Here is a 72089-nt window from a genome sequence, read left to right on the forward strand (position 1 = left end):
TTAATATGCAATTCATACATGTTTTTTTTTTGGTGACAGAAACAATTTTTTTCCAGTTTTACCAAACAACATTTGTTGATATAGAATTACTCCAAATCATAGAAACATAGAAATTGTTTCTAACTCAAAAACAGTATTTTAGAACAAAAATGCTGCCGTACAAGCCCTTTATCCCTAATTGATTTTCAAAAACTTTTTTTTTTCAACCCATGGGTCCGCTAGAGTAGATTTGACTATTGAAAAAGGCCGACCAAAACCGGTTCCAGAATCCAGAATGGCTGGAGCTGGAAAGGTAAGACCGCCAATGCCCAAATGATAAGTTTGGCTAGTAGAAATCTTGATAGTTTTTTTTTTCTACCCCATGATAAGTCTTGCTAGTACTCTCTCTCTCTCTCAACAAGAACTCAACCTTATCCCAACTAAATGGGGTGGGCTACATGGATCCTTACCATCCAATCAGTTCCATTCAAAGGCATACTTGATACAAGGCTTAAGCTGCGCATGCCTTTCATCACCCCTTCTCCTATAATCATTTTAGGTCTGTGTAGACGTGGAATTTTGTTACCCCCCAGTAATGACAACAACAGGACGTGGATTGACATAGTACCTCTCTTAAGGACTCACCCCTACAACCACCTAGCCTATCCCACTGTGACCCCAATAAGGTTCGGATAAACAAATTTAAGTGCAGAATACTTCACGTTAGCCAGTGGTGCAGAAACAGCTTTAAAAAGATTGTCGGAAATCCCCCCAACACTAAAATAGTATTGACACTTGTTCTGAATTTCAAAATATTTTTGGACCAAAACATGGACCAACACTTGCACCATTGGATAGTGCTCGGAACAACGAATCCAATGGTATATCTCACGAAACAATTCGATGTCTGGGCGTGAAGCATCGCTCAAAACTGCACAAAAAAACAAAGACATTTTTCGGGACTAAAACGTGGACCCAAAAGTGGAGCTGTTTAGCTAAAAAATATCCCAAAATATCTAATTTTGGTTCTCTATAAACAGCCCCTCTCATATTGAATTGTAATATGAATTTCTCTGTCCTAGCCATTTTTTGAGAGTTTTTCACTTGTTTTAGTGTTATCTCGTTGCCCTGATGTCACTTTCCCTTACGGATAGTCCCTCGATAAGCCCCTCGATGTCCTGATTCTGCAAGAATGGGAACCTACCCGATTTGGCCTAAAAGTGCATGCATGATCCATTTCTAAGACCAACCTTTTTAGGAGGTATAGTCTTTTAAGAGAGAGAGAGAGAGAGAGAGAGAGAGAGAGAGAGAGAGAGAGAGATTGTCAATCCCCCTCGACCTGACCTGAGGTGGGGTTCTACCTGAATTTCGTCAACAAGTGCACCCGATAAGTTGAAGTTCTATCGGTCGTCAATAAAGTTCACCCGATAAGTCAGGGTTCTGTCTGAATTTCGTCAACAAAAGTTTGTTTGATAAGTCGTGGTTTTGTCAAAACTCTGTCAATAAAGCTCATTCAATAGAGCCAAAGTTCCACCAAAATTTCTGTGTGAAAGTCCACCCAAGAAGCAAGGAATCTTCCCTTTCCGATCCTCGTTGTGGGTCGTTCCTAGGTATGTTCACCCCTCATTTTATTTCAAATTTGGCATACTGTAGGTCTTTAAAGTAATCTATTTTAGTGTAAATATTAGTGTATTTGCATCTAATTAATGTAGAATTTGTATCATGATCGGATGTATAAATATTAGCTTTGCATGTTGGTATAAGACACTTTACAGGAGAATATTTGAATCTTAGCATCTAGTAGAAAGATTGACACATCTGGGTGGAGTGGGGTGCGTAAAACCTTCCCATCTTCATAGCCTAACCTCTTACCCATACACTGACCAGACCATTGGAATCAATCGTATCCCTATCCTTAACCGGGATTTAGGATACCTATACAGGGTTCTAGACCCATAAAAACCAAGGTGGCGACTCCTTTTATTTTTAAATTGTGCATCTCGCACCCCCATCATGTTTCATTTGAGTCGCCAATAGGGACCAACCCAAGAAGGCGCTCCCGACACCCACAAAGTGTTTGCGCCTGTGTTGAACCTTATTGTCTGCCTCTGGCTCTTTAAGCTCCTTCAATCTGAATCAAATCACTCCTCCATATTTGGTCATCCAAAAGCCTCTGTTGAACATGACCATGCCACCTCTATTGACGCCAAGCCATTTCAGTCAAGTTTCTCCTCGTCTTGAGGCTATTGAGTAGGAAGGGGAAAAGCCAGGTAAGTCCGAGTTATTTACCCCTTAAACTGCCTTCTATTACATCCTTGAAAACTTGCCTTCGATGCAACAGTTCTACCAGAGACTCGAGGCACTGGTGTTGTGGTGCTTTCACATGGGCTTGGTGAGGTGCCTGCTGAAGTATCGATCAAATCCCTGTCACCAAAGACAGATGAAGACCCTATAACTCTCAGTGGAGATCCGTCGCCGAAGAGCTCATCCTCTAGTAATGATCTCTTCGATGATGAAGAAATCGAACAAACTCTGAGGGTACATCTTTTATCCCTATCTCTATTTTGATCATTATTAAGGTCCAATTCTCTTGAATAGTGCTGATAACTCACTTTATTCAGCCGGTTCCTACTCTAAACAAGATGATGGCCCTCTTGGATGACTTGACTATGAAGGTGCCTATCCCCAAATTCCCTCTCCCATTTATGAAATTAAGTTCTCCTCCTACAGAGAAAGCTTTCCCCAAATTCCCTCTCCCATTTATGAAATTAAGTTCTCCTCCTACAGAGAAAGCTTTGGAATTTCTGCATTTGATAGAGGGTATGTCAGCTCGAGAACTTGTAAAACAAGGGAAGGTGACCAATTTGTAGAAAACTCTTAGGATGATCAAAGAGTGTCCTGATGTTCCGTCAACCTTTAAAATTTATCTTCAGAAATTAAAAGATGTGATTCCACCAATAGCTGATTGACTTCCTTCCTGCCTCGAAATTGTAGACCAAGCCATAGAAGCCATCAACCGTGACAAACAACTTTCAGAGAAAGTATAAAGGTTCCGGTCGGTCATTGATGAACACCGTGAGACCAAGATTTCATATGATGCTCAACTGGCCACCTTGAATGAAGAGACAAATAGCTTGATGAAGAAGAAAAGAGCCATCAAAACGGTGAAAGCAGCCAACTATATTGTGATATCAAAGGCTTACAAAGAAGCTTATGAAAGTGAAGTCATTTTACGCGAGATGTTTCCTTCTTCTCCTGATTGGCCAAACAAAATTAGGAGGGCCAAAGTAGAGCTGGTCGAGATTGAGAGTGCCCTAGGAAGGGCATGGTTATCTCTTCATCCTGAGTGAATACCTAACAAAACTTCAAATTCTAACAATTTTTTTGTAACATTCATTGTTTCAATGGAAACCCTTCAAAGGTCGTTTGAATTTTATAATGATTTGATTTCATCATTCGGTCATAACAAGTACGTTTGAAAATACAAAACCCCCTATAATAATACTTGGAGATAATTCCTTCATAGACCAAAATGAAAAGAACATACAACTAAACCTTGGTCAACACAAACTTCCAACATTTTCGCCATATATTGGTGAATAGAATGAACATATGAATAAATGGATGAGGCTAACCAGGTGGCGAAGCAACGCCTGACCCTTCCAAGCATGCTGCTTCTTGATCGGATGGGCAATCTTTTACTTTCCCATTTGCGCTCTTTTCTCAATGCTCCTAACTCTGATGGAGACTCATCCTAAACCTCCCCCTTCGGTCTATCTTATGGTTCAGTTCCCTAGGAAAATTTGGCTGATGAATCCTTGATACATCTACCATAATTAAATTAACAGAAAAATTCTGCTCCTCGAAATCTTCTTTGTCATCATCGGGTAAGGGCAAATGGATGGTTGTTTCCAAAGTGACTGTAGTGGGATCATGCTCCTCGGCCAATACTTCAACCTTAGCATGATTCTCTCTATTATAGCTTTCTTTGATGAACGTTGTCTTAACTCGTCCATCATCGAGCATTACAAAGGTATCCTTTGGTTCCTCATCATCACTTATGAGAATTCCTTTCCCTTTGTTTTGGCTCTGGGATTGACTTCACCCCGTTTTTGAAACGGCCATCCTCACAACTCGCTCGCTGGCCATACAGTCTGCTGGCTGAGAAGGCCCCACATGTAAATTCTGAAGATTCATATACGGGGGCCTGATTTGGTGTGCCGAGTATGCTTTCTTTTCCTTTATCAACCACAGATTGGCTGGGACGGGGTGCAACACTTTAAGTATCTCATTACGAGGTTCAATCTGAAATGGAAGTAAACCAATCTTAGCTCGCACTAAAGCCACCATTTGCTCTAACTGGCAATTTCGAGCTTCGTTAGAGGCAGCTAATGCCGCCGTCAACTGGTACATACTATGCATCATGGGTTACATCAAATTATGCATCATAGTGGCCGCGTACTCGGAGCGTATATCCCCATATGCTCTAAGTTGGGCATCAAATTGTGATTCAACGTCCTGGTCGTGTACGATGTCCTGATCTTGCAAGGGAACTCGTCTTGCCCCTCACTTACCCGCTTGTTGATTAACCTTCTTCGCCATGTCGTCTCAATCAGAGTGTCTCACTAGGTGTGCCAAAAATTGTTTGGCTCTTTTTCCAGATTGCTCAAACAATCGGTTGATCGGGCCATATTTATGCGTAAAAGTATGATTTAATTTTTTATTTTAATTAAAAATTTATGATTAAATTGATTCCACTTTGCTATTTTCTTATGATCGCAAGATTCCAACAGTAATCGAGAATTTTGAGATAATTGATTGTAGTTGTGCGTACATGGAACTATTTATGAGATTCCAGCGATTTCGGTACCAATCTGATATAGAGGAGATGTGATTGAAAGATAGAACTGGATTTTCCAAGAAAAGAAGAAGGAAGTTAGTTTTGTTTTAGGAAAGAGAAGAGATGGCCGGTAGGAAGTATTCTCCACGATTTCTCTATCCCAAATCTTCTAAACCTCTCTTTCCTAAAATTCCTCCGTCTAAAACCCTCTCATTCTATCTTTCCTCATTCCCCTAAAATCTCTCTCTTTTATCTCCTAAGAATTCCTCCACGGTTTTGCTAAGCTCCCACCTTTTCTAAAATCCTATTCTCTTCTAAACTCCCTCCACATCATCTCTCTCGCATGTGCTGCCCACGGTTCTTCTATATCTCCTAAAACCTCTCCCTAAAGCCACTCTCCTATCTCTTCTACGATTCTCTCTCTCCCAACTGTTCCCAATTCCAATCCCTCCACGTTATCTCTCCCATCTCTTCTCTAAATTCTGATGTTTTCTTTCTCTCCAAAAAAGTCTATCTCTTCTCTCATATCTCTCTAATTTCTCTCCCTCTCTTAAAATCTCTCCCAAACAGCTTCGTCGTCATCATTGCAGCTCAGCAGCTGTTCCAGCTCTCCACCTGCGTTTCATCACCATGAAGAATAGTTGTTGTCCCCTATCAAGTAGCCCTATCAGTGGGGTGTAGATGAAGCAGTGAACTTTGTTAATTAAATTCCAATTTTTTAGTACACTTGATTGCTTGATGTGTAGACCATTCCATGTGAATGACTTTAATTTATTAATTTAGTTTAGAAGATTTGTTTTTGTGATTCATATTTTCTATTCAAACAATGATTTTTATTGTGATTGTGATTGTACCGATGATAGTCTATATCTGACTGAACTAAGTGTGCTAAGCGTATGCGAAAGACGATAGTGATTGACAAGATACGCTATAACTAGGATGAATGACAATTATCATTGTGTGATTTCATTAGGTTTGTAGCTGTAATGAATTGAAGTGTGCGCCGAAGATTAATTAATGGATCAATGTGGATTCGAAACCTGAAGACAGTCTTCTCTCATCGTTTTCTTCTTCTTCATTGATTTTTATTTGTTCATTACTTCTTAGTTTATTTTTAACTGTATTATGGATAATTGTTTTTGAAATCACTTTACACCATCTTAAGTAGCTTAGCCTTCCAGTGGATTCGATCCCTTCTTACCACTGTTCTTGTAGTAGCAATAGGATTAATTAATATCTAGTAGTAGCAATAGGATTAATTAATATTTATTTTTTATCTCATAACGACACGATCATCGATTAATCGTGACATTGGTCTACCGTAATCAAATAGTATTAATAGAGAGCACGGGCGTGCCAGAGTCTATAAGACTCAAAGTAGTAGAAGTTTGCACTTCTGACTTCTATCAGGCTATGTGGATCACCCTCTTGCCTCGATTGCTCAAAGGACTTTAGATTAAAGACCAAATTGCAATATATGGGTAAGGATAATCACAGAACAATTGATAGTGAAAATGGGAAATCAAGCACTTCTATTAATCTTGATGCGAGCATATACAGAGGACATACCACTGTTACAAGAAATCAGAGAAGAACTTGATAGGGGAGAGAAAGAGAGAATGATCACTAGGATTAGGAGAGAGAGAGAGAGAGAAGAGTTACACTAGGAAAAGTAAATTGCAGAATATAAAGATAATTGAAATTGCAAGTTTGTTATGTGATTGAGAGATCCATTCTTTCTTCTGTGATTTTGTCTTTTATACTTGAGAAGGCAAAACCTCTATTACGTGTCTCCCAACTACAATTTCTCTGACGGTAACAGAACCGTTTGGGGATCACGTCCTCCTGGTGTGGTTTCCACCTTGGGAAGTGGCGTAATGGATGCTTTACAGTTACAACTCTTTTTTGAAAAACCCACACTGTTGACCGATCCTAAAGGGTAATCAACTTGTCATTTATGGTTAATTGGTAATTTAGGGTGTAAACACCAATTGAATATATCATTATTATAAAGGTTGTCTTTTACATTGCAACATTAACATACATCAATTAATAAATAAAATCAAAACGAATTATTATTATCACAAAATTCTGTTCTTTTTTTTTCTTCAAAATATATTAAATCCATGTTACCACATAAAGAAGGTTTAGGTCACCTAGCCCTTCTTGGTGCTACTCGTGGATTCGATCCCTTCTTACCACTGTTCTAGTAGTAACAATAGAATTAATTAATATTTATTTTTGACCTCATAACGACATGATCATCGGTTAACCATGAGATCGATCTATCGTAATCAAATGGTATTGATAGAGAGCACGGGCGTGCCAGAGTCTATAAGACTCAAAGTAGTAGAAGTTTGCACTTCTGACTTCTATCAGTCTATGTGGATCATCCTCTTGCAAGGACTTTGGATTAAAGACCAAATTGCAATATATGGGTAAGGATAATCACAGAACAATTGCATGTCCTAGGGAAGAGAAGGAGCTCAATTAACTATATGGATATACTTAAGGACATGTATGAGGGCGTGGTGGCAAGTGTCAAAACTGCAGAGGGACAAAGTAGTGAATTCCCAATTACAATTGGGCTACACCAAGGATCAGCTCTAAGCCCTTATTTGTTTGCACTCATCATGGATGATTTAACTAGACATATTCAAGATGAAGTCCCTTGATGTATGCTATTCGCTGATGATATTGTTTTGATAGATGAGACAGTGAAATGGATTAATGCAAAGCTGGAACTATGGAGATCAAACTAGGAATCAAGAGGTTTTAAGTTAAGCAGAACAAAGACAGGATATATGATGTGTAACTTCAGGCAAACCAGGAGAGATGATGAAGTGGTGAAACTTGAGGAGAGAGAGCTACCACAAAGTGAATGCTTTAAATACCTAGGGTCAACCTTTAACAAAGAAGGTGATATAGAAGATGATGTTTCCCATAGAATTAAAGTAGGATGGTTGAAATGGAAAGGAGCATCAGGAGTTTTATGTGACAAACGTATGCCTATTAAGCTTAAGGGGAAATTCTACAGGACAGTAATAAGACCAGTGATGATTTATGGGACGGAATGTTGGGCAATTAAGAAGAGTCATATAGATAAGATGAGTGTAGTGGAGATGAGGATGCTGAGGAGGATGTGCGGCAAGACCAGGAGAGATAGAGTAAGGAATGTTTGTATTAAAACTGAATTGGGAGTTGCAACAATCCAGGACAAACTTCGGGAGAGCCGCTTGAGATGGTTTGGTCATGTACAAAGGAGACCCACGGATGCACCAGTAAGAAAGAGTGACCAGATTCAATTGGAATGAACTAAAAGAGGTAGGGGCAGACCTAAAATGACTATTAGAGAAGTGGTAAGAAAGGATATGCATATAGTAGGGCTAGATCCTAGTATGACCGCGGATAGAGTTGTTTGGAGGTCAAGGACCCATGTAGCCGATCCCGCGTAGGGGGATGTTCCTGGGATGCTGCTTTGACTAATGCTTAGACCCCTTTTTTTTTTTTTGTTTTTGTTTTAACCCTTTCGGATCCATGTAGCCGACCCCATTTAGTTGGGATAAGGTTATGGTTGTTGTTGTTGTTGTTGATAATCACAGAACAATTGATAGTGAAAATGGGAAATCAAGTATTTCTATTAATCTTGATGTGGGCATATATAGAAGACGTACCACTATAACAAGAAATCAGATAAGAACTTGATAGGGGAGAGAAAGAGAGAATGATCACTAGGATCAGGAGGGAGAAAAGAGTTACACTAGGAAAAATAAATTGTAGAATGTAAAGATAATTGAAATTGCAGATTTGTTATGTGATCGAGAGATCCCTTCTTTCTTCTGTGATTTTGTCTTTTATACTTGTGAAGGCAAAACCTCTATTACGTGCCTCCCAACTGCAATTTCTCTAATGGTTACAGAACCGTTTGGGGATCACGTCCTCCTGGTGTGGTTTCCATCTTGGGACGTGGTTTAATGGATGCTGTACGACTACAATCGTTCTAATTCGCATTCTCCTTTTTGGAAAACCCACACTGTTGACCGATCCTAAAGGGTAATCGGCATGTCATTTTTGGCTAATTGGTAATTTAGGGTGTAAACACCAATTGAATGTATCATTATTACAAAGACTGTCTTTTATATTTTTTTTTGGTAACACGAAGCTTTACTGATAAACATGCGAGGGCCCTTGAACTCCAGACAAATCTTGGAGCCAAGGAGTGGAAATGGGCCAATGTGTCATACACACGATAGAACCCTCCTGGCCAGGGTACCTGCAATAACATTCAAATCTCGTGGAATAAAAGAAAATGAAACAAAATTGAAAGGGTTACATAGACATTTAACATCATCCAAGACAACCATTGCTTCTAAGGGAACGTGCCTGAGAATTCCTTGGAGGTAATGTATTGCCTCGTTGCAATCAGACTCTACAATAAGAACAATAAGATTAGAGATTCCTAAGGTGTTTGCTTTAGAGATAGCCATTCTAATAGCAAGGGCTTCACCCTAGAGGGCAATAGTGAAATGAAAAGGAGCAGATAATGCATCTAAGGTTGTTCTCACAAAATGAATCAATTAATAAATGAAATCAAAACGAATTATTATTACCACAAAATTCTGTGCATTGTGTTTTGCAAATATATTAAATCCATGTTAACAGATAAAGAAGGTTTAGGTCACCTAGCCCTTCTTGGTGCTACTCGTGGGCTACCCTTGTTTTTATCAATGCACTACCTCTTATAATAATCCAACGGCCAAAATCCACTTATACTCGAAAGGTCGTCATCGCAGCCCTCCAAAGTCCAAACTCCTCGGGAATGTTTGCAATTGGAAGCTGATAGTTCGGGCGTGTAGGGATTCTCTGTTGGAGAAATTAATCTATCTAAACCCTAATAACTAAATAGGGATTTATGTGGAATTGGCGAATTACGTCGACAGTTAAAATTAACGAACTTTTTAACTACCAAACCGTAAGTAAAACGAAGAAGAAAGCCAACACTCCAGAGAAACAGGACCGGTGACAACAGCGATCGGGTGCGGCTGATTTTAGCTTAATCCGTTTCTTTTCGATTTGCTTGCCCTGCTTGTCGACCATCACGTCGGCGTGGACTCTCACCTTGTGTCGTTCCGTCGTCCACACAATGATCTTATACCTTACATTAGTCGCCAAATCCACCCTGAAACCCACTATCCCGTTCGAAGAAACCTTCTTCACCGCTTCTTCCCAATTAATCTCCACCGGCTGAACTGTTGCTTGCTTGAAGGCCTTCTTCTGATGGCCCTGACGGAAACCAGGCACCAAAGCGTTCCCAACGGAGAAGCTTAGGTTTGGGCGGTAATAAAGGGTGATGTTGAGGGCATCGTAGTAAATTCTCTTGTCCTTGTTGGTGTTCTCGATTTTGAAATTGATGGCTATGGTGGTGTTAATGGTGTTTGTGTCGGTGGCGGCGGCGGTGGCGGTGGCGGTGGTGGTGGTGTTTAGGGCAGGGGCATAGAAGTTCTGTATGTAGAAGGCGGGTGAGGAAGGACGGAGGCTGAGCCACAAGAAGAGAGAGGTGAGTCCCAGTGTGAAGATGAAGCTTGTGCAACAACGGCAGCAGCTCATCGACTCCGACATGTGTGTTTGTTTAATTTGGCTATTTCTTGCAAAAGATCTTCCTTCTTTCAGGAACCAATCGAAGAAGAAATTGAAGAAAAAATCGAAGAGGAAAGATTCCGGCAGACTTAGGGATGATTTTTGAAGTTTTTGAAGCTACTTTGAAGCTTGAGAGGAGGAGGAACGGGTGAAGAAGAATTTCAATTTCTGTTTCCGTAAATTCATTCTTCTTGTAAGTAATGGACAGTTCATTTTGACTTTTCATTTCTACTTTCTCTATAATGCCAAATATGTCCTGCCCCCTGCTCTGCATCCATCATTAATGCGGAAGTGGAACAGTGGAACTTATGTATGGTCCGAGCTGGTTCAAGTGTGGTGAGTCACTGACTCGGTTGTGGGATGAGAACATTTCTAATTTTCTATTAATGCTGGCGATATAAATGGATCGAATACACTCTAAATATCATTGGGTACTTATTTTTTTATTTATTATTAATTGATTTAGAATACGTCTTAATAGATATGGACTTGAATCGATTTCATATTTTCGGCCATTCATTTACATTTCTAATTAATGCTTGTCCCCTTCGGCATGGTGGGCTGTGGATCATTTTGTATGAGTAACCTAATCTATCTTAATTCTACCCAAAAAAAAAAAAACATAACTTATCTTAATCAAATAGTAATAATTGATTTATAATCGGTTTGATTTATGTCTATTGCATTCTTAATCAAACTAAAACCGAACCACTAAACCGAAATGAAATTGATAAACACCCCGCATAATATCATATGTCTCAAATCGGACGGTAAACAAATTGAAAAGATGCCCGGCTCTGGGTTGATTATCATATAGGTCCGGTTTAACAAAACTAACACAGACACAGGTGGAAGACCCGGTCTAAAGGACCAAGAAAGATTCTAAACTCAGTTTAAGGATGAATAATGCAATGTAGTAAAGTGGTCCCCACCTTCTGGTTGCGTCATTCCTAACTTCCTCGAAGCCGGAGGGGAAGATGGCGGGAAACAACGGAGGCCGCGTTATCGACATGGTTATAACCTTCCGCGGAAGACTGAAAGGTCGAAGCCATGAAGAAATTAACTTGAAAAAAAAACAAAAACCATGAATAATAATTTTTTATAATTTTATTTGACCATTTGACCATTTGACCCGTTAATAATACTCGTTTTAGATTGAAATTTGATTGATGGGACAGATTATGGAACTTGACCAACCAAATGTTTATCAATTGCTTACTAAGTAGGACTTCACCCAAATGTTTACCAATGTTTATCAATTGCTCACCAAGTGGAATTCCTGAGTTTTAAATTGAAGGGTAAATTACACTGTCACCCCCTGAGGTTTGTATTAAATTCAAAGTGAGCCCCTGTGTTTCTAAATTATACAATCATACCCCCTGAGTAGACGGTATTAAATAATACATTTTAAATACCAACTTTGCCCTCTTTTAAAATAGAAAAACCCTTTTTACTGTTGTCTTCTTCCTCAAATTTGAAGTTGCCTCCATGGTTGACCTATAACTCTACTGCATATGTCATCTCTCCCTCATCTCTTCTCCCTCTATTCTCTCTCGGATTTTTTTTTTCCGCTCTCATTCATTCGCTATTAGCCCTAAAAAATCTGCAAACCCAATCTGCTATTCCCTCTGCTTTCACCCGTCTAGATGCCCTGATCTTCAGGTCAAACTACGACCGTGAAATTCAATTACCTGAACCTAATTGAAATCCCAGCCAAATCTTCTTCCAATCTCACTTCTCCATCCATCCTTTGAAACTTAATCGGTCATTCACCATCTCCATTTCATAACTGAAATCATCCAATCCCATTCTCTATTTCACAGTCCAAACCGAAACCTCTTATTTTCCTTTTGCCTCTGGACCGACCCACTTCATCTCTTTCCTTCCACTAACAAGAACCTCACTCACCGTCTCTCTGATTTTGCTTTCCCACTTTAACTCCCAACAATCATCACCACCGAACCCTCTCCTTCTCTTTATCTATTTCTTCCATTTTCCTTCCACTACATGAGAACACCCCCACCAGACCTCACCTCTTCCCTTTTGCTAACCAAAATCTTAATATGAGAAACTCGTCTTATCATGATTCATGGGGTAAAGTTTTTTACGACAGGCAGGGTAAGGGAATAAAGTCGTAAGAGCAGTATCGATTGCTACAAATTACCGGAAGAGATTTAGTTCTTCTCCAACTCTATGACGCTTTCAACTTTCAGAGCATTTGATGAGTAAACAATCGCTTGTCTTCTGGCTAATTCCGGTTGAGATTTCCCATCTGAAAACCCCGATGACTTCGCCCAAGGATATCAGTCATTTGAAGGGTAAGGTTTTTGGTCAGATTCATTAAAGAGGAGAATGAATTTGAATAAAAAAATTGCAACGGACACTTTGCTTTTCTCCTAAGTCTCAACAACAGACACTATGCTTCTATAGCAAAGGGTGTGACCGAGAGAAAGAAACAGGGAATGGGTGAGAAACTGATGGAGGTGAAGAATCAAAACTACAGAATGTGAGCGACGGAGATGGAGTGATGAGAGGATGTGAAGGGGAGAGAAGTGGTGAGGGACTCCTCCGTTCTGCGAGGAGTTGCAGGTCAGCGATGGAGTTGCTGGTATTCATTTATACATCTCTGTTTTGCAGAATGTTGAATAAAAAAATTGCAAGAGACACTATGCTTCAATAGCAAAGGGTGTGAACGAGAGAAAGAAAGAGGGAATGGGCGAGAAACTAATGAAGATGGAGAATCAAAACTGCAGAATGTGAGCGACGGAGATGGAGTAATGAGAGGATAGGAAGGGGGTGATAAGCTCACACCCCTAATAGGGGTTTATTAGTCATTTTATGTCACGAATTATCAACACCTTATCACTTAACGGGAATGATATAACGGAGTGGGGCTGACTGTAACTACTAACCAAAACTCAGGGGGTGTGGCTGTATAATTTAGAAACATAGGGGGTTGCTCTGTATTTAATACAAACCTCAGGGGGTGGCAGTGTAATTTTCCCTAAATTGAAATTTGCTTTTTAATATTTTGGTAAATAAGTGTAGACGTAGTCAAAACTCTCTTAATGTCGTCATGAGCAAGGTTCTAAAACGTGGGTTTCGACTAGCTAGAAATCGAGTTCGTTTCGGTCGAAACCTGGAACTTTCTCCAGGCTAACTCAAATCTTGGTTTCGAGGCCCAGAAGTTGTTTTTTTGCCCTGATTCTTGTTGTACTGCCTATTTTTGACATTTTAAATCCAATCCATGCATTAGTTTTACATAGAGAACATTAAAAATTATACTTGTGGTTTTGATCCAAGTTTGATACTGTATATTGTTCTCGGACATGGTATCGGATAAGGTTTGATCGGAACATAACACCTTCAATATAAATCAGATTTAAGCAATCTTGGATTTGTTAGAAAGCGTTGTTTTGATAGCTTTCCAACAAGTCTAAGATTGCTTGAATCTGGTTTATATTGAAGGAGTTATGTACCGGTCAAACTTAATTTGGTGTACGCGAATGCTGTCAAAATCGCTCTGTAGAAATATTTTTTTGGACATCAAAACAAATGAATATTTTACCTCATTTTTGATTTTTAGCAATTTTTTACCATATTAAGATTTATGGAATTTATAGATTTGAGAAAAACTCCAACATTAGAAAGTTGAAAATTGCATCTACCATCGAAACTCCAGTTTTTGTTCTTGATGAACTGGGGGGTTGACTTTTTTTTCTTTTGGAATTTAATTTTTTAACTATTTTTATTGGATTCAAATAGGGGGTATTTGCTTATTTATGAATAATATCTTAAGTAAATGAAATACAAAGGATATTAGACATAAATAAGTGTTTGTCTTGGTTTCTGACCTGGTTATTGCCATACTTAAGTATCTGTATTGGTTTCGAGCTAGGTTTCGACGGGCATAAGTATCGAAACTTGTGAAATTACCAACATCTCGGTCGAAACCATCGAATTTCGATCGAAACCCTGGATTTTTTAAAATCACCCTTCAACTCATCTCGAAAACCTGCAAAACTGAGTTGACTCGGTGGTTTCGACAGGTTTCGATCGAGTTCTTCTTCCATGATCATGAGAACCATGGACTCAGATTTGGGGTGGGATCCGAAGGCATTGAATTCCATGCGGTTTAGCTCTCATGGTGATTGGTGTTGTCTAATGAGTCTCCACTTTGAGATTACAAAAGTTGTTGCTCCTCGCTGAAGATGTGATGAGGTGATATAGAGAAGGTTTTCGAAGAATTTCTGAATCGGTTGGACCGGTAGAAGTCCACTCGATCGGGTCGAATATATTAATCTTTTAGTACAATTTTCGAGGATCAAAACTTTTCGCTAAGGTAGAGTTATGGAAGCCAAACGGCAGCCAATGCTTTATAGGCTGTCTGATCAATTCATTCATTGGACTGAAGTTTCGGACCTAAATTCACACGTTTAAGGGGTGTACGCAACCTCTGCACTTTTGTGCGTGATTTAGGAATACTAGTTTTCTATTTTAATATTCTATACTGTTTTGTTTTATATTTTATTTATGTTTCTTTTTCTTTGTAATCAGACATTCTTATATAAGGGTCGTTCAGGACAAAATAAAATCATCTTGAAGTTTTGAATCAATCAGTTTGTTTGTTCTTCTTCTTCATTGGATTAGGGTTTTCGTTACCTTGAGGATTTGAGGGTCGTGAGCGCTAGAACGAGATTTAGGCTCTAATGATTATATACGTTACCGCTCCTTATGAGGTCAATGGGATTTTTATGCCTAGTCCCTCTCTTGGGAGAGAAGGACTATGATTTGTTTTTTTTTGGTAAATAGAAGTAATAAGATTGATATGATGATAGAGTCACAACACAAATTAGGATCTAGGACCTGTAAATTGACTTCAAATATAATTCTATAGAAACACAGGCCAAACCATAGAATGCTGACCAAGGAAGATAATATGCAAATCAGTCCACCTGGTCAAATTAGTCTTCTTAATTATTTGATATTTTATTAAATAATAAACGCTCCAAAAATAAAGGTGGCCCAATGACAATATGAAAATAAGAAAACCAAAAGAATACGAGAAGTAGGCTTATCTCAATACTTGGGCTATAAAAAACAAGTTAGTAGGCAAAACATGATGAACTTAAGCTATTGTTATGAACAAAGAATTGACAACCGTAAACAGTGAAATAACACTGTCTAAATGATGTCATCTCAATAGCCAACGAGTAATGCACAAGGAGAAAATAAACTACCTCAACTCTTACACGAATGCATGTAAATAAATAAGAAAAACTCATGAACGTGACATCTAATATGTTTTGACATCCTAAACATTTGAAACAGTAATGAACATCATGAGAAATAAAAATAAAACTAATGTGAGAATTAATACAACAGAAATAACTAAAGTTCTAAGATGCCAATTACACATGTGTAGGTGTGGTGACTTAAACACATGTGCACTCTCATCGCACGTGGTGGAGGTGTGGGTTCCAATTGACTGTTGGTTGCTTACTAGCTAATGATCAACACGTACAATTCTCCTTCCTATATTGAAGAAATTGAAAGGGGGAATCACCCCCTAGGATAAGGGCCTAGGACCCGTAAAAGAGAGCTATTTCCCTAAAATGGGAATAGCCAGTTGACTTTAAACTCAAGGGTCTGGTCAGAGATTCAGGTAAAGGTCATGTTATGGAGATGAAAAAATGTTAGGTACCCACTTCGTCTAGCAAATTCCCAATCTTTCTACTAGATGCTATAGCGTGAAGGTTCTCCACAAAGTATAAATCCTAAACCCACCTGTATGGCTATGTATTTTTTGGTAATCACTTGTATGGCTATTTTTGACTGACTAATATTACATAAAAAATATTTGCATGTTAACCCTACTCATGCTTGATTTAACTATAATTATTATAAATTATGCGTATCTAATTAATCACATGTTAATTAAGATGATACTTTAAGTAATCATAATCATAATTTCATTACATTCATTCTAAACATGCTTATTTAATACTAATTAACTAATATAAAACTATCTAATTAGGTCCAATCCTAATCATGATTTAATTACATTAATCCTAAACATGCTTAGTTCATACTAATTAACTAATATTACACTATCTAATTAGGTCTAACATAAAAAATATTTGCATGTTAACCCTACTCATGCTTGGTTTAACTATAATTATTATAAATTATGCGTATCTAATTAATCACATGTTAATTAAGATGATACTTTAAGTAATCATAATCATAATTTCATTACATTCAGTCTAAACATGCTTATTTAATACTAATTAACTAATATAAAACTATCTAATTAGGTCCAATCCTAATCATGATTTAATTACATTAATCCTAAACATGCTTAGTTCATACTAATTAACTAATATTACACTATCTAATTAGGTCTAAATATGCTTATCTAATCTTACCAAAAAAAATATGCTTATCTAACATTAATTATGCTATACTATGCTACGCTACACTATATTATACAACACTACACTATTCTACACTTCATTACTCTACACCACACTACACTACACTGCATTACTTTACATTACTCTACACTACACTACTCTGCTACATTACTCTACTCTACTTTTCATTATACTAAACTAATTAAGTAAAACTACTAACCGGGTTTCTTTGAGTGCTCACGGCATGGATGTGTTGGCGGCCGCCATTGAAGAGTAGGCTTCCGAAATCGCTTTTGTTAGAGAGTGATAAGCCAAAAATACACAGACCAGTCCCGAGATGCCACGTGTCCTGACCCAAAGGAGAGGTTGGCCCAAGCCAGACCACGATAGAACCCATTCGGCAAATCCAAGAGGAATAGACCCAAGAAGTCATCCAGAGACCAAGTCTTCCATGCAAGCCAACGAGGTCCGACCATGACGTCACCGCCAAGGTCTACGTCATCTTATCATTAGAAGCACGTTATCCCAAAGAGATGTGATCCTATCCGGACTCATACATCAAGGATCGTTATCCAACACGTGAAGAGTACAAGAGTACACATCTATCTGTTAGGGAACCTCTTCCCCACCAGGACTCTACGTCTCATAAAGAGACACCCTACTACGTGATAGACTCTTCCGCGAAGAATACTTATCATCAATAGGGACTCTCCACACCACCATACTCAACTATAAATACTTAGGTATTTTAACCCATTATTCATCTTGAGTTCCAGTAATTCATCTGTTGCTAAGAGAAATCTAAACTTAGGCATCGGAGACTCCTAGGCCGGAACCACACCGGTTCTCCCTTGTCCTTGACGTCCTTTTACAAGTTACGGCACCTGAAGGACCTACCAGAGATTTCTTGATGCAACAGAGTGGCAACCATGGTCACCGCGAAGAAGACTGTAATTTCCCTCTTTCTTTCTCTTATGAATCTGTCTTCGCGTTTCTATTATTGATTTGTATTCCTGTATTTATTGTCGGTTGTTCCATGCGATTGTATAAATTCTATCACTTTAGGGACAGAATTGACTTCGGTAAGCGCTTTATTTCTCTCCTTAGTCCTTTCATTCATTTGGGTTTTCAGTCTCTGTTAAATTGCTTACTTTACTATTCTTTTGGCTCGTAAACGATTCCATTACAATGTTTTCCGCCGTTGTGTGTCAGAGTTTTTTCATCTATTGTATAAATAATTAATTGAAGATTATTAGAATTTTTTCCACCATTGTGCATTAGGGTTTTTTCTGCCGCTGTGCGTGTTAGGTCTCTCCGCCGTTGGTGCGTGTAATCCAAACATCCTATCTCCTCCTTAGTTTCTTGGGAAAATTACATGATTACCTACTTTTGGGTTTTCATTTACAAAACTGTCCACCCTATGTTTGAGTTAACAAAAATAGACAAAAACAAGTTAAGGTTTACAAAACTGGACAAAATAGTGTCTCTCCCTTCTACACTTACTTTTTTAGACATTTTTACCCCTATCATTGCCTTCTCGCCCAGGCATCCTCCATTCCCTACAACTCTACCCTTGTCCTAGCCACCTCCATTCTCTGCTACCCCAAGTAATAGAGGAAAAAAAAAGAGATTTTTTCAGAGGGGAACTGCCGAGGAAGGAAGGAGAGTCACTATTTTGTCTAGTTTTGTAAAACTAAACTTGTTTTTGTCTATTTTTGTTAACTCAAACACAGGGTGGACAGTTTTGTAAATGAAAACCCAAAAGTAGCTAATCATGTAATTTTCCCTAGTTTCTTTCACCATGATCCTTGGAACCGCTACCGAAGACGATGCCGACGATGCCGACGATGATAACAACGATGACAAATCTGTTATAGCTTGGGTTTTTTGACCCAAACCCTAACCCGAATCCGATGGTAGGTCCAGAATCCGAAGTGGCAACCTTGTATACATTTTGGAGTATTGCTTTGATGTTCGAACGAGTGGAAGATGAAGAAGAAATCTTGATGGTAACCCATTGTCTACCGGCAAAATGATGCATACCTCCCCCATACAATTTCAAAATTTACAATCTAATGTATAAATCATGGAAAGCGACCCTGACCATATTTTTAGGTATTTAGGGCATGAAAACATTGTTAGAAATGTATTTGTATGCGAAACCACCAAACTTGGGGTGTTTCGACACTTGGACAGCACATAAAACACACTCTGATGGATCTTCTGATCAACCACATATATAAACTAGAGTATTGTTACTGCAGAATTCCTGTCTCGGGAGTGCGGGACCCGGTGCCTCGAGTCGGGGATTTTGCCGCCGCGTCCCATTTAGCTTGTTAAAATGTTTCTCCAACAATGTTGGTACGTGGGACTCATTTAATTAACCTTCGTACACAAATACGGCTAAATAATCATTTTTAATTAAATAGAGATAAGATTTAGAGACCGACTAATACACCTCATATAAAAATAAAACAACTTCCACTATTCACCTCTCTTCAAATCTAAACAAACAAAAGCTGGGTGAAGTAGAAAGAAGAAGAGAAGAAGGCGGCTGAGGACTGCTATCTGGTTTTGGTAAGAGGCTTACCCCCACATCTCATCTCCTTTCCATGAATTTTTCCCTTAATTTCTTTCCTTACCATGATTCCTATGCCAGATTCATCCCTAATTTGGGGAAACCTAAGCCCCAATTTCATGGGTGTGGGATACTTAGATGACTGCTTAATTCAGTCAAGTTATCTCCATTTATACTAGACTCTATTAGGAAGTTTTCATTTGGGTCATTGATTGTTGGTGCTACTATCAATTAGCACCCTGTTAAGTTTAATCTATGTTGTATAAGTTAATTTCCAATTGGTGTAGTTCATGTAAAAATAACTCTGATTATTTCTTGCAAATCTGAACCATGGTCATTACCCTAACCAAAATTCTCCAAATTACCCACCTCCCTAGTCTATTTTGAGTCATAGTAACTCAATCTTGTATGTAGGAATCATCCCTGATGTCAATTGGGGAAGACCAACCCAAAACCTCCATTAAAACTCTGATTTCCTTTTTATTTTTCGTTTCTGATTTTCTCTGGTGGAAGTTATTGGTCAACCAGAGACATAGACCAGAGTTACTAAAAGGTGTTTCTTAACTCCAAATCTATTCCGAATCGACCCTAACTTATCTTGGGATTTCAGTATCATTAGAATATCATCTAGCATGCATGTATAGTTGATAATTTTTAGAAACCTAACTCTTGAGTCAATTTTTTGTTTGCTGTTTGTCTCTGGTGGAAGTCACGGGTCAACCAAAGACACAGACCAGTGTTGTTGTCAGATGTTCTCTTAGCTCCAAACCTGTTTTAAAGTAACCTAACGTATATTGGAACTCCAGAAACATTAGGATACTGCCTAACATATATGTTTGGTTTATAAATATTAGGACCTAACTCTTGGATCATTGAACCTATCGACAAATGACTCGTGAACTAACCCGGCAGTGCAAAAATCAACTAAAGCAAGGTGAGTGGGGATAGGCCTTGATTTTATTTTGGAGTGTTTATCATTTTAGATTAATTATCAGGAAACGTGCATATGTGTGAAATTATTCTTGTTAGAACTTGTCTTATTAATTACTTCATTCATGTCTTGTGATTATGAAATTGTGGACTTATGATGAAATGTGGAATATGTTTGAAGGTGTGATTTGTATGCTAGAATAGATGCCGTAAATGGCTTGGAAATGAGAGGTATGGTGCACCGTAGTATGGGATGCAGGAGCACTGTACACCTCGTACTATGCCATTTAGTCTATATATGACTAGGGACGTCATTCCTTGGTACTACAACCCTTACCAGCAGGGGTTTAGGTTCTGGGTGATCATAGCTCCCTGTCGCTGAAGAGTGTGTGGAACACCGGGATGGGGTCCAGGCTATGATTATCAGAGTCTACCCACGGGAGGATCTGGAGGATTACTACTAGTGTGGGCTCCATGCAACAATTGAGGTTTTGGCTTGGGTTGAGATGACGGACCCAAGTCTGTTTTCCCGAGTTGTTGACATAGTACGACTTAGAGACTTAGGCATTGTTTGTTAGGTGGAAATTAGGTTTAAAATTGAATCCATGCATTTAGGATTTTTACTTTGTATGTGTGAATGCTTGTATGTGGTTTATCCTTTACTTGCTGGGCTCGGTGGAGCTCACCCCTGTGAAATATTTTCTTTTATATGGTCTTGCAGGTGGATCTGATAGTGGCAGAGGGGATTACTTGGAGAACAGTGATTGATGATGTAGTTTTTTCATTTGTTTTTCTTTTGTTAAAACTCTACTCTTTATGGAGGATGTATTTCCACTATAAATATTTTAGTATAGCTTGTTTCTGGCCCGATGGATGAAACCATGTAAATCCAGGCTGTTTGAGAAAAATGGGATCTGAATGTAAATAATATATATATAAACTTGTGAATTGTACTTTTCGCGTACTCTGACCAATGAAATACTTTTTATCTTAATTTGGTGCTGTGCTTGTGATGTGTATATACTGCATCGGGATCCTGGAGGTCTTCGAATACTTCGGGTATTCGGGTTACTAGCCGAATCCTCCCAGGGGGTGGTTTGCGGGTGTGACAAAATCTGCTTGGAAAACCATTCCCCCTTTCATGGATCATCACCGCCCCGCCTTCCACTCTTTTTCACCGCCCTCTGTGGCCGCCCCCTCTCCGCCCTACTCCACCGTTCTATGTACCCACCCCCACTCTGTCTTGCCCCAACTCCCTCTGCCCCTGCACCCCTTCTGCTCTGCTCCCACCATGGCCGTCACCGCAAATACTTTCCGCCATACCCCTTCCTCTCCCCCTCCCCCTCCCCATTCTATGGTTGATTAGTTTTTTTTTGCCATTGTTGGTAGACAATCATAGTTTTTGTGCTCCAAATTTATGTTTCAGTTTCTGGGTTGTATATGGACAACACCGAGGGGCTCTCAATCAAGGGAGGTTTTTTCTTTTTTCTTTGTTTGTGTGTTTGCAGGTGATGCCGACTCAGATGTTGGTGGCACTGAGGTTATCGTCGACTCCGAAGCTCCAGCCGCCGTTCAATCTTCAACAACCATTTACTGTCGTCGGACGAAGCTCCACTCACCGATCCAGCAGATCCTTGCAGATCTATTAGAAAGTAGATTGTGCCTACGATTCTAGTGGTCTTCTTGTTGTCAATCGAAACTCTACTCATCGATCCAGCAGACCTTTGTCGATCCGACAAGTCTGTTTGAAAAGTAGGCTGTGGCAGCGTGTCGACACGTATGGGCAGTGTGGCGTTGGACTGTTTGGCACGTATGGGCTCCCCTCTATTGGCACGTATGTGCATGCGCTTCAAATTTGATATGTCTATAGCCTGTTATTTAGGGAAGTGGTTGTGACCAACCCCTAGTCTGGATAACCCAGTCAATGATATGTGAGACTGGGTCAATCGGGTCAATTTCCACTCCTTGGTTTTGGATACAGTTTATCCATACCTTGCATTTATCATGTTCTCTATCTGTTTTATGTATTTTGTTTTCCTTTGCTTGGCATTGGACGTGCATGAATGAATAGCTCTCTTTCTACCAAAAAAAAAAACTAAAACTACTAACCACTAGGCTCATGGGAACCATAGGAGGATCAACTGTCACCCGGCTACACTCTGCGCCCAAGGACCACCTCCTAAGAAAGACACGGGGAGTTGGAGAAATGGGAGGCAAGCTCCAGGGCGCGTATTCTCCCCCCTCCCAAAACTTGAGCCATAGGTGACTCCCCAAGAAGACTAAGGGGGAAAACAAACCCGGCTGTATCAAAATCACGACCACCCCAAGCACCATCAGGGGATAAAGTCCAGGTTTGTAAGACCATTGAAAGATAAAATCTGAGAGAAAGGTCACGGGGATACGACCATCAGAAGAAAAACGACAGATATACACAGAGTTATAACACAATGTCAACCTCCACTGGAGAAGGAGTCTCAAACAATGCCACACCATAACAAGAAACTCCAAGTCAGAACAACGGGTACCACAACCCAGAACAAAGATAAGAAAAGCAGACCTCATAGTGTTTGCAAAAAGCAGGAAGGGGAAAGTAGAAGACACAAAGTTTAAAAGACACAGTATGACAAAGAAATCACCCTTATATAGGAAAAAGAGCAGTTAAGATGAGAAGAGCACGTGACGACCTAGCTTGAAGAATAGACTGGCATCTGAGAAGATCACAGAAGGAATAACTACACTATTGAACATGACGATTTTCCATTGGAGGACTGCGAGTACGATGCCTAGAAAACCACAAATGACAACACTTTCCAATAGAGGCATTGATGAAGACTCAATAAAGAAGACGGCTATTCCACATGAAGTGCCAGGTCCCCACAAGTTCAATGCATGGATACTCACGAAGGTAAAGATGGGGAATTAGAACCACCACTCCAGAAGAATCTCAGCGATGTGATAGTCACAACTCGCATTACGAAGTAATAACGACAGCACTACCCTAGTCAATCCCAAGATTGGGGATAACCGGAAACCAATAGGAAGCCGCGTTGCTCGAGCTAACACAACGAGTATGCAATCGAGTCTCAACCAACCTGGCAAAGGACATGGGGCTGTGGTGTTCTCCAAGAAAATGAACCACGGAGAGCAAGGAGCGTGTTGACGACTATCCTACTCCAACACACCCGAACGGAGTCCATTAGAGTTGGAGGCTTTATGTTATACCATATAATAGCCACCCAATAATGCCATGACACGTGGCATGGGCAAAGGTATTTGGTCAGGTCAACTGGATAAAACCATACCTGCATGAGACCCGTCAAGAAGGTCCACAAACCTACTCAAAGAAGCGAAAGGAGGCTGGCACACCTATTGGGTCAACTAGCTTACCTAGGACAAGTCTACACGCCTTGGCACATCATCTTCCACTATACATGATTACTCTATAACGGCCTTGGCACATCATCACCCGCTAAGTAAGGTTATCTTGCAAAGGAAACCATCTCCCATGCTGCAATGACAATAATGAGCATTTATTGATACTCACCAAACAAGGCTCCCAGGCATGTAGGAGAACCTGATAAACAGGAACACTCCACCTCCTGACAACAGGAGGGCTCCACCATTGGTAAAATCAGGACTTTTACATTACCACGTCAACCAAAGGGAATCAACCCTGTAAATTGAAAGGTAATACCCCACACAAGGGGATTGCATTCTTGAAATTCATACTGTTTCATCTATTTATTAAAGAGATCTAACTTAAGCATCAGATAGTGCCCCACCGGTACCCACTGACACTTATCTCCTTGTCTATTTACTATTCTATGTTGGTCCCATCCTTGGTATTAATATTTTTGATGCAACAGGACCCACCAGAGGTTTGTTGATGCAACATGTATTAATATTTTTGGTAGAGTTGGTTTTTTTTTTTTTTATGAAAAAGCTACGCCTTAGATTAAGATAAGAGAAATGTTTGTACATCATATAAAAAGGGGGAAGGGGGAGGGGGAGGGGGAGGGGGGGGGGGGGGGGGGAAGGAGTGTTGGTCCTAACAGAATTCAGTGTGTTGGATCTTAAGGCAGCTATCTATTGGTTGTGTTGAAAAGAGATGGGTACAACAGAAAAGTTAGAAGTGAGTTCAGGAAGTTCAAAAAAAGGTGAAACCAAAGTCCAAGGTATACACATCTTTCCTCCTGGCAGAGTTGTTGCTTGCCAGATAACTCTAGCATTAGATTTCTACTGTTTTTGATAATTTTTCGACTCACAATTTTCACCACGATGCATTCGTTGTGTAATATTCACTTTATTTTTGGTGATTTTTTGAATTCATCACATCATATCTAAGGGTGTCAACTCGATACCGAAACCATTTACCGAACTGGTATCGTACTAAATTACCCATATTGTACCGTATCGAATTGTAACGGTATGGGAAATTGGTACCATACTCTGCACGGTACGGTATCGGTATGGGGGTTGATAGCGTCGGTACATACTGATACCGTACCGAATTACCGAATACTGATATCATACCGTATTATCAGAATATATACTTATATATATACTAATTTATATAATAAATAATATATATAAGTATATATGTATTAAATATATATAATAGTTTATATATATAAGAATATAATATACTAAATATAATATATTTCATACTATATATATTAATTTATGTATATATAATATAAGAAACCACATAACAAATACCGAATACCATATCATATATATACTAAATAAAATCATATACCATATCAATACCGTATGATAATGTATCAATATGAGAAAATGGTACCATATATGGTATGGTATCGATATGAGGTGTTTGACTTCGATACCATACTGAATACTGGATACCGTATCGATTGACACCTTTGATTTCATAACTATAGCGTTCTCAATGATTTTTCGGTTCACCGCGCTCTCCCTTATTGCCAGCTCATTGTATTAGGGGTAAAAAGGTAACAAACTTTTGTTTCTTTGCCACAAACCCGGTAATCAAATACTTATATTCCTTTTCAGCACAAACACAAAAAAAAAACCACATCATCAGGAAAATATAAAACTCCACCTTACACTTTAAAACCCAACAAAAAAAATAAAATAAAAAAAATCCACGTCATCAGCTGAAATAAAGAGGGCACCTCTTATCTTTGGAGACGGTCAAGATCATTCCGTCATGGCCCACCGAAATTTGGCAGCTGGCATGCATCTTATGGTGCTTACTATCCCACGTGGCAAGTTTAAACCGGATCGTCGATGTCAGGTCCAACCGAAACACAACCGTGCCCGTCGCCCTACCCGCCATTAACGCCGTCCACTTGTCACCTGTTATCTCCAACGTGGTGGGCATACTCATCTGCCCATTTATCGATAACGTACTCTTCGGCTCCTGGTAATACGGGAACGCTGACGGTAACGGTAACGCCGCCCCTCCAATACGTTGGTCCTGATAATAAAGAACGCTACTCATGGAGTAGTAATAAAGGCCGATATTCTGGTTCGCGTTTCGGATCGTAATGTTGAACGATACCTGAGCGTTATCGTAACCGTTGTCTTGGGCCAGAGCCGGGAAGGAAAAGGTGCTGATCTGGAACCTGGGCCGGTGTGGGCGAAGACTTAGCCAAAGGATGAAGAAGATAACACCCAACACCAGAAGCAGAACCAAGAAGATTGAGCACACGAACTTGGAGACACGTGTCGTCAGGCTGTCACGCACCCGATGCGCATAATAGCGAGCCCGAGCCGAGTGGCGACGCTTTGTCGGCTGGTTTGTTGGAGCAGTGTGAATCGGTATCTCTCCGATTGTCGACATTTTTCAGACCAAAATCCTAGCCGGCGTTTGAGTGTCTGAGAGGCGAGAGGGTGTTTATGTAGGAAAGAAGGTGGCGGATGAGCGAAGTGATCTCTGTGGAACATTGGTTCTTTCGTTTGAGAAAGGAAAGAATAGATCTTGTTCTGAGTTCTGAAACATAGAAAAAGCTAGCTTGGATTCCTTGAACTCGAGGAAAAGAAAATGAAGAAATTGAAAGCCTTTTGTCATTGTAGGGGAAAAGCGTTGTGTCTGTCTATGTGTTGCATTACAATTCTACAACCATAGAAAGAAAAAGTGTAAAGTGCAACAAACTGCACCATCGATGACTTCACAATCACGAATACGCACGCTCGATTGAGTCATAAAAAGGTTCCCCTACATCTAGTTTTTGGGTAAACAAAGGTTCCCATACTTCTTGGCAAGGTATATATACGACTTTACTTGGTATAAGATATTGACAAATCAATTAAGAAATTCTAAAACCAGAATTTTATTTTGCTCTCTATCAATCGTAGAGATGCTCAATGTATTTATACATACAATGGCTTGGTAGCTAAGGAATAAATAGAGAGTAAGAATTGTTTTGAGGACTGATAAGGCATAAAACACCCCACCAATCAGAAGCTATCACATGGCCGAGCCGACGTCAGTCTAAGAACCGAACCGAGCTCAGCAGAAGACTGGGCCGACCCGATCTTCGATAAACCTTACTGCTTGGCCGAGCTAGTCAGACACACCCAAGTCAACCGGACGCTGAGCCGAACTCGTACGGGCCCGACAAGGCCGACCTAGTAGGCCGAGCTCTTCGGCCGATCTCTGGCCGCACGGCACGACAGATCAATGCTGACCCAAAGATCCCCCATCACGACCGAGCCGCACGCCAGCCAATCTCACGGTTCGAGCCTACGCAAGTCGACTGTGATTGGAGCACCATGGCACGACCGAGCTCACACACACACAACTAACAATATGACCCTCAGGTCATATTGGCCGAGGCCGACCTCCGAGGCCGAGCCCTCCACCAAGGTCATCATAATGACCCGCCGGGAATCGCGGAGCCATGTCAGGACATCCCGAGAATCACGGGATAAGGATCGAGCCACGATCGTAACGCGATACGGAATCATATTTTACATGGACTCTTTACCTTAACAAGAGTCCGACCCCGAAAGAAACTCTCCACTTCGCTCCGCGAGGAAGAGCCTTACCAAACAAGGACTCTTACCATACTAGGACTCCTCCAACCGCCTCATCTCCCTCCATAAATACCCAGGTATGGAGGTCTATTGCTCACTTAACTTTTCATTAGCTGTTACGCTGTCACATTGGAGACCTAACTAGAGTGTCGGAGATTCCTAGGCCGAAGCCACACCGGCTCTCTTGCGCTCACTCGGTTTTTTGCAGGCTCATCCGTGGGCGAATCGGGCACCGGAGGTTTCCACATGCAATAGATTTGGCGCCGTCTGTGGGAACGACGTCTGCAAGCCATCGCCATTTCTACCAACTTCAAGAGCAGCAACAATGGTGCACACGAGATCAGGGCAACATGGCTCGACTTCCCGTGGGGATGAGCTACAGCCCGTTGTGCAGGCAAGGTGAACACCACCCTCCGAAGCCTCGCGGTAGGGCGTAACCAGAAGACCCCCTCGGGCAGGGGGTGCGCAGCCCAGCACAGGCGCCGCGACCAATCCCATTCCCCCGCCAGAGGGTGGGAACGGTGGAAGTGTGCTCGACACAGCAGCGACTGACCGAGCATAGGTCGAGCTAAAGTTGAACGGGCTGGGCCTACCACCGCCGCCGCCCTTACCGAAGAATTTGGACTCCGTAGCCCCGATAAATAATCGACAAGTTATGGACTTGCAGCTATAGATGCTCCACACCAACGAGATGCTGCGTGCTTTCATGACCCAGATGGCCCGGGGTGGGCTGATGGGCCAACCACTGGTTGCGCCCCCTCCAGCCCAGGTGCGCGGAGAGGGAAACTTGCAACAGAATGGTGGCCGACGTCGGGCCGAGCCGAGCTGGACCACGTCATCACACCCATCTCGTCAGAAGACTCCTACTCCACACCCTAGTAGAGGCGCTCGACGGGATGAGGAAGAGTATCACCGAAGCTCAGGGGCAGGGCAAGAAATCAAACCAGCGGGCTCAGTAGTGAGAAGGTCAGTATGTTTCGATCGGCTCCAAGAAGACGGGCAACCGAAGGGAAACCGAGAACAAGGGAATGAGCCAAATGGGAGACATGTTGCGAGGCAAGGAGAAGGATCTTGCCATAGCCCCCAGCGTTGAAGCCCGCCTCCCCGAGAAGAGCAATAGAGGAGCCCCCATGGGTCCAATTTCCAGGTGGAAAGAAGATTAAGGAGGGATGGCGCTGATCGAGCCGACCAGAACGGCCGACCACAGCGGGACGACCGAGCATACCGACCTCGAGCTGAAGAACAAAATGGCTGACCTAGGCCGAGTGAATAAGACAATTTGTACCAGGTGGATGAGCCGAACGACCGAGCACCTGAAATCGAGCTGGAAAGGTGGCTACGAGAATTGGCCGAGTAGGTGGAGGGATTGAAAAATAGGTGACCCCGGACGCCTATTCACTAGTCGGACGACACCCTTATCCTCCTGAGATCATGACCGCGCCACTACCGGCCAGGTTCAAACCTCCTCCCTTCGACCGGTATGACGGGACGATCGACCAGACAGATCATATCAACTACTTTAATGCGATGATGACCATGTACGAGGGAACCGAGATTGTTTCTTGTCGGGCTTTCCCTGCATCCCTCAAGGGCGCGGCGACCTCATGGTTCTCCTGGTTGCCGCCGAACTCCATAACAAGCTTCGCTTAGCTCTGTCGATCCTTCGTCACGCACTTCCAGAGTAGTATGAAACATAAGAAGGCGACGGTCAACCTCCTCAGTGTGAAGCAAAGGTCTGACGAGTCGATCTGAGCATTCGTCTCCCGCTTCAACAAGGAATCCTTAGACATCAAGGATTTAAATGAGGCCACGGCCCATACTGCGATGAGCAACGGGCTCGCTGACATGGACCTCATCAAGGACTTGACCTGGAAGCCTACTAGAAACCTGGCCGAGCTCTTGGAGAGGTTTAATGAATTTGAAAATATGGCCGAGGTGCTCCAAGCCCGAAACGAAAACGAAGGCCGAGCCGATAAGAAAAGACCGACGACCAATGATCGCAAGGAGGGCAAGGGGCCCAGGACGGATCGCCTAGCCGAGAGATCAGACTGGGCTCGGAGCCCCGATTACACCCCATTGAATACCTCGCGTAAGGAGATTTTGATGCAAATACAGGACGGCGGGTACATCTGTCGACCTCGACCGATGCAAGCTGGGTCATCTCAGAATCCCAACAAGTATTGTCAATTCCACAAGGACACCGATCACGACACCGAGGATTGCTATTAGATGAAAAGAGAAATCAAAGAGCTGATAAAAGCAGGGCACCTGAAGCGATATGTCAAGGGAGGCCGAGAAGAGCGTGGGGGTCGGCGACCTGAAGATCGCAATCAAAGGAGAGTCGAGCCGAGGCCCGAAAATAGGCGAGCTGAGTGAAATAAAGATAAAGCCTGAGCTGAGAAGAAAGAGGACGGATCCGGGCCGAGCAGTGACAAGGGAGCTCCCATATACACTATCCTCAGAGGGCCCGGACAGAAGTCTACTCGAAAGGCCAAGGCAAACGAGCGGTTCGTCGGAGTCGTCGAGAAGCCCACTAAGAAACTTAAGCCAGCGACGACGATCTCCTTCATCGAGGCCGACCTCGAAGGTATAAGTTTGCCTCATGATGATGCTTTAGTAGTGCAGGTAGAAATTGCGAAGAGACCCGTCCATCGAGTATTTGTCGATATCGACGCATCCGTGGACCTTATGTCGCTAGACGCGTACTGACAATTTGGCTTCGGCGACGAAGCATTCAAGCCGGAGGGCACCTCACTTCATGGGTTCTCGGGAGCTGTTGCGACTATCAAGGACTCAATCGACCTGCTGGTCACGATCGGACAAGCTCCATGTCAAGTGACGATCCAAGTCAAATTCATGGTAGTACGATCGGTGGTGGCTTTCAACGCCATACTCGGCTGCCCATCATTGACCGCTCTCCAAGCCATCATCTCACCGACGCACTTGAAGATGAAGTTCCCTACCGAGAACGGTATCGGTGAAGTTCGAGGTGACTAGAAGAAGGCACGGGAGTGCTATGCTACTTTTGTCAAGCAAAATAAAGGCAATGTCCGAGGAATGGCAATGTGCGTCGAGTACCTTCCTGAGGATCAGCGGGATGAGCTCATCGAACGGAGAGGACTTACTGGTTGAAGAAGAACTGGAGACGAGATGAACACGAACGAAGTAAAAAATTGAACCGATCACGAACTGGAAAGCGCCGAGCACTATAGAACTGAGAAATCCGAGCTAGCCGAGCAGTCAACAACTTGAAGCAGTGAAGAATGAACAGGGAGGAGTCGCCTATTTATAACTTTTGGGCTGAACTGATCCACCGGCCGAGAAGAACTCAGCAAGATTCAATGGCCCAGATCAAAAGACGATTTGAATTCCCAAGCCTACCATAATGACTCTGCTGACGTGGCACTGACGCCCAATTGTCAGACTGTACAATGTCAAATCCTTGACAAAATGAGCTTGGTTGGGCCGTAAGAATCTTTCAGACGAGCAGACCAGGAAACTTCACTCATCAGTGCCGAGTCGATCCCTGATGAGTGGGGGACCTATGATAAGGCATAAAACACCCCACCACTCAGAAGCTGCCACATGGCCGAGCCAAGGTCAGTCCAAGAACCGAACCGAGCTCAGCGGAAGACCGGGCCGACCCGATCTTCAATAAACCTTACTGCTTGGCCGAGCTCGTCAGACACACCCAAGTCAACCGGAGGCTGAGCCAAACTCGTATGGGCCCGACAAGGCTGACCTAGTAGGCCGAGCTCTTCGGTCAATCTCTAGCCATACGGCACGACAGATCAATGCTGACCCAAAGATCCCCCATCACGGCCGAGCCGCACGCTTGTCGATCTCACAGTTTGAGCCTATACAAGTCGGCTGTGATTGGAGCACCATGGCATGGCCGAGCGCACACACACACAACTAACAATATGACCCTCAAGTCATATTGGCCGAGGTCGAACTCCGAGGCCGACCTCCGAGGCCGAGCCCTCCACCAAGGTCATCATAATAACCCACCAGGAATCGTAGAGCCACATCAGCGCATCCCGAGAATCACGGGATAAGGATCGAGCCACGATCGTAACGCGATACGGAATCATATTTTACATGGACTCTTTACCTTAACAAGAGTCCAACCCCGAAAGAAACTCTCCACTTCGCTCCGCGAGGAAGAGCCTTACCAAACAAGGACTCTTACCATACTAGGACTCCTCCAACCGCCTCATCTCCCTCTATAAATACCCAGGTATGGAGCTCTATTGCTCACTTGACTTTTCACTAGCTATTACGCTGTCACATTGGAGACCTAACTAGAGCGTCGGAGATTCCTAGGCCAAAGCCACACCGGCTCTCTTGCGCTCACTAGGTTTTTTGCAGGCTCATCCTTGGGCGAACCGGGCACTGGAGGTCTCCAGACGCAACAAGGACAAGAATCAATGTAGTCGATCCCTTGTAGGGGATGTTTATGGGATGCTGCTTTGACTACTACTTTGATTTTTTTTCTTTACTTAATTTCTATTTTTTTTCCTTTTACTTATTTTGTATCTTTTTACTTCTCTCATTTTTTTACTGTCATAGCCTCTATCGGATCCATGTAGCCAACCCCATTTAGTTGGGATAAGACTATGGTTGTTGTTGTTGTTGTTTAAGAGTTAGAGTAGGATACAAAATATAAAAAATCCTAATCCATTACAATCTAATCTAATTTCCTAATCAATATCAAACTCTATTAGATGCAATATGGTTCAATACACCCCCTCAAGTTGTAGGTTCTCTAGGATGAACCTTTGACTTGTCATGAAGAAACTGAAACCATGTGGAAGATAAGCCCTTAGTCATGGTGTACGTCTCCAATATGATCATGTTTGATTTATGTGTCCATCAAACCTAATTTTAGTGCAAATTAAACCGTTTATTTGTTTTGGTTTAATTTTAGCACATGTTATATCAACTTTTTGAGCATTATGTGTCCTTAAGTCTATACATTAAATTGGAATCATGACTAGGGTTTGGACTGGGCACCTTTATCATATGGTCTTCACATTGGGTACTGTTTTCCTATTTTTCGTCGGTCAGTAGACCGTTCTAGATTCAGAAAATCAATTGAATTTGCTGGGGATGAAGATTCCACTCCAGCCTTGGTAATCCAAGGACTTTTCTTAAGTTTGATGATGTAAAGATCAAAGAATTTATTGAAAACCAGCAAATTCCCTCCATTCTGAAGAACGAAGAATAGTATATAGCATAAACCTCTTGAAAAATATTTACACAAAGGAAACTTACTGTGCTACTTCTAACTTACTCCTACTCCTATGAAAGTAAAAATTACAAGTGTTGATGATTGTGTGTAGATCCCTTTGTCTTCTTTTTTTTTTCCCCCTTCTTTTATACATAGTAATTGGTTGTAACCTACCCAACGTTCAGGGTGGTTCCAACTTTTGCAACCGTCCAAGTTTATCTAGACAAAATGAATTGCACCAATCATGTTTTGTTTATCCAAACCCTGCTCAAAAAATAACTAGCCTTGATAACATCTCGGCCCAAAAAGGATTTCAATTCCATCTTAGCCGAAAATAGGGTACAAACAGGTACACCTTGGCATATTGATGTCAGGGTACAAATGGGAATACACATTTGAATGTGTATTGGTGAAGAATCTATTCATGTTGATTCCCTCATGTGTTATTTCCAGATGTAGGTTTGGGATAGACATGTGTCACCAAGACCCAATACCTGAGAGGATCTTGTCACTACAAAATGTGAACACGCACTTTGGTTCATCAATGACTAAGGTTCTAAGATTCAAAGCCGATTTTCTGGGAACGTGTGAACATTTTGTGAGTGAAAGGGTCACTTGCCAAACTTATTTTCAAATAAAATGATAGATTATATGTATGTTTTGATTAAAAATATTTGATCGTGTTTTGCAGATTCTTATCACATACACAGACACTTTGATATGGACATATACTATGGAATGGAGTTTGGCAGTATTAATATACATGTCCTAGATTCCATAATGACAATGTTGATTAGTGGAGGGTTGGTACATATTAAGGTGTTATTATGTAAGGGTATTTTTGTGATTTTTAATTAAATAATTGATTTATTTAATTTAATGGATTTGGTGTAATTATTTTATTGTCCATTAAAATAAAATGAATAATTATTTACTTTCCCTTTTAGATTCTGCTTCTTCACTAATTAGAGGCATATTGGGAATGGATGTTGGGATTCAAGTCAACTTGGTGGAGAGAGGGTCAGACTCTCACAAGGATGGCAAGAGGTATCTGTTGGATCCCCACCTATATAAACACAAAGTGGGGGGCTGGCCAGAGGTTTGGGCACAGTTTTTCTGGTCTCCCCTCCTCTTGGCCAAATTGCTCTCTCTCTCTCTCTCTTTCTCTCATCTCTTTGTTCTCTTGCTCTTGCTCAATTTTGGGTTTTGAGAATTAGAGTTTGGTGAAACCCTAGGTTCTTTTGAAGATTTGGATTTACATCCTTGGAGAAGATTGTTGCATTGGTTGCATCAAGAAGGTTCAAGAATATCTTTCTTTGTGTGCTCATTGGAAGAAGAATCATTATCTAGAGGAAGAGCAACATCTGAGGCTCTCTAGGTTAGCAAATTTTTTTATTTATTATCATTCATTAAGATTTTAATTGGTTTGGCAATCTTGGGATGCAAAAGAAACCCGAATCGATCTCTTTCTGCTGCGCATTCGGGTATAGGATGGTTTCCTCTTTCCATGTGATGATGGAAAGAGATGTAATTCTTTTCTTGTCTTTACCCTAATTCTTATGGAAAAAAGATTGAGATGCTCACTGGATCAACAAGTGGTATCAAAGACATGCTTTCCCACCCAAGATTATCTTTCCATGTGATGCAAGAATGAATCCTTCATATGTGGGTACATCTCTTTTCTTGAGATCTTGAATTTATTTCATACTCTTGATGTATAAATTTGGTTTCTTGTTTTTCAAAGGAAGAAAAAGAAAGTTTATTTTTGGGTTCTTGACCCTTGAAAAGAACCACATACCTAGGTTTTCATTTTCCCATAGGAAAGGAGAAAGAAATAAAATAAGAAAATTACTTGGACACCCCCTGTACTATGGCCTAATTACTTAGTCTCCCCAATGTTTGAAACAATTACTTGAACACCCTCTGCAGTTTACCATTTCTTTCAAGTAAGTCATGTCCGTTAGTTTAGTGATGACATCATCGGTTACATATTTTGTAATGCCTAAACTACCCTTAAAGGGTAGTGAAGTGACCTTTTTACCCTCTTCCTCCTTTTTCTTCTTCTTCTTCCTACAACCCAATTTCAGATTCAAACCCTAATCGATTTCAGAAAAAAATCTATTTTCTTAAACAAATTTCAAATCAAAATAACCCCAAACCCTTAATCGATTTCAGATTTAAACCCTAACAAATCTCTTTCATGGCCAATTCAAGTACATAAAACAAAAATTTAAATTTGAGATCCCGCTGCCTGTTTCTCTGTTCATAGAGGTAAAAACTTGATTTTCGATTAAGTATTTTCGCAGCCCTCATGGTTCTGATTTTGAAGAATATTATTTCATTATCATTCAATTGGGATGCTTCTAGATTAGTTCCCCATTACCAACAGCATAAGTGGATTATTTGACCTTGAAGTATCTGGTATCACAGGCTGAAGATAGTATGGCAATTTGATTTTATCCATTATGAGATTATTACTGCAAATGGTCTACATCGATTGACCTTTACAACTGGACTGTTGGGTTCCACCGATTGAAATTTTGACCTCTACAAATGGACTGAGATTATTGTTGCATAAGTGGATTATTGTTGTGAGATGAACTGAGATTATTACTCCACCCCTACTCCCTCTAGGGTTCCACCGATTGAAAAAAAAAAAAGAGAAGGAGAAGAAGAGCAGAGAGGGCGAGAAACCGAGAATCCCTCCCGATGTACCCATCATGCGTTGATGGTGACGGTGGTGAGGTTCAGTCCTCCCTCTGCATCTGAACTGTAGTTGCAGGAAGAAGAAGAAGAAAAAGTTAAAGAAGAAAGAAGGAGAAGAAGGAGAAGAAGAAGGAGGGTAAGTTGGTCATTTAACTTCATAAGTTTAAGTTAAATAACTCATAAGGGTAAAATGGACATTTCCATTTAAACATTAACAGCAGACTGACACTATCAGGTTTCGGGGGGTGTCAAGTAATTGTTTCAAACGTTGGTAATCGTAAACAAAATGGTCATTGTATAGGGGGTGTCCAAGTAATTTTCTCAAATAAAATATGTGTTCCCAAAAATTTATGGAGAACACTACAGCATTTTTCCATGGAGATTGAATAATGGCCAACCATCACACACACTCCCAGCTCAAACCATCATAGTGCCGCCCATTCCTGCTTGTGCCCTAGTCGTACTGTGGCCTACACTAGGTGTGCGGCTAGCATGGCCATGCTGTTGTCTTAGTCGCGGTCGTACAGCCACATAGTCTTTTGACCTTCCCGCTGTACGGCCGCCCCTTGCTACGCTGCCGCTTTGATGTGTTGTATCACTGCCTTGCTGTGTCGCCTTGCTCTTCCTCTAAAAAAAAAAAAAGAGTTGTTTATGGTTGTTATTTTATTTAAGGATTTAGAGGAAGAAGATGGGTGAAGAGAGTCTCTCCACCAGGTCTAAATTTAAATTTGATTTAATTATTATTGGTTTTGGCTTTTCATCACATATGATGTGAACTTTTCTTGATGTAATTGGCTTGTTCACATGAGATGTGAATGGAATTAAATAGTTGGGAATTATATGGTGTGATATTTTTTCTAAAGGAGATTAACCAATAGTTAATGATAGTACTCATATATGATTGTACTTACTCTTGTATACATTGGTGATTATGGGATTAGTTTTTTAACAATATGGATGGCTACATAAACATGTGATCCGATATTTGGATGTGGTTGTAGGTATAACTACGGTCCAGGGATCAAACCATGGTTCCCTAGGAAAACCAATTATAAACCAATTAGGGTATTGCACGCCCTGGGTTATCCCATGGTGTCCCATGGGTGCCCCCATTTTAATTTTAGGGTTTCCCCTGGTCTCCCATGGGAACCCTGGTGCATCCCTAATAGGGTTTCTCCTTCCCTCATTTGTCCCACGTAATTATAGGACACATTAGGGACAGAGAAAATACATCTCTAGTCATCACATGGCAAGAGGGATCCATCCCATACTCGAATGTGCAGCGGAAATAAATCGATTCGAGTTTCTTTCGCATCCCATAAATATTAATAATCAATAAACTGAAAGGAATTAATAAAGAACTGCTAACCTGGTGAGCCTCAAGTGTTGCTCCTCCAATAGACAGTGGTTCTTCCTCCAGTGAGTGCTCTAAGAAAACAGATTTGAACCTCCAATGGTGCTACCAAGGTTCTTCAAGCCAAACGCAGATGCTCTCAAATTCTCCAGCATAGATCTAGGGTTTCACAAACCCTAACTCTCAATTTCAGTAGAGAGAAAAATAGAAGAAAAAGAAGAGATCTCAAAGAGGGAGAGAGAGACCAAAACGCAGAAGAGGGGGCCCGGCAAAAACGTGGAGCACTGCCCCCCTCCTGCGTTTTTTGATCCTTTTATAGATCTAGGGTTTTAATTAAACCCTGGATGGATTACTTTAATCCCAGTGAGAGTCTGTCTCTCTCTCTCTCTCTCTCAGTTTGGCAGTTCTGTTTAAACTCAAAGTGCTTCTAAAAGGGAAAGAAACAGAATCTAATGGGGAAAGTATTAATTAGCTACTTTATTTAATTATTAATGGATAATTACAATTAACACCAATTCCATTAATTAAATAAAGAGCCAATTAAATTAGTAAATTTCAAATAACTCCCTATATCTTACATATACAACCCCCCACTAATCAACACCATCATTATGGAATCTAGGGCACATACACATGTACTGCCAAACCCCAATCCATAGTACAAGTCCATATACGAGCGTTTGTGCATCTGATCGGGTCCCGCAAAACTCGATAAAATACTTTGTTCAAATAATTATAAATAATGTATCATTTTATGTAAAATAGATTTTTGCAAAACCATTTCCAAAACAGCACTGGATCCAGATTCTGATTCGACCATGCACAGACAGTCTCTATCTTGGTGTTCCCTAATCGGGCAGTGGTGACCGTGTTGGATAACTCCACTCACAAAGTGTTCACGTATTCCCGGAACACCGGCTTTGACTCGCTTGAGTCTCAGTCATTGATGAACCAAAGAATGCGATCACACTTTGCAGTGACAGGGTTCCCTCAGGTACAGGATGTCGATGACACATGTCTATCCCTTCCTACATCTGGCAATAATACATGAGGGATTCAACAAAGTAGATTCTTCGCCAATGCACACATCAAACATGTGAACACTCGCATTCATACCTTAACATCACATGTCTAGGCATACCCAATGCGACGACCATATGATAAGGGTGCCCAGCCCAAACCCTAGTCGCGACTACCATTTTAAGTATAACTTATGAACACATAATGTTCAAAAAGTTTATATCGCATGTGACAATATTAAACAAGAGTGTATAAATGTTCAATATAAAGGTGAATCGGGTTAAATCGGACCGAATCGGATTTGATGGACACACACTTGTCCAACAATCTCCCACTTGTACATCAAAACCAATTCCCCATACATTTTAAACCCATGCCCTCCATGTGTTTCTCAAACACTCCTTGTGACAAACCCTTTGTTATGACATCAGACACATTTTCAGTTGTGTCCACTTTGGAGATACTCACGTCGCCCTGCTGGATAATCTCTCTGATGAGGTGATACTTGCGCTGTACGTGTTTGTTCCTCTGATGAGCCCTAGGCTCTTTAGCTTGTGCAATGGCCCCTCTGTTGTCACATAACAGGGGAATAGGGCCCTTGACAAGGTTAGGGACTACCTCCAAATCTGATAGGAATTTTCTTAGCCAAACACCTTCTTTTGCTGCATCACAAGCTGCAAGGTATTCTGCTTCGGTAGTAGAATCGGCTGTAGACTTTTGTTTCGTACTCCGCCATACAATGGAACCCCCACCCATTAGATATACCATCTTGGACGTGGATTTTCTGTCATCCTTGTCAGTTTGGAAATCCAAATCTATGTACCCCAATACTGACAATTGATCAGATTCAAAAACCAAGAAATATTCCTTAGTCCTTCTTAGGTACTTAAGGATATTCTTGACAGCACTCCAATGCTCGCGTCCAGGGTTAGATTGATAACGACTTACCATATCTACTGCATTGCAAATGTCCGGCCTCATACACAACATAGCGTACATAAGACTCCCTACTACTGAGGCATAGGGAATCCTCTTCATCTCTTCAATGTCTGTCTGAGACTGAGGACATTGAGATCTGGAAAGACTGACTCCATATCTGAAGGGAACACTTCCCCTCTTGGAGTTCTCCATGCTAAATCTGGCCAGGACTTTATCTATATAGGTAGCCTGTGACAAGCCTAGCATCCTTTTCTGGCGATCTCTTACGAGTTTGATCCCAAGGATATAGCTAGCTTCACCAAGGTCTTTCATCGAAAACATTGTGGATAACCACTGTTTTACTGATGAAAGAAAACCTATATCGTTACCAATCAGCAATATGTCATCTACGTACGAAATAAGAAAACATATTGCCCTCCCACTGATCTTCTTGTAAACGCATGGTTCATCCATGTTTTGATCAAAACTAAACCATTTGATTGATTGATCAAACCTGATGTTTCAGCTCCTGGAAGCCTGCTTCAGCCCATAAATGGACCTCTGTAATTTGCACACCTGTCTTTCTTCCTCCAAGGAAGAGAACCCCTCTACCTGTTCCATGTAGATTTTCTCTTGAAGGAATCCATTCAGAAATGCAGTCTGCACATCCATCTGCCAGATTTCATAATCAAAGTGTGCAGTGATAGCCAATAAAATCCCGATGGATTTCATCATCGCCACTGGTGAAAAGGTTTCCTCATAGTCTATACATTCTTTCTAGGTATAACCCTTTGCCACCAGTCTCGCTTTGAATCTTTTGACCTTTCCATCTGCGCCCTTCTTCCTCTTGAAGATCCATTTACATCCAATCGGTTTAACGCCAAGTGGTGGATCAACTAGAGTCCAGACCTTGTTGGAATGCATCGAATCAATTTCAGAGTGCATTGCCTCCAGCCACCTAGTGGCATCAACATCCTTTAGAGCCTCAGAGTATGTCATCGGATCATCATCCGATTCAACCGATACCATGTGGAACTCTTCCATAGTTTCCTCTTCGGTTAGAAGAGTAAGCCTGGTGGGTGGTCTAATAGTCCTCCCACTGCGTCGAGGTTCTTCAGGTGTTGGTATTTCAGCGGGTATACCAATTGGTCTCACTTCAGGAAGTGACGTTTCTGAGCTATCTGATAGCTCTTTAATGACTACTGGTTCAGACCTCTGGGTCATCATTTCTTCCTCCAAAAATGTGACGTGTTTACTTACAATGACCTTCTGGTCAACTGGGTCATAGAAATAATAGCCTATCGTGCCTTTGGGGTAGCCTATGAAATGGCATCTTAAAGTCCTGTATTCCAACTTGTCTGTCTGTTGCTTTCGTATATGTGCTATGCAACCCTATACCCTAAGGTGTTGAATATTGGGCATACACCCTTTCCACAACTCAAAGGGTGTCTTGGCTAGAGACTTGGATGGAACCCTATTCAAGATGTAAATTTTCGTTTCTAAAGCATACCCCCAGAAAGAGAGAGGCAGCTCACTATAAGTGAGCATCGTCCGGACCATATCCAATAGGGTCCTATTGCGTCGTTCGGATACACCATTTTGTTGTGGTGTGCCTGGATTAGTTAGCTGACTAACTATCCCTTGGGATATGAGATGATCTTTAAACTCATCCAATAGATACTCCCCTCCACGATCTGATCATAAGGACTTGACGCTTTTATCGAGCTGTCTTTCGACCTCGGCTTGAAATTCTTTGAATTTATCAAAGGCTTTCGATTTCCTACGCATCAAGTATATGTAACCATATCTAGAGTAATCATCGGTGAATGTGATAAAGTACTCATACCCATATCTCGCTTGTATGTTTATGGGTCCACACACATCAGTGTGTATTAACTCTGACAGATTTGTGGCTCTAGTAGCTTTATTGCTAAAGGGTTTCTTGGTCATTTTACCCTAAAGGCATGACTCATAGGTTGGGAATGGTTCCACCCTCAGACTCTCTAAGGGTCCATCCCTCACCAATCTACTGATTCGGTTTACATTAATGTGACCTAATCTTAGATGCCATAGATATGTTGAGTTCACTGGAGCTGCTTTCCGTTTAAAATCAACATTTGAAACAACATTCATTCTAATAGGGCAATCTAGAAAATACAAACCACTTTGCATATACCCGGATGCCATAAAGGAACGAATAATTAACTTAGAATTAAAGGAAAAACTGTATCCGTCCAAAACAAGTTTTGAAACTGAAATTATCTTCGTCTTGAAAGAGGGTACATAATAGCAATCCTTTAAAACTAACAAGCAGAACTAAAATTTAAAATAAAAGTTCCCACAGCCATCGCCATGGTCTTAGCTCCAGTGCCCATCTGAAGACGCACCTCATTTCTTTCCAGGTTCCTTATCTCCTTGAACCCCTGCAAATCATTGCAAATGTGAATAGTGGAACCTCTATCCACCAACCAACAATTGGTTGGTTCAAAAGACAAATTAGACTCATAAAGAACGTGAACATCACATGTACCTTCTTTAGCAGCCTCTGTTTCATCTGACTTCTTGTTTTTCATAGTAGTCAGGTAAGCACGACAGTTTCTTTTCCAGTGACCCTCCTTCTTGCAATAAAAGCACTTGCCTTTGCCTTTATTGCCAGACTTTCCACCCTTGGGTTTCAGGGTCTTACCCTTACTTCCCTTTTTCTTCTTCTTCCCACTTGAAGAAGGCTTTGCCTTAGTTACATTGACCTCAGCCTTGTCCTTTTTCAAGGACGCTTTAGCCTCTACCAGTGCGTTAGCAAGCTCGGTGAGCTCCATCGCCTTATCGGACATCTAGTAGAACATCTTAAAGGGTGCATAGGCAAAAGTGAGTGACGCTAAGATCACATCGATCTTGTATCGCAGGTTGAAATCAGTCCCCATGGATTCCAGTTTTTCAAACAGATTGATCATTTTCATTATATGATCCATCACTGGAGTCCCCTGGGACATCTTGGTGTTGTGGATTTGACTCACCACATCAGAATGGGCGTGTGTCAACTGCCTGTTGAACAATTTAGCAAGTTTATCCATCTTACCCCCAGTAGTGCGTATATCCTTGACCGAGTCCAGAACTGACTTTTCCAACGATCCTAGGATATAAAGTGATGCCTTGGAATCCCTCATGAGGAACTCCTGCATCTCTTCATTTGTCTCAAAATCATTTGGGTCGGGTTGAGGAGGAACTTGTTCATCAAGAACTGTGTATAGTCCTTCAGCAGTCAGGAGCAATTTAATGCTCTGGTACCAATCAACATAGTTTGCACCATTAAGTTTGTATTCTCTAATGAGTGTCAAAAGATTGGAATTAACGATAGTCATTGTATAAAGATCTACACATGCACAAGTAAATAACCACATGCTAATTAATAACCATTGAAATTAATAAATTGAGCACACACACATCAATGGTCTTTCATGATTTGGGTTTCCCTCATATCCCAAAAGATGAATTGGATACCTACAACCCTTGTATACATAACTTACCCTGTCGGGAGTCATTATACACATCGTGGTAGTGTGGACTAGGCTGTCCGCCTCATGGGCTTCTAATATTTTTGGCCACCTGGGTGCCATGTTCAGATCCTGTCGGCTGACATACACCCAAGCCATGTACTTACCTATTGCATTAGTTAGAATCATGGAATCATGAAAAATGACCCACTGTCGCAGTGCCCTCTCACTATCCATACCCTAACGTATCTAGATAGAGGTAAATATAGATAAGTATGTGACAGTGGTCCTGGCAATGTCCTGTCGGCGAATGCAGGGCATATCACACAATCTCTACATTTATCTTCAATAGGAGGCCATGGTTATGTCTACCGATTAAGACTAGTCCATATCATACATGAATTATGATTAAAGAGGGATTAAGCAACTCTCACATACATGGATAGATTTAAACAACATAATTAATCAACATTAATTAAAAGTGATTATGGGATGACGGCATTTTTATCAGAAGCAATTAAAGAACCCTCCCAATAAAAATAAAACTAATAACTTTGGGTGCATTTATCATGCCATGGATGCCACGCCTCGGATCATCTCCTCCGCCCGATCACGTTTTCAAAATAGGTGACTTGCATCTCCATAAGCTTTGAGCACCACATGTGGATCACCATCTACATGCCCTGGGAGTCCTAACTCCTCTAAAATTACAATGGAAACCTAGGGCTGTAAATGGATCGGATTCGGCTTGAATAGTGCTATATCTGCATCCGCATCCGATTAGCTATCGAACGGATTCGGATAGTGCTAAACGGATACGGACACAGAAACGGATCGGATATTTTATCCTTTTACATGTAAATATAGCTTTTTGGATAGCTATAGCCTATTCGTATCCGCATCCGTTTAGCTTTCGGACGGATTCAGATAGTGCTAAATGGATACGGACACGGATACGGAAACGAATTTTGGCTATTCATTTACACCCCTATGGAAACCTAGGAAAAATTCTATACACTTTCCTTTCCATAATAATAAGGAAACCCCGCATGGAGAAACCAACCCACCATTTGGGCTGCCTATGGGGTGGAGTATATTTGTTTATAAAAAAGATAGGGAGAGAGAGAGAAAGAGAGAGAAGTATCACATCCTCCCATAACCCCATATATCACATACATAAACAATGCATCCATTTATTAGAATGCCATTCCCATAATCACATCATAATATAATTTCATGCATGGGCATTAAAGCAAGTAAACCAATAAAAATTACATGGATTCCTTCAATTATTGAACCACCACATCACATGTGATAACATGTATCCAAGCTCAAAAATTAAAATCATATTTTAATTACAAGTGAGTGGAGGGAGGGATCCCATCACCCATCTTCTTCCTTTAAAACAAAAAATTCTATTTTTCCCGTAGGCAGTAGCCACTGTCATTGTAGGCAGAACCAACTGGCACCGTAGGCAGTAGCCACTGGCACTGTAGGCAGAAGTGACTGGCACCGTAGGCAACAGCCCATCAAAAAAGAAAATACGCAAATGGGCAGGGAAAAAGGGGAAGGGGTGTGCGCAGAGGCTTGGCAGCGTGCGCTCCCCCTTTCCCCACACATGATTAAAATTTAATAAAAAATAATAATCATCTATTTGGATAAATGCTTCAATAACTGAAATAAATAAATCAATAATCAAATCCATCATACATGGGTAGGTTGTTACACCAACAACCTTGTAACTATCCATGTGCACATGGGAAGGTTGTTACAACAACCATATTCTAACCACCCATGTGCCAACTTGCATCCTACTCATGATAATCAAATTAACCATTAATTATTCAATATTCATGGGTGGGAAAGGTGGCTCTGATACCACACTGTAGGCATAACTACGGTCCAGGGATCAAACCATGGTTCCCTAGGGAAACCAATTATAAACCAATTAGGGTATTGCGCGCCCTGGGTTATCCCGTGGTGTCCCATGGGTGTCCCATTTTAATTTTAGGGTTTCCCATGGTCTCCCATGAGAACCCTGGTGCATCCCTAATAGGGTTTCTCCTTCCCTCATTTGTCCCATGCAATTATAGGACACATTAGGGACAGAGAAAATACATCTCTAGTCATCACATGGCAAGAGGGATCCATCCCATACTCGAATGCACAGCGGAAATAAATCGACTAGAGTTTCTTTCGCATCCCATAAATATTAATAATCAATAAACTGAAAGGAATTAATAAGAACTGCAAACCTGGTGAGCCTCAAGTGTTTCTCCTCCAATAGACAGTGGTTCTTCCTCCAGTGAGCGCTCCAAGCAAACAGATCTAAACCTCCAATGGTGCTACCAAGGTTCTTCAAGCCAAACGCAGATGCTCTCAAATTCTCCAACATAGATCTAGGGTTTCACAAACCCTAACTCTCAATTTCAATAGAGAGAAAAATAGAAGAAGAAAAAGAAGAGATCTCATAGAGGGAGAGAGAGACCAAAACGTAGAAGAGGGGGCCAGGCAAAAACGTGGAGCACTGCCCCCCTCCTTTGTTTTCTGATCCTTTTATAGATCTAGAGTTTTAATTAAACCCTGGATGGATTACTTTAATCCCAGTGAGAGTCTGTCTCTCTCTCTCTCAGTTTGGCAGTTTTGTTTAAACTCAAAGTGCTTCTAAAAGGGGAAGAACCAGATCTAATAGGGAAAGTATTAATTAGCTACTGTATTTAATTATTAATGGATAATTATAATTAGCACCAATTCCATTAATTAAATAAAGAGCCAATTAAATTACCAAATTCCAAATAACTCCCTATATGATAACGATTATCATATACAACCCCCCCACTAATCAACACCATCATTATGGAATCTAGGGCACGTACACATGTACTGCCAAACCCCAATCCATAGTATAAGTCCATATACGAGCATCTGTGCATCTGATCGGGTCTCATAAAACTCGATAAAATACTTTGTTCAAATAATTATAAATAATGTATCATTTTATGTAAAATAGATTTTGGCAAAACCATTTCCAAAATGGCACTGGATCCAGATTTTGATCTGACCATGCACAGACAGTTTCTATCTTAGTGTTCCCCAATCGGGCAGTGGTGACCGTGTTGGATAACTCCTTCACTCACAAAGTGTTCACGTATTCCCAGAACACCGGCTTTGACTCGCTTGAGTCTCAGGTATTTGAACCTAAGAATGCGATCACACTTTACAGTTACAGGGTTCCCTTAGGTACAGGGTGTCGGTGATACATGTCTATCCCTTCCAACATCTGGCAGTAATACATGAGGGAATCGACAAAGTAGATTCTTCGCCAATGCACACATCAAACATGTGAGCACTCGCATTCGTACCTTGACATCACATGTCTAGGCATACCCAATGCGACAATCATATGATAAGGGTGCCCAGCCCAAACCCTAGTCGCGACTACCATTTTAAGTATAACTTACGGACACATAATGCTCAAAAAGTTTATTTCGCATGTGACAATATTAAACAAGAATGTATAAATGTTCAATATAAAGGTGAATCGCGTTGAACCGGACCGAACCGGGTTTGATGGACACACACTTGTCCAACAGTGGTATGGGTTGGATGTGATCCTTCTCTTTCTCTTTCTCTCTCTCCCCTTCTTTTTTTATATAAAAATGTACTCCCCCCCATGGGCAGCCCAAAAAGTGGTTTGGTTTCTCCATCGGGGTATTTTTGATTGGAAAGGAAAACATGTAGATATGTTTTATAGGTTTCCAATGTAATTTTAAAGGAAATAAGATTTCCCAGAGCATGTTGATGATGATCCACATATGATGATCAAAATTCATGGAGATAAAGATTACCAACTTTGATGGAAGACCAAATGGAGGAGACGATCGAGATAATGCATGTGCACACACTTGGCAACATCCTAGGCATAGGATGCACCATAATACATAGAAAGTTTTTATTAAAATATTTGATTTAGTGGGATTTTAATAATTACTTCTATTAAATGATGCCATCCCATAATCGCATTAAATTAAAGTTGTTTAAATTGGATTGTCATTCATATTTTATATTGTGAGAGTAATACATTATCCCTCTTTGTATCAATACATGTATAATATGGATTAGTCTTAACTGGTAAGCATTTCCATGGCCTCCCATTGAGGGTAGATGTAGAAGTTTTGTGATATGGCTTCGCAGATGCTGACAAGATAATATCAGACTTATATCACTTAACTGCCTATGTTTACCTCCTTTTAGATAAGTTTAGAGTACAGATAGTGAGGGGCACTATGATAGTGGGCCATCCTTTATGATTCTATAATTCTAACCAATTCAATGGGTATGTATATGACTTGAGAGTATGTCAGCCGACAGGATCTGGGCGTGACACTCAGGTGGTCGAAAATATTAGAACTCTAGGAGGCGGACAACATAGTCCACACATTCAAATTATGTATATTGATTCCTGACAAGGTAATTTATCCATGCAAGGGTTATTGCTTCTCAATCACTGCTTAAGTCATGAGGGAGACTAGAACTGTGAAAGACCATTGATTTTTTTGCTCATTGTATTATCAAGGGTTATTAATACGTGTGATTTAATTTATACATGTGTAGATTCTACTTCAATGGCTACCATTAATCCAACCTGTTAGCGCTAATTTGTTACTCAAAATTGACTGGACTTAACTACGTTGATTGGTACCGAAGCATTAAATTGCTATTGACTGTAGAAGGTTTATTTTCTGTTCTTGATGAAGATCCTCCTCAAGAACCCCTCTAAAATGACGAACATGAAGACCTAGAATATTACCAGGACTTTAGTGTGAGGGATTCCAAAGCCTTACTATATAACCTTGGTTCTGTCGATAAGTCAGTGGTTGATTCAATAAAAGACATAATAATGCTGGGGGTAAGATGGATAAGCTTGCTGAATTTTCAATAGATAACTTACTCATGCACGCTATGATGTGGTGAGCCAAATCCATAATTCCAGGATGTCCCAAGGGACTCTAGTAATGGATAACGATGATGATAAATCTATTTGAAAAACTGGAATCCATAGGGACGACATTCACCCTATTATAAAAGACCAATAAGATATTGAGCTCTCTACCATCTACTTATGCTCCCTTTCACATGTCATACAATATAAATGACAAGGAATTGAAGCTTACTGAGCTGGCTAATCTGTTGGTCAAGGTAGAGAAGACGCTAAAGAAAGACAAGCCGGAAGTCAATGCCACCAATGGCAAGCCTTCCAAAGGGAAGAAGAAAAAGGGTAAAAAGGGTAAGACCCTTAGATCCAGTGGTGGGGATACAAGCAAGCAGAAAGGAAAAGGCAAATGCTTCTATTGCAAGAAAGAGGGTCATTGGAAGAGAAACTTTCGTGCATTCTTGGCGACTGTAAAGAACAAGAAGCTAGGTGAACTAGAAACTCCTAAAAAAGGTACATATGATGTAAATGTTCTTTATGAGTCAATTCTATCTATTAAACCAACCAATTCATGGTTGGTGGATATTCGATTTATTATTCACATTTGCAATGTGTTGCAGGGGTTTAAGGAGATAAGGAAAGAAATGAGATACATCTATGTATGGGCACTAGAGCTGAAGCCATGACGATAGTTGTAGGGACGATAGTTTAGTTTTAAAGGATTGTTACTATATTCCCTCTTTTAAGATAAAGATACTTTCTGTTTCAAAATTGGTCCTGGATAAATACAGTTTTTCTTTTAATTCTAAATTAGTTATTTGTCTAAATAATTCATTTGTGGCATCTGGGTTTTTACAAAAATAGTTTGTATTTTCTAGATAGCACTGTTAAAATGAATTTGATTTCAAATATTGATCTGAAACGTAAATCAGCTCCAGTGAATTCAACATACCTATGACATTTAAAATTAGGTCACATTAACATAGACCGAATCAGTAGCTTAGTTAAGGATGGATCATTAGAAAGTCTAAAGGTCGAACCTTTCCCAACTTGTGAGTCATGCCTTCAAGGCAAGATGACCAAGAAATCCTTTAGTAATAATGGTACTAGAGCCACAAATCTATTAGAGATGATACACACTAACTTGTGTTGACCCATATAAATACAAGCTAGGTATGGTTTTAAGTACTTTATAATCTTTATTAACAATTACCCTAGCTATGGATATGTCTACTTCATGCGTAGAAAAATCGGTAGCCTTTGAAAAGTTTAAAGAATTCCAAGCCGAAGTCGAAAGACAGTTGGATAAACGCATTAAGTCCTTATGATTAGATCGTAGATGAGAGTGTCTATCAGATGAGTTTAAAGAGTATCTCATATCACAAGTGATTGTTAATCAGTTAACAAATCCTGGAACACCACAACAGAATGGTGTCTCCAAGCGATGCAACTAGACTTTATTAGATATAGTTTGAACTATGCTCATCTATAGTGAGCTACCTCTTTCTTTCTGGGGCTTTGCCTTAGAAACAACGATTTACATCTTGAATAGGGTTCCAAAAAAGTTTGTGAATAAATCACCCTTTGAATTATAGAAAGGGCGAAAGCCTAACCTACAATATCGTAGGATCTGGGGTTGTATAGAACATGTGCAAAAGCAACAGACAAGCTGGGATCCAGGACTTTGAGATGCAATTTCCTAGGATACCCTAAAGGCATGATAGGTTTTTACTTCTATGACCCAGTTGACCAAAAGGTCATTTTAAGTAAACATGTTACTTTCTTTGAGGAGGAAATGTTCACCAAGGAAAATGAATTTGTAGTTATACATGATTTATTGTATGACTCAAGACTGTCACTCCCTGAAACGGACCAATCAACACACCTATTAAAAATGAAACACTTTAAGAACCTTGATACAGTGGGAGGACTATCAAACCACCCACTAGGTTTACTCTTCTTACAAAAGAAGAGAAGACAGTGCAAGTGTTCCAAATGGTTTTAGTTGAATCAAATGATGATCCGGTAACATACTCTGAGGCACTTAAAGATATTAATGCCACTAAGTGGCTGGAGGCAATGAGCTTTGAAATCAATTCAATGTATTCCAATAAGGTCTGGACTCTAGTCGATCCACCACCTGGCGTAAAGCCCATTGGATGCAAGTGGATCTTCAAGAGGAAGAAGGACCCTGATGGGAAGGTTGAAAGATTCAAAGCAAAGCTGGTGCCAAAATGATATCCCCAGCAAGAGGGTATAGATTAAGGATGTTGATGCCACTAAGTGGCTGGAGGCAATACATTCTGAAATTAATTCATTGTATTCCAGTAAGTTTTAGACTCTAGTTGATCCACCACTTAGTGTAAGGCCTATTGGATGCAAGTGAATCTTCAAGAGGAAGAAGGAACCTGATGAAAAGGTTGACTGATTCAAAGTGAGGTGGGGCAAAATGATATTGCCAAACAAGAGAGTACAGATTATTAGGAAACCTTTTCCCTAGTGGCGATGATAAAGTCCATCAGGATTATAGTACACAAACACACATCACATAATGTTTTTCACATTCAAAACTCATATCATATAATTAGAATATTCTAAGTCCAAGAATCTCCCCCTTTTTGGAGATGACAAGCCTTGATGATGTGGGAAGCATTAAGTTCTCATGAATGTGAGGTCTTTTACAATATAAGCATGTATGGGGATTGAGAAAAACATTTTCATAGTCAAAAAAATAATTACACCAATTTCAATATACCTTAATTTACTTTAACAAAGTTTTCATCCATTGGTATAATTCATTTAAGCTTTTATACCATTATCAAAAATATTAACACACCACCTTTTGTATGCCTTATTTTACTTTAATAAGGTTTTCATAAATTGGCATGTTCCATTAAGCACATGGAGTTTTTGCAAACTCCCCCTGAATCACAATCAGCGTAGGGTGAATCATTAGATATAATGAGTTATTAGTCATCATCACATCAACAATAATATTTATCTTGGACCTTTTGATCTCCCCCTATATCGGTAAATATGTATGCTGAGTTATTGTAGACGCTGAATTTTGTCACCCCCTGACAATGAGGATAATAGGACATAAATAGACATCGACATCTCTCTCAAAGAGGATTCTTACACTTACACCCAAGCCATATCATTCTCACATCACTAAAAATGATTCAAAAGCCATTCTTTTCCAAATGTTGAAGGAGGGTTTTGTTCACCTTCCCCAACCATGGCGGTCTCACTAGCAGGTTAGCGGGCCTTGGGGGTTGTATGGGCCAGGCAGCCCACCTGTCGGGGGGTGTAGGAGGCAGAGCCCTCATCATCTGCTGCCCTTTTTCTTAGTTTTTGGTGTTCGAAATTCCTTTTTAAGCCTCTTCCAAACCCCCCAAACATCTTGGTTCAAAGCTCGCACTCCCATAACCCTATCTGTAACTCAAGTCACCCGAAACCCCACTTTTCACCATTCTTGACCAGATTTGAGCATGTTTTCAGCCGCTATTCTGCCCAAAGTCTAATTTGCAAAAATCCCATTTGTAGCCGTTACTTTGCCTGAAGTCCGAGCAAATAAAGCCTTATTTGCAGTTGTTACTTTGCCAGAAGTCCGAGTTGCAAAATTCCCTTTTTATAGCCGTTACTCTACTCCAAGTCCAAGTAACCCGAATCTATTTTACATAGTCATTACTCTGTCCAACAAGAGAGTGGCAAGCTGATCTTTCATCTCCACCTGAGTCGTGGGACATCGTATATTTTGTATTTGGTACATTTTTGTTTATTTATTTTATTTCATGATAGGTATCTGTCTCTTTCTTTCTTATTATTTCTGGTATGATGTAGATCATTACAGTAGCTTGTTTTAGTGTAAATAGTAACTTTTATTTACAAAATATAATTTTTCTTTTCTTTTTTTAGTTTCAATAAAGCATTTTAGTATACCTTGCATCCATTAAAGCAACTCATATTAGTATGCTTATCAACATTGTTAGCTACAAGCATTATGATTAGCATATTTTCTTGTGTTTGATGCGTCATAAGTTAGCCTTGCATGTTGGTATAGGACACATCATTAAGGGATAACGCTTGAAATCAAGTATCTAGTAGAAAGACCGGTTTAACTGGGCAAGATGGGGTGCTAATACCTTCCGCTCACCTCGGATGGGGCTACACCTATTGGGTCCTAGGTGGCGACTCCATTTATTTTGATATATGAAGCATGATCCCAATCCCCTCCCATCAACAGCCCTCCTTGTCTCTAAGGAACCAAACAAAAATTGATTCCTCTAGATTCAGACCGCGGTACCCATAGTTATTAATCTTCATTACACATCATCATTTGCAGTTCTCCCCCTTTTGACATCTCCAAAAATAAATTTGGATTTGTCCAATGGGTTTGATTTCAAGCAAAGATTCAAATCTTTGGTCTTCCATATAGACATTCGTAAATTTTTTTCCATTTTAGTCCATAACCCTATATTGTCATAATTGGACTTACATATATATCAAAAGATATTTCCAGTAAGCACTTGAACCTTTAAGGCCATTATTGGACTCATGTATAGAATCAAAAGTCTTTTTCAAAATTCAAGAGCCTTTATGACAATGGTTGGACTTACATATGAACCAAGACTAAAGGGCCATAAGGCCATAATTGTTATGCAAATATTTATGTCATGACTTAGTCTATATGATTCTCCTGATTTAGACTGGAAAGATAATGCTGGTTATGCTCATGGCTTAGAATGATACTTGTTTTTTTAATATTAAAATATTAGTTAGTATCACTCACTACATTAACATCATATATTCTGTTAGTTTAAATTCACTCACAAAACATTTCATTAAATAGAGATATAAAGCAATATTGTTGTACACACTAATTAAAAGAAACTTTACATTCAAGAATATAACCAAGCACAATCATTGAAAAGAAAACTAATATAGATAGGAACTATTTTCATATGGACAGAATGTTCTTTAGCCTTTTGGCTTCCTTTATAGCTTCGAATCTGATGAAACTAGATTCCTTTTCCAAATCCTCAAGATAACTTAGTCATTATTCCAATTGATCGATCATATCCAACACCTTTTCTTTCTCAGCTGCAACTTTTTTTTACATTCTTTGTTGAGATAGTTTATTACCTCAACACAATGAGTGTTTCCTGCTTTAATTCCCTTTTGAGCTGAGTAATGCTTATCATTCAGGCTTGTGATATGAACAACCAGATGATTAAACTATACCTTTAACTTGGTCTTATCTTGAGAAGTATCTTCCATAACTCCATATAAGGTTTTATAAGAGCTTTGAAGTTTCTCTAACCAGTGTTTCAGATTAAACAACTGATGAAATAACAAAACTACAGTAACTGAAGAAGGGATGACTTTTCTTGTTATGTTATTGGAACTGCCTTCCGTCTCACAAGGAAAAAATAGCAGAGAGAGTAGAAGAAGAGTAAAGGAAGAGAGTGTTGATTGTGAGAAAGAAAGAGTTAATGGCTCAGCTATTTATAGGCAGATTTGATTTAAGAACATGAATATTAAGAAGACTTTGTCTTCAAAGAATTAAATGTTTCAAATTTTTTAGATTGATAACTCTAGAATCAAAGTAAATCAGTTAATAGTACGTTACACATTAATCCAAGTCAACAACTTAATCCATTCAAAAACAGTCTTTGTTAGGCATACAAAGCATCCTAGAAAACACATACAAGAACTTAAATGCAAGTTAGAACAACTGAGTAAAAGTTTTTGCAACAACTTAAGTGATAGCAAAGTAATTAATGCAAAAAATTTTCAATTTTGAAAACGAATAGGAGTTTATTTCAAATATAGAGACCTTCACGGACGTCTCTAATTAATAACGTAAGACCGTACATATCTAAATCATTTGACGATTATCAATCATTTTGCATACTCTAATTAACTACGGATGTCCGTAGATAGCAAATTACCAATTATCAAAACATACAACAATCACTAAGATAATCACACAATGATCAAAACACATAATGTTAAACTAAAAAGTAAATACCAAACCTTATTATCTTACACTTTATGCATGTCGTAGACACTTTCTACCACCATACCACATTCCTTATGGCATGCTTAGAATAAAAATTGATCATTTGGTGAGTAAGATGGATCCCTTTCTCCAACCTTTTTCCTTGGTGAGCTGAAACATTCTCATAGAATTTTTGAGATCCATGGTTCACATCTTCTTTCTTGTGTTTTTTATTCAGATTTCACTTTGTCATGTGCCTTTTTTCTTGTAGTTATCATGATACCTAGATTGTTCATGACTAGTATTCTGTTGTTTTTTTTTTTTGTTTGCCTTCTTCTTTTCTTTGAGACTTTTGCTTGTCATGTGGCTCCTTCTTTTAAAATTTCTTTGACTTTTATTGGGCTCAACCACACAAAATAGAACATTTTTTCTCTTTTGATACCAATTTGTACTTGGGTCCATAGGAGTTAGTCCTTTCATAACATGTATATTTCATATTAACTTTTTTACGACATATGGAACAAATGACATGTGACGAAGAATATTCTTTAGGTTTACATTTCACATTATTACCTTTTTCGAAGGATATAGATCCCTTAACTTGTACTTTAGGATCCTTTTCACAACTTAATATCTCTACACAAAGCTCCAATTTATCTTTAAGAGCCTTATTCTCACTTTCCAAGTTCTTAACATTATCCAATAAGACTTGGTTTTATATGAATATTCGTTCAACTTATCAACTAAACTTTCACAATAATCATAAATTTCATTATCAAAATAAATATCCATATCAACATCACTTTCATAACAAAAATTACTACATTCAATACCTACTTAAACATAAATTACATTTGTTATTATCATCAAATTGATCAGAATGTGATTAATAGTCATTGTTCCACATGCAAACTAATGCATTTTTTTTTCCTTTTGAGGGATTTTCCTCAATAGGCTTATTGTTTGGACAGCATCAGTAAAATGTCCAAATTTGTTACATCCATAACACTTCTGACCTTTCTTTCAAAAACCTCTCATTTTCTAAAGAATCTTACAATAACTTTTGAAAGAAGAGCATTTCATTTTGATCATGTAAGTCATCATCACTACCAGAATCAGTATGTTTAGCCTTTAGAGCAAGACTATTTTCTTTTTGGGTTTAATGGGTAGTCTCATAATTTCATGGGTTATCAATGAACCAATTAGTTTATCCAGTCAATTGGTTAAGGTCTTTGGCTTCTTGAACAGTTGTGACCTTAGGATCCCAACTCTTGAGTAGACTTCTAAGAATCTTAATGACATGGTCTTTAACAGGAATAATCTTATTAAGAGAATTCAAATAATTAACTATATCAATAAAACTTGTAAATATATCCTTAATGCATTCATTGTTGCTGCTAGGATCTTCCCTTCGTGGTCCGGTCTGGTCCAGCATAATCCTGCACAGTAATAGAACCAGAAAACAGGGAGAGTTAGCACCTCGGTGTGTAGGAGTGTATCTTGGGGAGGTCTCTCCGATGCCTAAGTTAGATCTCAGGGTTAAACAACAATTAACGGGGCCGGAGATGAAGTCTTTGGTTCTGGAGTCTCTCCAATATCAAAACCAATGGCTTAGTTCTCAGAATCTTACCTTCTTTTCTTCTGCTTTTGTTACATATCTCTGGCTTTGTTCCCAAAATGTCCTTCTGATCCTTGTTTCCCAAATGCCCTTCTGCTCTTTAGAATTGCGTAGTCTTCAAGGCAGGTCGGTGATCCGATCGAAAACCGTTAACTGAATTGTCAGTATTTGTCAATGATTATGATTTTAGTAGTCCACGTGTAAAGTTTGCTTATGCATTCCTTTAGCGTGAGCTTGCAATTGGGAACCTGATCGGGTTTTAAGAGTTTCTTCCTTGACCCGGTGCCCGGTTTGGCCTTATTACACGTGTCTGATTGGCATTGGAGGTTAGATATGACCTATATAATAAGTTCCCCACTCCTTCGAGTCTTTATGAAGAGTCGATGGAGTAAGATAAATTTTTTTGAAAAGGTTGAAGGGGCTCGAGAATGTGACGTGGCATATGGCATATGTATCATATAAGTTCACTACTCCGTCGAGTCGCTTTAGGGGGTCGATGTAGTTTGATATTCCTATCCTACGGTGCGAGTCATCTATATTTGATTCTGTGGGGGATCTTCTCTTTTGTCTGTTTTCAGATTATTGGAAAGTTTTTTAACTTTATTGGCAGTGGCAGCGATATCGACGGGTTGAGTCTTTTCCATAATAAATGTTGACGCTTCTTGTTTTTGGATTTGAGAACGGTCATGATCTTGACCATACTTTGTGGTGATTTGATACCGTCGGATTTGGTGGTTGCTTTCTTTGAGAAATGTATATATGTATGTCTCTTCTTCCGTAGGTGTTTCTTCTGTTGCAAGTTACTTCTTGTGTGTTTCTTCAGTGACATTCTTTTGGAGCTTCTTTTCTTTTTGCGGGTTGTCTAGGTAGTCTTAGTGGGTTGCTCGTTGTCTGCTCTTTTTGCTGAAAGGATGGTGAGGGGGATGACTTTGGGATTTTATAGGAAGGGTGATGCATCTGTTGGTGAGGACAGTGGCTTGTCTTCTAACCGTGGTGGCTCCAATGGTTCTTCTAGCCATACGCCATCTCTTGTGTCTGGGGTGGTGAGTCAGAATCCCAAGGGTAGGAAGTTAGAGGTCCCAAAAGGGCGATCTCATAGTAAGGGTCCCAGGGATTTTTATTCGGTTCTTAAAGAGGAGGATTTGGAGAATATTTAGTCGAAGTATCGGATTCCTCCCTCTTTTAGGTTATCTTTGCTGAAAAAGAACAAAACTGCATTATCGAGGAGGCCCGGGGCTGCTATTTTCTATGAAGAAATATTCATGTCTAGTGTGCGTCTTCCCCTTCATTCTTTGTTTGTTGACGTCCTCCATCGTCATGGGATTGCTCCTGTTCAACTTTCTTCAAATGCTCAGAAGTGTATTGCCAGTTTTATTGTGGTTACTCGGCGAAGCAAGGTCGTGCACTCAATTACGATTTTTCCCCACCGTTTTATTCTAAAATCTCAGGGGGAGGTGCTGTCATGGTATTACTTTTCCCACATTAGGAAAGATGTGAAGATGTTCAGCTCCCTAATATGGCAACTGATGGTTGGAGGAATAAGTTCTTTTGGGTAGGGGGACCTTTTGGTTTTACATGCATTGGATTGAGGGGGTCTCGATAAATCGGGTAAATAAGGTTGATGCATTGACTGAGTCTGGGGAGGTTGATATGAAGGCCATACGTGTGGCAGAGGTGGTGTTGCATGCTTCTCTGACTAATGATCATGTGTTGCTCGAGGCCGGCCTCATCAGAGGTTAGCTCTGGCTCGGTGCTTATCGTGCTTTTCTTTACAAAGTTCCTCATTTTTCTGAAAATAATCGCGTGTTGTTTTTAATAGGGCAATCTGTTGAAGGTGGCAATAGAGCGAAGTCGTCGGCCTATAGAAAAGGATAGGGAGTTCTAGTTGGTGATGGGGTTTGTAAGAGGCCCACTGTTCGAAAGTGCGAGGCTTGCCTTATGTTAATGGCTGATGTTTTTTCTGTTGGGAGGAAGAGGGGGGTAGCTTAAGCTCCACCGAGGGTCGAGCTGAAGAAGAAGAAGAGGTTGGTTAAGGCTTGCGATTTAGTTCTCCCAGTTTTTGGTTCCTCTTCTATTCCTATCGTGTCATAGTCGACTGAGGTAGGTAAGCAGTTAGGGACTCCCGCTGGTTCCTCCGGTGGTGTTTGTGAACATGGTCTAGAGGTTGGAATGACCCTGTTGTTTCTTCGAGTTCGGTCAAGGAGTTTGGGAAGGTAGCAACTATTTTGCGGTATTTTTATGGTGAGGAAACTCTTGTGAAGGCAGTGAGCGACCTCGGTCAGTTGGATTCTCCGGTTGTTGGGTTGTTAGGGAGTGATCTTCCTAGGGAGACGCAAGATCCGAATGCAGGTCTTGGTGGGGAGGTCACTGGAGTTAGCTCGGGGTGCTTTATCAATGATTTGGAGAGGGATTGCCCCAGTGTTGGTCCTTCGTGCTTCGTTCCAGATTGGAGCATTATGGTGAAAGGTTTTATTCTGGGTGATAGTCATGTAGCGGGGGAGATTTTAGGACATGTATTACTGTCAACGGATGCTCAGCTCATGGCCGAGGGTTGTCTTGATTCTTTCGCTTGCTCGACCATATCTCAACTTGGTTTTGTGAGTGTTGTTGTTCTCTCTTTATGCTTTTTTGTGATTTGCCGTAGCTCCTGTAATTTTATTTTTATTATGTTCCCTTTCATCATATTGGTCATCACAGGGTTCAATACTCGTGGCTGAAGTAGTTAGGTTTCAACAAGAAGAAATAAAGGGTTTGTGTGCTTTGTTGGATAGGGCGAGGTCCGATATCCAGAACCGGGTGGTTACGAGGAGGGCGGATCAGGATGAGGTTGTAGAATTTAAGAAACAAGCTGCTTGTCTAGAGGTGGAGCTGACTAAGACACATTATACTTGCGAGGTGGCAGAGAATGACCTTCGTTCGTCTAAGAAACATCTTGAAAGGATGGAGAAGTGTTGTGAGGAGGATAAGAAGAAGTTTGGGGATCAAGAGAAGGGTGTTGACCAAGCTTGTGAGTGACAGATTGAAGTGGAATAGGCTTTGAGTCTGTATAAAAATAAATATAAGGAGCATGTGGAGAGTGCACAGCGACTCACTGTTCAAAAGGATGAGGTGGATATGGCCCTGATTGAGCTCCAGTGAAAGTATGAAGAACAAGTGGAGAGCACCAATCATGATGTCACGCAAAGAAAGGAGATTGAGAAAACTTTGGATGAGTTTAAGAAGATGTGGTTGGTTTTGTTAGTGAAGTTGTGAGGGAGCGGTTAGCGCAGGCAGATGCTCGCTTGGAAACTCGATACAAGGAGATGATTTTCGTTCGGGAGGGGTTTGGTGATTGTCTTGCCCGTTTGGAGGCAGAGTATATCGAGCTCAATTCTGTGCTGTTGAGGTTGGGAAATGAGCAGGAGGTGTATACGGAGAGACGGGAGGAGATCATTGGATAGTTTAGATCGTCTGCGCAATATGCCGATGAGGTTGAGGATACAGTGGAGGCACGAATTCAATCTCCTGGCTATAAGGATATGTTCCATGCCTTATTGCAAACATAGTTTGATAATGGAGTGATGGGTATGCATAGGTTCGTGCATAAACGTTAGCCAAGGGTTCCCAACTATGATTTTTTGGATTTTGCTGAAGATGTTCTAGATAATGATAGTGGTGAGGAAGAGGGGTGTGGCGAAGATAAAGGTGATAGTGGTGTGGCTTTCTCTGATGCTGAGGGTGGATTGCATGATGGGGGTGTGTCATCAACAGCCCTTGGTGATCTACCAATTGAGGTTCCCAATGGGGGGCAGTCTGTAGTGGAAGAGATTGTAGGATAGTTCAATCCTGGAGCTCGCAATGGGGAGGGGGTGATTTTTCCCAAAGGTGGTAACGTGGTTATATCAGTGGTGACTGATTCAGAGTGAAGGGAGTTTGGTTGTTTTTTTTTTGTAAAACAATTTTGTATCAATTTTGTTCATTTGATCTTTGGACTTTGAATCAATGGATACATTTCTATCATCCCCTTTGTTACCTCTGTGTTCTTCCTTCTTCTTTTTAGGATTTTACTCTGGTGATTAGTTGTTGACGTGACATCGCCATTAAGGATCCATGAGAGGGGTTCTAGGGTTTTCTTGGGGGGTAATGAATCATTCCCGAGGGATTAATGAATGAATGGGCACGCGTTGGTTAGGAGTTTTGAGTTTTGGCATCGTTTCAACTTGCCTGGTTGTGGTTATAAATAGCGATGGGGTGGTACAATCTTTGCATCATGTTGTATCATAATCTTGTTTCTTTTTGTCCCAATTTCTTCTTACTCAGCGACTAGTCCAGGGAGAAAGATTTTCATGGTGGAGGTGGAGTCGCATACTAGGGCTGCGTTTGGAGACTTGTCTCTTCTTCACCGTGGTTGTCGCCACCTGGTGGTTGCCTCCGTTATAAGGTCTTCAGCTAGTCCTGTAAGGAAAAGGCCAGCTGGGTTTGCAGCTGGGGGCTCCTCCTCTCCCTCCTGGGGTTCACCTCCTGGATTTAGTCGTCATAAGTCCACTGACACTCCTGACCTCCATGATATGTTGTCGTGCCTGGATAATCAACACAAGGAGATGCAGGTGATGTGCACCGAGTTGAAGCAGGAGAAGGGGTGTCTCATGAGGAAGGCTGGGGTGTTACAGTTGATGTTGGGGGAGTTGGTGGCTCTGAGGATAGGGGTACAGGAAGTGTTGGAGGATGAACATGCTATGAGGCTTCGTGCGGGTTATTATCAAGAGAGGGCGGGGGATCTCGAGAAGCGTTTAGACCGCATCTACCAGGGTTGACAACATTGTTCATCAAGCCATCTCCTTGACTGAGCGGCCATGATCTGCTATCCTCGCTGGCGTTGACGCTGGGGTCACTAGACACTCAAAAAATATTTTTATGTTTTCTCTGATCTTGTCTCCTCGTTTGGATTTTTTTGGTGCTCTGTCCCCACTATGTGGGGTTTTATGGTTTCTCTTCCTCCTGCTTGGGGTTTTTTGGGATGGCCCCTTCTCGAAGGGTCTGGTGGTTCTGTTTTGTTCTCCCCTCTGTTCTCCCTTCTCTTTTTTTTAATGGATGATTTTTCTGTATCTCTTTCATTGTTGCTTTGTTCTTGATTGGGATCGTGTGGCATCTGTTTATATTTTGTAACGATTAGGTTTCCTTTAGAGAGGCTTTATGGATTGATTGGATGTATGACTATAATTTCTGGGATTTGGTGGGATATTCTTCCAGTTGCATTGATGTCATAGTTAATTTCTATCTGGAACGTCGCTTTCCCAGGATATTTTGCATCTTTTTGAGATCTCTGGTATTAAAGATGGTGTGGAAGAATCTCCAATGAGGGTCTGCCACGTTGGACTTGGTACTTGGACTTGGATCCATTTTGTGCTCAAAGGAGCCAGGGGTCTATGGATGGTGATTCTGTTAGGGTGGTGGCTCCTCAAGATGCCATTTGGCTCAGGCCCTCTGACCTTCCTTTCGCGGACTCTCCTCGTGGGTCCTCTATGTATTTCCCTCAGTGGGTCAAGTCAGGCAATGTAGGGTTTTGTTGTTGGGTATTCTCCTCTTGTTGTTTCAGATGGGGGAGGTTATCTGATGTCAAATCCTACTCTCATGGCCATTGGCATAGTCACAAGGGGATTTTTCCCCTTGTGTGTGTGATGCGCCAGTCATGGCGTTCAATGGCGCCCAAGCATGTTTGATGTACTTTTGTTTCTGTGATCCTTGTTCATGTTTCTATGTTGTAAAATGTTCTTGGCCTTGGATCCTTCTTCTTGTTTCTATGTTGTAAAATGTTCTTGGGCTTTTGTAAGTTGTATTGTTCTTTAATAAAGAAAGCATTTCTCTTATGTTGGATTTGTAATCTGTCACGGTGATGGGTTCAAGTATCTACGTTCCTAATGACGGGAATATTTTTAAGTTTAGGCTTTTAGTTGAGTTTTGGTTTGCTCTTGGATTGTAGTGGCATGTTGCTTTTCTTTTGAAGAGTATCCATATGTATATATACAAAGATATTGTGAAATAACTCATATATGGATTCACCTACACATGCATATGAGTCTGTAAATTTAAAGTGGGCTTGTTAGGCGATTGTACCTCTTAGGCGATTGTACTAGAGATTTTACTCATGATGCAATGCGCTGGACCTAGGGCTCGAGGGTTAGCGTAGAGACTGGCTTCAAGGGCTTTGCTGGAGACTCTGTGCTTAGAGCAAACTATGTAGTCTTTGGCTCGAAAGCTTGTGTGGAGATTGGGCTCAAGGATCTTGTAGGAGACTTCACACGTACAATTAACTCATGTAGCTTTGTGCTCGAAAGCTTGTGTGGAGATTGGGCTCAAGGGTCTTGTAGGAGACTTCACATGTACAATTAACTCATGTAACTTTGTGCTCGAAGTCTTGTATGGAGATTGGACTAGAAGGCCTTGTGGGAGACTTTACGCGTAAAATAAATCATGTGGCTTTGGGCTCAAAGTCTTGCATGGAGATTGGGCTCGAAAGCCTTGTAGGAGACTTCGCGTGTAAAATAAATCATGTGGCTTTGCGCTCAAGGTCTTGCGTGGAGATTGGGTTTGAGGGCCTTGTAGGAGACTTCGCGTGTAGAATAAATCATATGGCTTTGCACTCGAGGTCTTGCATGGAGATTGGGCTTGAGGGCCTTGTAGGAGACTTTGTTAAGAAACAATGCCCAGAAGTGGTGATTTGCAAAAGGAAACGAAATAAGAGAGAGAAGAAACAACACGCACAACGCACAACATAAAGGATTTACGTGGTTCACCACCAATATGGGAAGCTACATCTATGGCCGAGCAACAGAACAAGTTTTCACTATCTCTGAAAATGTTACAAACCCTCTACATCAGCCCTCCCAGAGAAAAGAACAATATATAGAGAAGCCCTAACCCAGAAAGTACAGGAATGCCCTTATGACCAAAAAAGACCACCCTTCAGGGTCGGACTAAGACTGAACATATGTCGAAATACATATCGTTTCGAAGGTCTCAATGAACCTAACATGACTCACAGCCTTTGGCAGTGAATTATCTATTTTTTAGGCCATCTGAGCTCATTTCAACGCCAAAACGGCCCTCCGAAGATCCTCTGAACCACTTTCTGGACCGAAAATCAGGCTTTACCAATAATAGACTTCACGTTTAGAATAAATCATGTGGCTTTGCGCTCGAGGGCTTGTGTGGAGATTGGGCTCGAGGGCCTTGTAGGAGACTTCGCGTGTAGAATAAATCATGTGACTTTGCGCTCGAGGTCTTGCGTGGAGATTGGGCTCAAGGGCCTTGTAAATTGTTGATGGGCTCGATGGCCTTTTAGATCTGTAATGGGATCAAGGGCCTTGTAAATTTTTGATGGGCTCGATGGCCTTATAGATCTGTAATGGGCTCGATGGCCTTGTAGATTGTTGATGGGCTCGATGGCCTTGTAGGTTGTTGATGGGCCCGATGGCCTTGTAGGAAAGATGCATAGTCTGTGATTTATTTGATATGTAACTATAATCTGTAGACAAAAATTTCATGGTGAGATATTATAGTAAAAAAAAAATACAAGAAAGGTCCAACTTACTGATGAAATTCACGTAGGTGCTCTGCGTTCAATGCTCTGTCAATTTTGTAGCCGTCAAGCGTTTCAAGGTGATATGCTCCTGGGCAAACTACCATATAAGGTCCTTTCTAGTTTGGTGATAGCTTTCCTACCTCCTTGGGATGGGAGTCTTCGAACTTGCGAAGCACTAAGTCTCCAGGTTGAAATGAACGTTCTTTGACCTGGAGTTATAGTACTTGGCAGCTCGGCGTTGGTAGTTTATGATGTTAAACCTACCCCAATCTGACTGGAACCTTGATCTTAGGTCAGGAGCCTGAGGTCTCAAACACTAGTACTCTGTGGTATATCAACCCAGTGGTTGAGTTCAATGAGGTGCCCCCACTGCTGACATCCCACATGCCAGCAAAGAGGAGAATCCCATCACCATGCAACTACTCCATGCATCACCAGATGTACAACTCAAGGTACCAACTCCTTTTCATATTCTGGGGGGCCATGCCCAAATTCATACTTGTTTTAACTTAGTAAACATGTGGGGGGAAGTGTCTATACAAAGGCCTTGGCCTTTGGGGAGAATTAAAGCAAAAACAGCTAAGAGGGATTCTCTGGATGATCCACTCTAGACGTTCCAAAGATCCAGAGGATCATCTAGAGAATATTGTACTAGGTATTTTTCACTCTAGTGATGTGGGGCCTAGTGTCTAGCCAAACAGACCCTAATGGACCAAAGCTATATATAAAAAACTCAGCCTTAGGAGACCCTCCTACTGTTCCAAACGTAGGAGAGGAGAAAGAAAGGAAGAAAGCTAAGAGGATTCTTTTGTCTTCCATCTAGGAACCAAAGGTAAGCCTACCTCAGATCGTCCTTCCCAACCTCCATATCTATCTCACAAATTCTAATATAGAAGACCGATTACAGAATTTCATCCAAATTCCCTTCTTGCATTACTCACCTTTCAAACACTTTCCAATCTTCCAACTTTTAGTCAACTTTGAGTGGCCCTAAGGGTCACCAAAACATCAAATCAATGCGTGATTTTGGTGTCCAAGGACTGACCAAATTATGAAACAAAACCATGTAAAAATATTTTTTAAAAATCCACTTTTATCCTACCAGTCTATCCATTGGTCAACTGGCAGAAATAGAAAGTTAACGATCGATGTCTAGTCGACCTCCAGACAGACCGACAGTTACCGGTCGATTGCCACTTACAAAATTCTGCTCATAAGAGCAAAATAGCCATGGGAAATTGGTCCATTCATGGGGATTTCGTCCCCAAACTTCTATACACGAAATGAGACTATTAATCCCACCAAAACAAACATCCTAAACCTCCTAGAATGCTCAAGTAACTCATGCATCAACAATTAAAGAAACCAAATCAATTATACCTTCTTCTTTAATGAAAACCCCCAAAACTTAGGGTTCTTAACTTGGTTCCTCAATCAAAATGTGGAATGCCTTCAATCCATTATAGTTCTAGCATCAACACAACCTAAATAAGACGTTTAAACCATTAATAGTATGAATACTCACTTGGTTGCAAAACTAAATCACTTCCATGACCTTTACCTTGAGAAATAACCCAAAAATCATCCAAAAACGGGATCAACTCTTCTTAGAATGCAATACCAATCCAATCCAACCAAAAACCCTCTTAATTAAGCTATTCTAATAACATTCTAATAAACCAAACATGATTCAACTACCTATGGTGAAAACAAATGAAAATCAAGGTTGTAATACCTCAAAATCCCTTGAATGAGTTCACCTCCTCAATTCTTTGCTCTAATCCTTCATTAATCACATACATCTTCAATCATGTCTTCATTCCACCAATTCCAGCTTCATTCCATCAACTTCAAGTCATTTCCTCTCTCTTCTCACTTTCTAACCCTAATTTGGTAAAGTGGAGAAGAAACCTTCTTGTGAGAATAAACTTCTCCATAAAGAATGCTTATAGTTAGTGGCAAACTTATAAATACTTGGGCTTCTCAAGAGAATGCCCATAATACCAATTCAATAATCTTTACCCTAAGCCCTCCAACCAATAGTGAATCACTTTAGGGTATCTAGCTAGGGTCTTTCCTATTTTGCCCTTGTTTCTCTAGCTTAATAATGAACTAGACCAAAATTACTTAAAATGAACCAAGTCATTGAACCATCATGAACCAACATTAAACCATAATCAGAGATGAACCTAATAATACATCTCATATACCTAGGTCACATGAATACACATATAACCTATCATCAACCATAGTCTATGAAATAGAACCATTGCATATAAAATCACATCATAGTCTATAAAATAGCATCATGGGCTATAAAATAACATAAATATCCATATAGGACCATCAATCATACACATGCCCAAAAATCAACATAACGCATGTAAAATCATAAATACATGGAAATCTCACCATAATCTAGCAACATAATACATAAAGATCGGTCCCGTTCCGTCCAGTCCAGTTATTCTGTAAATTTGACAATAAATCATTATTAAATCAATAGCTCTAGGATCAGGGTATTATATGTTTAGGTATATGTTTTAAGTAATATTTAAGGATGTTTTATGGATGATTGTAAATATACATGTTAGGTGCCAACAGTGTTACTATTCAGATGATGGGTCTATGGGGATTATAAATATTTAAATGTTTTAACAGTTTTCAAGTTTTATACCCCTAACCCATCGATTTTTCGCTGGACTTTGATGGTTGTTATGTTCATGGATCTTATGAATGCCTAACTATCATGGTAGATGAGTTTTAGACTCTAATGAATGTTTTATAATCCATGCATATCATATGTTTTTATGTAAATGATAAGTTTAACTTGCACGAACCCTAGCCAGATCTAGTGTCATGGGCCCCACTAGTTCTAGGTGTTCCGAGAAAGGGTGTCAACTGGTCCGGTTCTGGGCTCTCGGTCCAGTTCTCTAGTGGTTTCGGCCCTAAGGTGTCAAGACCAGATCCGGACCAATAAGCTCACCAGTTCTAAATCTGAGATCAAGGACCATTAACTAATGGTTGGTCTGGCTCCGATTCCTAATCAGGTCCAAACATGCCCTTGTTAAGTAGACAAATGTAAAGCATTTTTCCCATTGGAACTAGAAATCTCAAGAAAACAAGAATCTTTCAAAAGAAATTCATTAACTACTGGTGTGTGTCCTCTATGTGCAACAGATATGAGAGGGGTAGAATACTAGAATTTGAGGGGCCAAGTGTCTTGCTTAGTCTTGAGTCATGTTCTAATAGCAACTGGACAACAACTGTATAATAAAAGTCACTTTAACTATATGTTAAAATAGCAAAGATCATCTTTTAACATTTTAAAACAGAAAAAATGGTGCAAGACAAATTCAAGTGTATGCATTTCTTTCGATTCCAACGGTTCCTTAAACGGTTCCGAGGACTAGACCAGATCCTGACCAATAGCCTATCACTAAGACCAAATCCGGACCAATAAGCTATTGGGTGGGTCGGTTCCGGTTCCTAGCAGGACGGTTTTGGTCCGGTTCAAAATTGACACCCCTAATTTCGGGTGCATGACATCAAGCTTCTCCATAAAATTCTTCAATGGCCATAATGAATTCACATTGTGGTAATAATAGGTAAAGAATATTCTTACATAGGAGGACCAGTTACGGCTTTCTTGAAAAAATCAGACAAGACGAACATAATGATGGAAGATGAGTGGCTAAAGTTGAGGGATCTAGCAAACTGTTGGGACTATGGCTGGTGTTGTTGTCATTGTTAAAAAATTCAGTTGAGCAACACACTCACTCAGATAGATGACAGTGTCAGAGAGATGACTGAGTTGGCATAGAGAGGTTCACAGTAGATGGCACAATGAAGGTGCACTGATGTGGCAGGTGCTCAGTGGCAGTATAGTAATCTATGGTAGTTGGCAGTATAGGTGTGTACTGACATGTACAATAATAGGGTAGACTAGGCAATGATAGTAGAGTGATGTAGCAGTGCTGGATATGTTACTCAAGTGATTTGACAATGTTGGAGATGTCCAACAGTGAAGTGGCAGTGTTCACAGGTGTCGGGGTAGTGCTAGAAATATAAGATAAAGAATAGGCATTGATATAGAGGTATTCGATAGTGTTCTGCAGTGATTGGCAGCATGCAGCAGCTTCGGGTGAAGTACACACACAATTTGACAATTGACACTAGAGGTTCTCGCATATGGATTAACTTTGGAGCCAATTTCAGCAAGACAAATGGTGGAATTGGAAGATGGCATCAACTGAAGAGTTATAAATCATCAAGTCATCTTTCAAACACAACTAGAATCGCATCGATCCAATACCATGTCAAGAAGATACAACATTTCCGTATGGTGGCTTCGAAACAGAGCAAACCTGAGCAATTTTGGAATGTGGAGGTGTTTTGGTTTCACATGGCACATCAAACAAGTTGTGGGCCCCATAGGTTAACAATGATTGGTGATGTAGCATTATGAGAGTGTTAGGGTGGTAGCATGCATGTATGAGGTGGCATGCACAATTATGATGGCATGATGGTGCCATAGCTAGCTAGTATGGCTTGAGGCATGATGATAGAATATGATGAGTGGACTATAATCGGTTATAGGGCCATCGGGGTCAGCCTTGCACTTATGACATTGATTAACTGGACAACCTTACCAAATTGGGTAGGCACATTGGCAACACAATCTCAGGTCATAAGTTACATATGGCTCAGGTCTGTATGACACCCATGCACTCAGGCCGTAACAACTGCACAGTTGGTCTATGGGAGGCAACAAAGCTGGAACCCCACGCATATGGCATGGCCCAGTTACGCAGGGTGCATGCGCAACAGGCACAAGCAGTTAGGCCGTGCGGGCCACGCAGCTAAGGCGGCACCTAGTACATGGATCGTTGCTTACATTTTGGCCAAGTATCGAGAACCCCATAAGATGTTCAACAGAATGCACAAGAGATGGGCTTCCTAATGTTGTCTTGGTCAAAACCACCCTAATTGAGTTTTAGTTAATATGAAAAGGGTTCAAAAATTCTGAGGTCCGTCAGATCTAGATTTGAGTCCAAAATCCCAAACGAAGGGTTCAGAAGAAAGTACGCAAGGCACAAAAGGTCTGACCTTGAAGATTCCCACACGGGGCTTCTAATTGGTCAAATGCATGGAAATTGTATACGCGGACTCACAAAATCAAGACCTTATTTGAGAAGGAGATGAGTGACCTCTGAGGAGCCACGTGTCCAAGAATCCGATAAAGCATACATGCTCAAAACACGCATAAGCGCAGGACGTACGGATTAGATTCAACAGCTAGGTCTATGGGTGGTTAGGCGTACGAAATGAAGTACACCATGATACATTGAAGCCAATGGCTAATCATGTATTATGGGTGAGTACGTATGCCATAGTTAAGATTCCATTTGATTCATTACAGTTTTACCCATGTTCGGTCGACGAAAAAGATTTGTATCGATGAACATTATGCCACCTGTGTTTGTAGATCTGATCAGAAGGCCTAAGATTGAGTCGCCGGCTTGTTACGTTCCCTTTGTCATAGGAAAGCTCTAAAATGACAATTTGGTCCCCATCCCTGAGCCAATCCAATGCCCCATGTTCAAATGAACTTGTTGGGCTCATTTTAAGTCCAAATGAAGCCAAGTTTTTTGCTAAGTGCTCAGAATTTAGAGGAGAATGTGAAAAGGCCAATTGTGGGAGAATAATAGGAGAAGAAAGGGAATGTAATACTGAAACATTGACATGGTGATTGGAGCACATTGTAGGTGATAATTGGACTCCATTGAAACTACCACTAGAGGGATTACCTAGGGAGAGGTGATCCAAGCTCTCAAAACCTTATTTTTGGTGGAGAAAGGGTTTGGTGTTTGAGTTAATTGCATAGATGATTGGAATGCACTCAAGTTGATGTCTACGCATCAGCGGAGCAGTTAATTGTGGAATTACTCCGGGAGAGGTAATCCACATTTTTTCAAACCCCTAATTTTATGTATTGGATTGTAGGCTAAGTGTTCAAGGAAATGCCTAAGTCAATACTTATGTTTTATTTGGGGTGGGGGGTTGCATTTATTATTGTGCTTGTATTTGGGGTGATATTATAAGCCCATTGTTATTATTGTTGGGTGTCTAGTGGGGAGCTGAACATAGGAGTGTTATTTCTTACAGCACCCTCACAATTGTGACTGTGAAAATTGGGATTGTTGTCCTTGCCTTTACATATCAAGGGTTGAAGCAGGAGAAGATGCGCTTGAGTCGTTGTAGTGACTAAAGCTCTCTATCGGGTTTATTGCCCTTGCTCTTGTCTTAAGCAAGAGTTGAAGCAGGAGAAGGTGTTCTGGAGTCGTTGTTGCAGCCAAAAATCACTAGTGGATTGAGCATAGAAAATGCTTGATCATGGTACTGCTCTGTGGATGTAGAAAATTTGTTGAATCACGTTAAAATTGGGTCTCCTTTGCATTTGTATTTATTTTTTTATGTTGAAGTGCATGGTGATGATAGGATGAGTGTGCATACCTTGGTATGCATGGCCACATTGCCTAACAAGGTAGGGTTGCATACGACTATGTGTGGGATTGGTAAAATTGGGACCGCCCCAACCAATCAGTATGTGTTCCATTCGTGTGTTGGGAGTCTTTGTGATAATAGGTGAGTGTTGACTGTGTGGTGGACAATAGAGTGGGTTGTGAGTGCTTATGTGCCAGAAGAGAGTCATCAATGTACGGAAGTGCTTGAAACTGTGTTAAGGAGTGCCATTAGTGTTGGGATTACCAAGTATGTGTTGGAAAGCGTATAAGGAGAAATTCGAAAGAATTTTTTGAGACCCTAATTCACCTCCCCTCTCAATGTTAACCTAGAAATAACACAAACAATATGATCCAATCGTATTATGGATAACTCTCTTTACGAAATCATCAGGTTAACAATCTGGAGGAATTCTAGGCAAAGCTGGAGAGCAATTGTAGATCATGACAAACTAGCTATTTTTAAAGAAATAGTTAAATGACTTTCAGTTTTCAAAGGGGGCGAAATTTGAGGTACACTTGGATTAGTTCAACACGATACTAATGGAGTTGTCTACTCTAGATGTTAAGAATGAAGAGGAGGACAAGGCACTTCTCTTATTGATTTTACTACCTCTTTTATTTGATCATATTATGACCACACTATAGTTCGGTAAGGATAATCAAACTTGACAAAGTTATTGTTGCTGTGTTGATGACGGAGAAGTAGCAGTAAGGGAACATTAGAGGAGGGTATTGTTTTGGTTATAGGTGTTGGTCAGGGAAAAGGCATATCAAACGAGAGACAAGAGGAGTTTAACAAGAATAAGGGTCGCTCAAAGTTGAAAGGTCACAACATAACTTGTTATTATTGTGACAAGTAAAGAGGAATTATCCAAAGCATAAAAATGATAAAAATAGGAAAGAGGACAAGAAGGAGAAAGGAGATAAATCACCCAACGATGTTGTCGTGGAAGAGTCCTGGAGTGATAAAAATATCTCTCTCATTACTTCATCTGGTACAGAAACTTCAAATTGGATTTTCGGTTCTAGTTGTTTGTTTCATATGTTTAGTCAAGGATCAATATCCTGGCTGAATCGATTTGCTAAATATCATGCATGTCATATTAGTACTCCCAAAATGAAAAATAAGGTTGAAAGTAAGATTCTCAGAATTGGGAATATATGGGTCACATGTTTGTTGGGATTGTGTGAACTTTGACTAGGGTTACACATGTGACAGATATAAAGTGATATCGGATTCGTTAGGAACACTAGATTTGAGAGGTTTTAAATGCTCAAATGAAAGTAGAGTTCTCAAGGTCATTAGAGGAGCCATGGTTGTGATGTGGGGACAGATGATTGAGAATCTGTATAGACTTATAGGGAATGTAGAAACAAGTGAAGCTACCATTGGAACTTAGGCAAGGGATATACAAATGGACGATGAAGGCTGTAGGAATTTAGGTTATGGACACATACAAAGCGGATCTCTTCCACTTCAGATTTTTTTAAGTGAAAATGATTACTCCGATTAGTTAGTAGCGATAAGAGAGGTAGAGCTACATCACATTGTGCAGTATTGAGCTATGTGGGCATCAAGACCGGGGGTGTGGGTCATGTTGGTTTGGGTGTGGCGGATAGGTAGAGACAATGGTGGAGCTTGCATAATTGACATCAACATTGCTTTCTCTTTAGGGTGGCTTTTCTAATCCGAGCCTAGGTGGAGAATGTTGGGTTTTTATGTCTTGTGTTCTATAGTGATCCACGTAATTATTATTGAGTCTGTATATGTTTGAATTGGGTTTTGGGTCAATTACATGTGCAAAGGTAAAATTGTAATTATGTGGGATTAGGATTTTTAGTTTTTCCTATATATTGTCTCTATGGGAAAAACCTTAGATACAAACAAAGGAGATCACATTGTGAGGTGGAGAGTGGTGTAAAGTATTTTTCTAAGTTAGTGAATTTCTAGCTTAGTGAAAAATTCCCTAGATCTCTCGAGTGGATGTAGCCCTTCATGCTGAATCACATTAAATCATTGTGTTTGTGTGTAACTATTTGCTTGGTTTCTTTCTTGTGTTTGAGCATTCGTTCCCGACACATTGCATGAAGAAGTTTTCCGGTATTAGTTAGCCTCTTCATTTCTCTAGTATCCGAGGAAGGTAACAAACTAATAAAAGCATACGTACTCATCACCCAAAGTTTTAGTATTATTCCACATGCTGTACTACTGGGATAGCAGCCTTCGAGTTTTGCTTGCCCTTTTTCATAAAGAATTATGGCTCGGCCTGGGAAAGTCCAAACAACAATAGAAAGGAAGGGGTCCATGTAGCTGTTGTGCCAATTTCGTTACAGCTTTTATAGATCTAACCAGTTTCGATAAATAATAAAAGAACGAACCAAATCCGTACTGCTAATCTGATGCAGCCTCATCGAAAGATATGGATCGGGAGAGTTAAACACACTCTTCTAAGTGTGTAACCGTGGAAAATGAACACAAGAAAAAAAAAATGCAAGAGAGAAAGCTAGAGTTTTCAAGACTGTAGTGAAACTCTCTGTGGTTTCAGGTTTATTCACCATGGTGTCTGCCAAAGCAAATTCTAATTCAATCGTTCACTAACTTAACTCCCTCCCAAGCTACATATTACCGAGAAAGAAACAAAACCCTAAATCACAAACTCTACCCCTAATGATCCTAGGGTTGAGATTGAATCAAAGATGACATCAAAAAATAAAATAAGTCTAGTTAGATAACCCTAAACGATGTAGGGTTTCTTTACTAAAAAAAGGGAAGCAAAATATGGATATAAACCCTTCAAAATCACCCCTTTTAGTTTCCCAAGCTTGGACGACTTAGGTGGCCATTGCTTATACGGCTTGATGATCTCCCCTATAAACCTCTCAAAATCATCCCTTCTAGTTTACCAGGCTTGGACGATTTAGGTGGTCATTGCTTATACGGCTTGATGATCTATAGGTAAGTTTGTACACCAAAAAATAGAATTGAGCATCTCCCACGCATTGGCCAGCTTCTAGAGATAATTCGTAAATTTGGCTTCCAAAATAGTAGGTAATTTCCTCAAAAATACTTTCTCAAAAATAGGAAAGTCACTTGAGGGGGAAGGAAGATTTCCTTGCTAACAAAATTTATACTTCTAGAAAGGCTTTCCAACATTAGAGGGAAAGAATGGATCTTCTTCAATCTCCTTTGCTAAGAAATGATCTCTATAGGATGCAATTGGTTTGGTCTAAGTTGCTAATGTAGCCTTGTCGAACTGTGCCTGCATCATAATTAGGGCTACAACAAGGTCGGGTTGGGCCGGGCCTTTTAAAACCCAACCCAAC

General features: G+C 40.5%; 2 protein-coding genes across 2 annotated transcripts; both read right to left on the reverse strand.

Moving 5' to 3' along the window:
- Nucleotides 1-9744: 9744 nt before the first annotated feature.
- On the reverse strand, nt 9745-10447 carry LOC122647485 (protein NDR1-like). Its single transcript, XM_043840873.1, has one exon. The coding sequence runs from the start codon at nt 10436-10438 to the stop codon at nt 9782-9784; it is 657 nt and encodes a 218-aa protein (XP_043696808.1). The 5' UTR covers nt 10439-10447; the 3' UTR covers nt 9745-9781.
- Nucleotides 10448-25493: 15046 nt separating this feature from the next.
- LOC122647484 (protein NDR1-like) lies at nt 25494-26417 on the reverse strand. The gene has a single exon (XM_043840872.1). The coding sequence runs from the start codon at nt 26202-26204 to the stop codon at nt 25512-25514; it is 693 nt and encodes a 230-aa protein (XP_043696807.1). The 5' UTR covers nt 26205-26417; the 3' UTR covers nt 25494-25511.
- Between the last annotated feature and the right edge of the window lie 45672 nt (nt 26418-72089).

This window comes from Telopea speciosissima, unplaced genomic scaffold (assembly GCF_018873765.1).
Source record: "Telopea speciosissima isolate NSW1024214 ecotype Mountain lineage unplaced genomic scaffold, Tspe_v1 Tspe_v1.0062, whole genome shotgun sequence".
Lineage (NCBI taxonomy): Eukaryota > Viridiplantae > Streptophyta > Magnoliopsida > Proteales > Proteaceae > Telopea > Telopea speciosissima.

Excerpts from the sequence above, each read along its gene's own strand:
- LOC122647485 (XM_043840873.1), bottom strand. The coding sequence starts at position 10,438 with ATGTCGGAGTCGATGAGCTGCTGCCGTTGTTGCACAAGCTTCATCTTC.
- LOC122647484 (XM_043840872.1), bottom strand. The coding sequence starts at position 26,204 with ATGTCGACAATCGGAGAGATACCGATTCACACTGCTCCAACAAACCAG.